This window comes from Mirounga angustirostris, unplaced genomic scaffold (assembly GCF_029215605.1).
Source record: "Mirounga angustirostris isolate CCGP_5_RB_7025 unplaced genomic scaffold, mMirAng1.0.hap1 SCAF_1, whole genome shotgun sequence".
NCBI lineage: Eukaryota > Metazoa > Chordata > Mammalia > Carnivora > Phocidae > Mirounga > Mirounga angustirostris.
In genome coordinates this window covers 209,042,681-209,114,095 of record NW_026991709.1, presented here as the reverse complement: position 1 = coordinate 209,114,095, position 71,415 = coordinate 209,042,681, and the positions used below count along the sequence as shown (strand labels likewise).

Here is a 71,415-nt window from a genome sequence, read left to right as displayed (position 1 = left end):
CCCGTGTACCACTCTCAAGATACTCATGCCTCCTCCAGGAGAAATCAGCCAGGCCCTGTATTACATGCCTGGCTCTGTATCCCTTCTCTTTTGGGAAACAAATCTTTCTTCATTGCCCTCCATGAGCGAACAAGATTCAGGGCAGTTGGCCCTGGTGGTGGAGCCCGCATTGCCAAGCATGTATAGTCTAGTAAGTGTTGTGGGGAAACAGGGAGAAGAGGTGGTTGGGTAGAAAGGGCATTGACTACTGTTAAGCATATGGCAGGGACACCCTATGATGTCTAAGCAGAAGGAGCTTTAGGGGCCAATTGCTTGGGAGGGTGAATGGCTATGCTATTTGTTCAAAGTTGCTGTTGTGAGTGAGCTTTTACTTTGATCTCATGTTATTTGGGTGGATGGTTGATGGAGATTATAAAGATGAGGAAGAAGAGGCTAAGCACCCAGTCCACTCTTGGATACCACAGCACCTTCTAGAACCACACTGTGTAGTGACAGTTACCAGTCGGAGGTGTACAAATGGATGCCCCCAGGTACTGATAGATTTTTAGGTCTTTTACCATAGAGTATTGATTTGCTTTCTCCTACCTGGCCCCAAAACTCTAGAGCCTCCATCTTCACTCAGCCTAGACAAATCCTTTCTGAATCCTTCTTTGCCACCTTCATTTGTTGGGGAACATCTTCTGTTTCTTCAAAAAGACCTGTCTTCCTTCCTCTTTCTTCACCCTTATCTGTGGTTCTTACAGAGATTTTCAAGAGTGAAGAGTTTGTGTTCCCTGGTATCTAGGGCCACAGTATATAAAAAGACAGGGGCAGGGTGGATAAGGGAGGAAAAGGGAAGTGCACAGTAAGGTCCAACAACCAGTCCCCTCTTGACATTCTACCTTTTTGCTCTGGGAACATTCTGGGAGACATTGAAACTCACATGTCCCTTTCTCATAGTTCCCCTTGATTGCACTTGGGAATCAGGTCTCATCCTTAAGTAAGGACATGGAGTCATTAGCAAGACACTGGAGTAATTTTTTCACCTCTTCTCACCTTTGTTCCTCTTCCCTAAGACAAGTGGCGTGGTCCCTTCAACATTAATGATGTGAGGATTCCCAACCCCATTCCCTTTGACACTAGTTTTGCCTGCTTTAAATGTATCTTTCACTCCAGGTGCCAGGGAAAATTGTGATATGGATCATGTTACTCCTTTGGTCACAGTCCCTAAATAGCCCCTATCCTTTATCCATTATTTTTTTCAAGGTTCCCAGAGATGTAGTCCCTGTTCATCTCTCCAACCTCATTCTTCACTGTTCCCATGTCCCACTTTGTGCTTCAGCAAATTGCTAAAGCACCCTGTCCCATGCTGCTTTTTGCTTACGGGGTCTTTTCCCTTGCTGCCTTCTGTACTAGGAAAGCCCATACTCAATCATCAACCTAGACAACTCCTTGCCCAGGGATCTCTTCCTCCAGGAGTGCCTCCCTGACTCCATCACTTCAGGCTGAATTTGGGATTCCTTTCTGTACTTCACTTTGCAGACTGCCTTTATCTTAGCATTTAATTCACTGAATTACAATGTCAGGCTTCTGCATCCATCACTACCCCTGGAAGGCGGGGTTCCTCAGGACAAAACAACATCATTAATCTTTGTATCCCCAATAGCTAACACTTAGTCTGTCCCAAAGAAGCCCTTGTTGCACTAGACACTAGAAACAGAAGACAAACATGTATTTGGTGCATAAATAAAGGAGAAAGTATAGATGACAAATGGTCGTATCCTCCACCTCTAATTTCTAATCTCTGGCCCTAAGATAAAATGTTTCTAATGTGTGGGAAACTCTTTCTTAAGATGAATGCTATTCCTATTTTATGACCCATATGAATCACAATACAGCACCTGTAAGAAATGAAATTGTTTTCCTAGATTCTAATGCAGTTGATGTTGTTAACACACGCAGCATACTCCAGGAAATACCCAGAATTGTGGGCATTTCCTGTGCACTTCTGATAGTCTGCTCAGCAAAACAGATTGGAATGCAAGAGAGTAAGCCACACTTATTAGAATTCAAGGGAATCTTTTACAAACTATCATACTTTAAAGATGAGTCATGACCATTTGCTTAGAATACCTCTCACCAGAAGCCAGCAGAGATGATTGCAAACTGCTCACCCCACCAAGGGTCAGAACAAAGATGTTATTCACAGTTAAACAATTTGCCTCTGGTATAATCATTTTTATCATTCCAGAGACACTATCTGCTTTGGGTTTTTTGTGGGTTTTCTTTTTTTTTGAGATAAAATTGGCATGTAACAGGGATGCCTGGGTGGCTCAGTCTGCCTTCGGCTCGGGTCATGATCTCAGGGTCCTGGGATCGAGCCCCGCATTGGGCTCCCTGCTCAGTGGGGAGCCTGCTTCTCCCTCTCCCTCTGCTTGTGCTCTCTCTGTCAAATAAATAAAATCTTTTTAAAAAAATTGGCATATGGGCGCCTGGGTGGCTCAGTTGGTTAAGCGACTGCCTTCGGCTCAGGTCATGATCCTGGAGTCCCGGGATCAAGTCCCGCATCGGGCTCCCTGCTCAGCAGGGAGTCTGCTTCTCCCTCTGACCCTTCCCCCTCTCATGCTCTCTATCTCATTCTCTCTCTCAAATAAATAAATAAAATCTTTTAAAAAAATTGGCATATAACATTATATTGGTTTCAGGTGTACAACATAATGATTCAATATATTGCACATACAGAGATCCCTGAGTGGCTCAGTCGGTTAAGCGTCTGCCTTCGGCTCAGGTCATGATCCCAAGTGGCTTGGAATCAAGCCTCACATCAGGCTCCCTGCTCGGTGGGGAGCCTGCTTCTCTCTCTCCCTCTGCCGTTCCCCCTGCCTATGCTCAATTTCTCTCTTTCTCTCTGTCAAATAAATAAATAAAATCTCTCTCTATATATACATATATGTACATATATATATAGCACATATAATATTTGACATATTATTACCACAATAAGTCTAGTTAACATCTGCCACTACACAGTTACAAAACATTTTTTTCTTGTGGAAAACTTTTTTTTTTAAGATTTTATTTATTTATTTATTTATTTATTTATTTGACAGAGCAGGAACACAAGCAGGGGGAGCTGTAGGTAGAGAGAGAGAGAAAAGCAGGCTCCCCACTGAGCAAGGAGCCCAACACAGGGTTCAATCCCAGGACCCTGGGATTGTGACCTGAGCCAAAGGCAGACGCTTAACTGACTGAACCACCCAGGTGTCCCTTCCCCAATATTTAAAAAGCACCATTGAGGATGACTCAAAATTCTGCTTGTGACCTTTGTAGTATTTTATCTTATGGTACCTAAATGGTTGAAACCTTGATATCTACGTTTTCATTGGACATTTTCACCAATTCTTAACTTCACAGATGAAGGCTATTTTGTCAAGCAACAAATGTCCAGGAAGCATCTGGCCCTGGCCCTGCAGGATGTTGATCACTCCTGGTACACTAAGCGTTAAGAATTTGTTCATGTGGTTTATTATTTGGTAAAAACATTTTCTTTTTCTTCCTTTCTTTTTTCTTAAGGAGTAAACCTACATTCTACTCATCCTGAAATAGCCTATCCAGATATTTGAGATACTCTCAAATTTTCTCACCTCTGAGACATAGTTATCTCACCCTTTTTTTGGGGTCCCAGATAAGGCAGATAATCCACATGAAGTTACTGAGGTTCACCAGACCTCTTGTTCCACATTTGTGTTAGAGTGAGTTTGGACCATTTTATCGCTAAGGTCCAAAGTGCTTCTTAACTTTTTAGATTTGATGATTCTAAATAAAGAGGATAAATGAGTGTCCCAGAGGCCGATGGACAGGGGTTGATCAACATTATTAAATGTTGCATGTAATGAATAACAGAATGTAGAATTCCTAAATTTTGTAATGTTAAGGCTTTTATGCCCAGTGCTTCACTTCAGGAAATAAAAATAACAGAGAGACTCTAGAATCTATCCAGTGCCCATTTCATGTTCATTTCCTGCTTCAGTCATCTAGCTGATGAGTTGGCAACATGGAACCAAGAAATCAAACAAGTGTTTCAGAATTTTTACTCCTGGGATTTTCCCAAGACTCAGTGTATCAACCCCTTCTCTTTGGTCTGTTCCTGTCCATGTACCTGGTCACTGTGCTCGGGAACCTGCTCATCATCCTGGCCATCAGCTCTGACTCCCACCTCCACAGCCCCATGTACTTCTTCCTCTCCAACTTGTCCTTTGCTGACATCAGTTTCATCTCCACCACAGTCCCTAAGATGCTGGTGAACATCCAAACACAGAGCAAATCCATCACCTATGCAGAGTGTATCACCCAAATGTATTTTTTTATGGTTTTTGGCGGTATGGACACTTTTCTCCTCACTGTGATGGCCTATGACCGGTTTGTGGCCATCTGTCACCCCTTGCGCTACCCAGTCATCATGAACCCACAGCTCTGTGGCCTCCTGGTTCTCATGTCCTGGTTCATCAGCTTGTCATACTCCCTGATCCAAAGTCTGTTGATGTTACGGCTGTCCTTCTGCACCAACTGGGTAATTCCACACTTTTACTGTGAACTTGCCAAGGCCCTCACACTTGCCTGCTCAGACACATTGGTCAATCATATCCTGCTATATATGGTAACTAGCCTTCTTGGCATTGTTCCCTTCTCCGGGATCCTTTTCTCCTATGCCCGTATTGCCTCCTCAATCCTGAGAATCCCATCAGCTAATGGGAAGTATAAGGCATTTTCTACCTGTGCATCTCACCTGTCTGTGGTTTCTTTATTCTATGGGACAGGGCTTGGTGTGTATCTCAGTTCTGAAGCATCTTCCTGGGGGGGCATGATCACCTCGGTGATGTACACCATGGTCACCCCAATGCTGAACCCCTTCATCTACAGCCTACGGAACAGGGACATCAAGAGGGCTCTACAAAACGTTTTGGGGAGAACACTCTATGTTCAGTGATAGGAATGCTAGTCCTGGGTTTTTGAACTGACAGGAATAGCAGCAATTGGCTAAAGAAATCCTGCCTCTTAATCACATTGAGTTTTGCTTCTCACCAGTCCTTCATAAGTGACTTTGCTCAGAATTGCCTTGCAAGTACTTTTTCTTATGTACTTTAACTTCTTATGTTGACTGCTCTGTTATCCTCAGTTACTACTCTCCACATCACCTCCTTTTACTTTCCTATTACTGCATCTCAACTTGGATTTCTAGTGCTGCGGCCACTTTAAGTACCAATTCAGAATAGTTGCATGAAGATTATGAAATAGTGCATTTTATCAATAACCATTGCTAGCTCCTATTCACAAAGCACCTTTGGTGCGCCAGGCTACAGTAGGTATCTGGAACACAGCAGTGAAGAGGAAAAAAATAGACAAAAATCTTTGCCCTCATAGAGCATAAATCCAGGATCCCAGTTTCTCTGATCACGTTTTATGTCCAAACACAATATATACACTGATGGATAAATTATTTATTTGGTTATTAGCAAGGTTGAACTTTTCTCCATATGTTTATTGAGTGCATTTCCAAACATCTCTGAGTTTGGGTTTCCAGATTTCTTAAACTTTTCAATGGGGGCCTCCCTGCTGCCCCCAGGGAGGCATTGAATGAATGAATGCTCCCATTCCTCTTCTCCATTTCCTTGAATTTTCCCATTCCTGAGCTCAGTGTTGGGTTTGTAATTCAAAGAATATTGCGGACCATTTCAACTACCTTGGAAATGTCTTTAAAATTTTCTCAAATAAATTGTATTAGTAACAAGGTGTCCCACATTGAGTTTCTTGCAATGCAGACTCTTAGACAATGATTAACATGCAGGATGTTTACCAGGCAGTGTTCCTGGAATCAACACTTGGGGAAGGGCAGATGTGTAGTAAGGAATTTGGCCTCACGTAAAGAGAGATATGGCCTTTGTCCCAGCTCCCAGCAGGTAACATTTAAACATTTGAAATTTCCCCTAGTGATAGGAGTGATTGATTATTCATGGAGGGCCTCATGGACCACACTTGATAGTTTATGTTCATGAAATGACTCAGGATGGGGGTTGGCCATGCCAAAAAGACCAGCCATGTGATTAAAGGGTTAGAGCTTTGGGCAAAGTGATATCAGCCCAACCTCAGGAGGGAGACTAAAACCTGAGTTCAACCATGCAGACCATAATTCAACTAGTCATATCTATGTAATGAAGCCTCAATAAAAGTTCTGGACACTGGAGCTCAGGTGAGCTACCTGGCTGGTAACAGTCTTTGAGTAGTGTCAGGTAAAGGTAATGGGTCTGGATTCCAAGGCAAGAGGACAAGAAGCTTCACATATGGGATGTTCCAGACCTTGCATTATGTGTGTCTTCTTTTGGCTGAATCTAATTTGTATTGTTTTGCTATAATAAAACTGCAACCATAGTACACTGCTTCTTAAGTTCTGTGAGTCATTCTAGTGCATTATCAAGGCAGTCCTCTCAGTTTGAATCATTCTAGCAAATTATCAAATGTGAAAAAGTTCCCAAATTTGTATCCAACTGGTCTGATGTGAGAGTGGACCTAGGGGCCCCTGAACTTGTGGCTGGTGTCAGAAAAAGTCAAGCCAAGCTAAAGTCCATCAAAGACCTCCAAAAACCAGCAGGGAGCTCTGGAGCTAAGATGATCTCTTAGAGTTGGCTGGAATTAGGGCAAAAGGTACAAACATTTACATCCCCACATCAAACAGTTATCGGATGTGGGCTGCCCCAGGAAGGAGGCATGACCTTGCTGAGGCAGATCCCTATAGGGGTTGATTGCCGAGGGTTGAGAAACACCCAACATTTGAAACAACATGTCCCTTATTCCTGACAGGAGATCTTTTTTTTTAATTGTGGGGAAATAACATAAAATTTACCACCTTAACCATTTTTAAGTGTATAGATCAGTGGTATTAAGTACATTCACAACCATCACTACCATACATCTCTAGAACTTTTCCACCTTCCCAAACTGAAACTCTGTCCCATTAAACACTAATCCCATCTTTCCCTCTCCCAGCTTCTGGCTCCCACCATTCTACTCTCTGTCTCTGTGAAATTGACTATTGTAGGCATCTTATATAAGTAGAAGTATACAGTATTTGTCCCTTTGTGTCTGGTTATGTAATATGATTGAGGAGAAATTAGATGGAATAGGAAAAACAATCATCAGGAAAATTGGGATCACCTCTGCTCTGGTGGTTCCTCTCCCATCTACTCCTTGGGAATCATATATCCCAGTTTTCCTAGGGAAGTCCCAGGAGACTTGATAACTGTTTATTCAAACTCAATATTAATACAGTCCCCTTTCAGTTTCAAAAGGAAATTAAATATCCTACTTGCTCAAAAACCTGATCAAGATGGGGCGTCGGGGTGGCTCAGTTGGTTGAGCATCTGACTCTTGATCTCAGCTCTGGTCTTGAGCTTAGAGTCATGGGTTCAAACCCTGTGTTGGGCTCTGCGCTGGTTGTGGAGCCTACTTAAAAATATATACATATATCTGACCAAGCTCATTAAATATTTGATGTTTTGGTCCTTAATGTAGGATTTAGATCCTCCTAACAAATAGGGGAGGAAATCATAGGAAAATAACAAGAAAGAGAGAGCTGTGATTATTTTGCAATGATAGAAACAAGACTGCTCATGACCAAGAGTCTTAGGCAATGCATAAAGAAAGTGAGAGCGGTATACAGATATATGCATAATCCTGCAGGGACTATGATTTAAGTGGGGAGTCCAAAATAATCTCCCAATTCCATTAGAGCTATGCTAACAGGAATAATCATGTAAGCAAAAAGCAGAGATCCATATAGGTACATATAGGTACATAGACATAGGTACATATAGGTACATGGTATACCATGTGGCTGCAGATTCAGAATTTCTTGTGCATATTTGATTTGCTGCATTTTCCAGTTCTATGAACCAAAAGGGATAAGACAGATGCTGAGATTAGGCTGTTCTGCTGATCATCCCCCACAGTGCCCTCTTGATGTCCCTGTTCCTCAGGCTGTAGATGAAGGGATTCAACATCACTGAGGCCACTGCACCCTTCCCGGGGGAGGGGGAGATGGAGGAACTGAGGTACACTCCAAGACCTGTTCTGTAAAACAAGCAAACAACCAACAGGTGAGAGCCACAAGTAGAAAAGCCTTTGTCAGCAATGTCCACAATAGCCAAACTGTGGAAAGAGCCAAGATGCCCATCGACAGATGACTGGATAAAGAAGATGTGGTATATATATACAATGGAATATTATGCAGCCATCAAAAGGAATGAGATCTTGCCATTTGCAATGACGTGGATGGAACTGGAGGGTATTATGTTGAGTGAAATAAGTCAAACAGAGAAAGACATGTATCATATGATCTCACTGATATGAGGAATTCTTAATCACAGGAAACAAACTGAGTGTTGCTGGAGTGGGGGGTGGGGTGGGAGGGATGGGGTGACTGGGTGATAGACACTGGGGAGGGTATGTGCTCTGGTAAGCGCTGTGAATTGTGCAAGACTGTTGAATCTCAGATCTGTACCTCTGAAACAAATAATGCAATATATGTTAAGAAAAAAAAAGAAGAAGAAGAAGGTAGCGGAGGGGAAGAATGAAGCGGGGGAAATCGGAGGGGTGGACGAACCATGAGAGACGATGGACTCTGAAAAACAAACTGAGGGTTCTAGAGGGGAGGGGGGTGGGAGGATGGGTTAGCCTGGTGGTGGGTATTGAGGAGGGCACATTCTGCATGGAGCACTGGGTGTTATGCACAAACAATGAATCATGGAACACTTCATCTAGAACTAATGATGTAATGTATGGGGATTAACATAAGAATAAAAAAAATTTTTTTTAATTTAAAAAAATTAAAAAAAAAAAAAGGCTTTGTACTTCCCACCTGTGGATGGGACTCTCAGAATGGAGGAAACAATTCTGGTATAAGAGCAAAGGATCCCTGAGAGTGGAACACCACCAAAAATGGCACCAATAAAATACATCAGCATAGTGTTGATGGAGGTATCAGAGCAGGCAAGGTGGAGAAGTTGAGGTGCATCACAAAAGAAATGATGAATTTCCACATTTGTGCAGAAGGTAAGTTGTGACACCATCAAACAGTGAATCTGAGATTCCAAAAGGCTGCTAAAAAATGACACCAGGACCAACAAGCCACAGAGGCATGGGTTCATGATGACTGGGTAGTTCAGGGGGTGACAAATGGCCACAAACCGGTCATAGGCCATCACAGCCAGGAGTAGATTGTCCAAACACCCAAATAGGAAAAAAAAGGACATCTGAGTTAGGCAGCCTGCATAGGTGATAGATTTGCCATGTGTTTGAATGTTCTCCAGCATCTTGGGGATTGTAGTGGTGCTGAAACCAATATCAGCCAAGGACAGGTTGGAGAGGAAGAAGTACATGGGGGCGTGGAGGTGGTAGTTAGAACTGACAGCCAGGATGATGAGCAGGTTCCCGAGCACAGTGACCAGATATATGGACAGAAACAGCCCAAAGAGAAGGGGCTGCAGTTCTGGATCATCTGGAGGAACTCCATCCAGGAGGAGGAACCCTGAGACAGCTGCTAGATTCTGTGGTTCCATGCAAGTGGGACATCTCTTGAAAAAGAAAAGAACATTGAATAAACAAAACAAGTGTAGAGACACCCAGCTAAGTGTGCATATTCTGATTCAAGCAATTCACAAGTAAAGTAGTCACACTTACGGAGCATACATCCCATCACCTTCAGCAACATTCCTCAATTGTAAACTCTTCTTGGAACTCTTTCCTTATTGGTGTCTGGGCTATTCACCTGTTTCTATATATGCCCACTATGAAGACATTGAGCCAAAGAATGTTAGAGAAACATATAAATATATAAACATAGAAATAGTTAGTTATACTTGCTCCAGAACTCATATTTGTTGCCAGTAAAAACTGAAGAGTTTTCTTGCTTTCCCTGCATGATCCCATTCCCCTACACTTCGGTTGTCCAAAGGCAAACACTGTCATGAATGTGGTAGATATATTTTCCTTTCAATGTTTCCATAATATTAGTATTGATTTATGTATTCATAAATAGGTTTTTTAAAAGTTTACTTAATACTATAATAATGCACATGTTGTTTCCTGAGTTCTCACTTACCACAGTAATGTATTTTGAGTGTCTGTGAAGTATACACATCTATTTCAAGCACTTCAAATGAGGCATAGTATTACCTGAAAGATAAACTTTATTTTATTTTTAATTTCTTTTTTTATTACTATGTTCAGTTAGTCAACATATAGCACATCATTAGTTTTTGATGTAGTGTTCAATGATTCATTAGTTGCGTATAACACCCAGTGCTCATCACAACACATGCCCTCCTTGATACCCATCACCCGGCTACCCCATCTCCCCACCCCCCTCCCTTCTGAAACCTTCAGTTTGTTTCCCAGAGTCCAAAGTCTCTCATGGTTTACCTCCCTCTCTGATTTCTTCCCATTCAATTTTCCCTCCCTTTCTCTGTTGTCCTCCGCACTATTTCTTATGTTCTTATTACAGTATTCCCTTCTTGTTTTTTAAAGATTTTATTTATTTATTTCAAGAGACACAGAGAGAGAGAGAGAGAGAGAGTGCAAGCAGGAGGAGGGGCAGAGGTAAAGGGAGAAAGAGAATTTTAAGCAGGCTTCACATTGAGCTCAGAGCCCGATGTGGGGCCCCATCTCAGGACCCTGAGATCATGACCTGAGCCAAAATCAAGAGTTGGACACTTAACCGGCCGAGCCATTCAGGCACCCTTATTACAATATTCCTAATAAAATTCTTGTGCCCACCTCCATATTACACAAATGAGAATTTCTATAATATATCAGCATAAAAGATGATAGAATTGTAAAAATCAATGTATGTACAATTTTACTATTAATTATCTACATTTATTTTCCTAATAGAAAGTGAGGACAAAATCAACTTCATGCTTTTATTGTCAAGGTATAGAATCAGAAAGATCCCTGGAGTCTGTGTTGCAATGGTCTTTCCATGATAGATCCACATGAAAATTCCTATCTTGTATAAGGAATAATATTTTCATATCACAGATTTCCAAAATAGGTTGCAAAATGCATTACTATTCATAGAAAATCCTATGATCTATAATATTCATGTAGTAAAGGCCCCTGTAAACCACTTACCCCATTTCTTAATTCACAGATGAACTCACAAAATCCCAAGAGAAGGAATTGGTGGTCCTGTTTCTGTTTACTCATCTGGAACTAAAGCATGTTTGAAAAGAAAGCAATCATTCCATACTGGTGGAGTGCACAGAGCCCTGGGATGGGAATCAGACTAAAGTATATGTCAACATCTCAACCTCTCTGTCCTGGTATCCCCTATCTAGAAATGGGGAGAACAGCATCCATTTTCAAGATACATGTGGCACCTAAAAGAGGTTTGCACCCAATAAATATTCAGTCATGGTTTGTAAATCAGAATTTGCATTATTATTGGGGTGGTGGGTTTATGGATGAAATCCAATCCTAAGAAAGGTTTAGTGACTTTTACTGTATTATATGTCAGAGAGGTAGAAGCCTATCATGTCCCAGGAAATTCACTCAAGAATGGGTAGAAATTGGGGTGCCTGGGTGACTCCATTGGTTAAGCATCCAACTCTTGATTTCGGTTCAGGTTCTGATCTCAGTATTGTGGGATCAAGTCTGCCCCCAACCACCTCTCCCTCTCTAAAAAGAAAAAGAAAAAGAATGGGTGGAAATCCTAAAATATGTCTCAGTTCATGCAATAAGATTTATCTCCCTTTCTCTTTTTCTCTCTTTTAATTTTCATCTTTATGAAAATCTCTAGTAATTTTTAAACATAGATTCTATTAAGTGGAAAATGATAGGTCTCTTAGAAAATCTGTGGCATAGATACACACAAGCACCGTTTTATTTTTCATCTAGATCTATGAAATGTCATTGGAAGGAAGAGAAGCACCCAGTGCATGAAAGCCACGTTAGACATGTCTATGCCCTGTTTCTGAGAACCAAAGAAGGGTCTATTCAATATTTAACAGAGATCGCTGTTTTTCTTGCAGCCTACTCTGTGCCAAGCAAAGTAAAAGCTCTGGGAAATCAGAAATGAATGTGATTCAATTGTTTCCCTCCAAACACTCAGTACCTGCATAAGGACAAAAAAAAAAAATGTTCTCTCAGGATCTAGGAAAAACTGAATCTTCTGATCACAGGATATTTTAGTTGGATAGATGGTGCTTAGCCTTGATAATGACAACAACAACAACGACAACAATAATAATACCTAAAATTTACCTTGTCCTTACTATAAGCATCTATCACATATTTAGTCACATGTTCAGTGCTCATCTTCTTTCTTTTTTTTTTTTAAAGATTTTATTTACTTATTTGAGAGAGAAAGAGCGAGAGAGGGACCACAAGCAGGGGGAGTGGGAGAGGGGGAAGCAGACTCTGCGGAGCAGGGAGCCCGATGCAGGGCTTGATCCCAGGACCCTGGGATCATGACCTGAGCCGAAGGCAGACGCTTAACGACTGAGCCACCCAGGTGCCCGTTCATCTTAAGTCTTACTCAGTGCAGTTGTATAAACTGGCTCAAAGATATTAAGAACTTGCCCAGTGTCATACAGATGAAAAGTAGAGCAGATAAGATTCAAAATTAAATGGTGGGTCTCTGAGGCCCATGCACTGAACTTGTTTGCTCTGTTTCCCTGCACTTCAGAGTATTTAAGCAGAAGTCCAGAGGTCTTTTCCAAAATTGCTAAGATAATCTTTGAACAGTTTCTTATTTCCTAACTAAGAATGGAATCTAACATCCTGACTCTATATCTCCCTTAGGGATCAAAAGGGCTTAAAATATAAGAAGGGGGTAGGAAGTGGAATATGAAGCAAAGTCTGAGAGCAGGGGCAAGAAAGATAGCTGCCCTGAATTGTCACGAGCTGACTCTTTATGGTCTCTACCTTCATCTCAGCCATTTTTTCTATCGTTGATGCATCAAGTACACCAACTGCTCTCTGGTGTCTTCTAGCATGAACCCCCTAAAGGGAAGAGCACAGTGAGTGGAGGTCTCTGCCTAGAGTAACAGGGTGAATTGGGTAAGCAGGAGAGAATACTGTCTAGGTACCCTGTGAACAGTCTCACTGTCTGCATTCAAACCTGAATTCATCCCCTATCTATCCCAGGACCTGGTAAAACTTAAAAAGCTTCTGCACAGCAAAGGGAGCAATCAACCAAACTAAAAGGCAAGCTACAGAATGGGAGATTTACAAATGACATATCTGATAAAGAGTTAGTATTGAAAACATATATAAAGAACTTATAAAACTTAACACCCAAAAAACCAATAATCCAATTAAAATATGAGCAGAAGACATGAATAGACATTTTTTCAAAGAAGGCATATGGATGGCCAGCAGACACATGAAAAGATGCTCAACATCACTCATTATCAGGGAAATGCAAATCAAAACTACAATGAGATATCACCTCACACTTGTCAGAATGGCTAAAATTAGCAACACAAGAAACAAGAGTTGGTGAGGATGTGGAGAAAAATGAATGCTCATGCTCTGTTGGTGGGAATGCAAACTGGTGCAGCCACTCTGGAAAACAGTATAGAGGTTCCTCAAAAAGTTAAAAATAGAACTGCCCAGGGTGCCTGGGTGGCTTAGTTGCTAAGCGTCTGCCTTCAGCTCAGGTCATCATCCCGGGGTCCTGGGATTGAGCCCCGCATCAAGTTCCCAGGGGGAGCCTGCATCTCCCTCTCCCACTCCCCCTGCTTGTGTTCCCTTTCTCTCTGTGCCTCTCTATGTCAAATAAGTAAATAAAATCTTTAAAACAAAAAATAGAACTACCCTATGATCCAGTAACTGCACTACTAGGCATTTACCCAAAGGATACAAAAATACTGATTCAAAGGGATACATGCACCCTGATGTTTACAGCAGCATTATCAATAATAGCCAAACTATGGAAACTGCCCAGGTGTCCAACAACTCATGCATGGAATGAGATCCTGCTATTTGCAATGACATGTATGGAGCTAAAGAGTATTATGCTAAGCAAAATAAGTCAGTCAGAAAAAGACAAATACCATATGATTTCACTCATATGTGGAATTTAAGAAACAAAACAAACTAGCAAAGGGGAAAAAAGAGAGAGAAAGAGGAAAACCAGGAAACAGACTCAACTATAGAAAACAAACTGATGATTACCAGAGGAGAGGTGTGTGGGAGGATGGGTGAAATAGGTGATGGGGATTAAGGAGGGCACTTGTCCTGATGAGCATTGGGTAACGTATGGAAGTGTTGATTCACTGTATTGTACAACTGAAACTAATAATACACTGTATGTTAACTAACTGGAATTCAAATAAAAACTTTTTTTAAAAGGTGGGTTGACGAAAAAATAAATAAATAAAATCAGGAGGTGAAAAAAAATATTGTGCTCCTATCCTTAACTCTGAAATGATGATCACGGATGTTGCTGTCTTTCAGGGGGTGGTAATACAGATAAACGGTAGCAAGCTATGTAGAAAATTTATCTCAGTGTCTCGCACTTGGAGTCCCAAGGTAAAAGTTTGTAACATTGTGGTTACTGATATCGTTCCATCATCACCATCATCATCACCTACATGATCATTTGGAAGACTTAGGGGGCAGTTAAGAAGGACCTATTTCCTGCTCTGATGGGGAAGATGCCCAAGGGAGATAGAACTAGCATGAGACAAAAATAGAAATCTAAGTAAGAGTTTTAGGATCCCCACCAGAACCAACAACACTAGGTCTTTATAGGGCTTTGAGTTGAATCTTTGCATTTTGGTCCCTTTCTGTCTGGCTATCCCAACTGTCCCAGTGGTCTTGATGAGGAGGAAACAATGCTCTCCCAGTCCCTCCTGCATTCAGTCCCTCCCACTGTACTTGCTGCTGGAGCAGGGCTGAGGAATGCAGATCTGGCTGCCTCTCCACCACCCGGAGCTGGATGAGGATAGAGGCTTTGTTTCCAGGACTGGCAGGAAGACATGCAGGTATGGGTGTCCCGGAGCAGACAACTCTGGGAGAAGGAAACACAGGTATGGAGCCCACTGAACTGGGACTGGCAACTAAAAGGCTGGGAACCACAGGCTAATTGTTTACAGTTGTTTGACCTTGAGGGCTCAAAGCCCATGGTACATAATTAGCCAAATTGGTCCATGCTCTCCCAATCTCTAAGGACTTGCTTTATTAATTGAAGAAGAAAAGGAGAAAAGTGAATGTACTGCGTGGGGGGTGGTATCTAGACCCCTCTTCTTCTCAGGAAGAAGCTGACTTCTACTCCTCATTTCTGACTTCCAAGTTATTTATCTCATCGTAAAATTCAGACACATTTCAACTACAGAAAGCAACATATGACTTTTACATCTGTAGAGCCATTGACTTAATCATGTAATTTAGGGAGAATTAGGTCTTCTATACCAAGAATCTTATAGAATTTCTATTTTCTCAGTTAAAGTTTAGGTCTCTAAGGGGAACTTTCTACTTTTTCTTTCTACAGTGTTGGTTTGGGGTTTGGAATTTATGCATTGGAGATGTATGTTTTTTGCTGTTTTGAAAAACAGCCCAGGTTTTGGGCGCCTGGGTGGCTCAGTTGGTTAAGCGACTGCCTTCGGCTCAGGTCATGATCCTGGAGTCCCGGGATCAAGTCCCGCATCGGGCTCCCTGCTCAGCGGGGAGTCTGCTTCTCCCTCTGACCCTCCTCCCTCTCATTCTCTCTGTCTCAAATAAATAAATAAAATCTAAAAAAAGAAAAACAGCCCAGGTTTTAATTTTTCTGTCCAGTGATGTATGTTATTATCTTAGGCAACTGTTTATTTTGACATATTTATCTGCTGACTTGATCGTTTGCTTAAATACTTCAGAGGTGGGGCGCCTGGGTGGCTCAGTCGTTAAGCATCTGACTCCGGCTCAGGTCATGATCCCGGGGTCCTGGGATCGAGCCCTGCATCGGGCTCCCTGCTCTGCGGGAAGCCTGCTTCTCCCTCTCCCACTCCCCCTGCTTGTGTTCCCTCTCTCGCTGTGTCTCTCTCTGTCAAATAAATAAATAAAATCTTTAAAAAAATACTTCAGAGGTTCTCAGAGATCTCTACATTCAAAATGTGGGCGAGGGATGTAATCTCAAGGCCTGACTGGAAGACAAACTCAGAGCTTGATTTCTCATTAACTGAGATGAAGAAAACGTCGTCTTTACCCAATTAAATTGGGTATGTAAGAAATTGCGCTAATTATGCGTGTGTGCATAAATGGCAGAGGAAAACTTTAGAGAGCCCAAATGACCAAATGACAGGAGCATAGTGAAGGATTGGAGAAGGAGTTGTGAGTGTTGATATGTTTTAGAATGCTCAAACAGGAAGAAAGTCTAGTATTAAACTGAAGTCACTGCAGTAGGAAGAGCCAATCCAATACTCGGTTCATTGTCAGTGAAGTTGGCAGGCCATTTGGCTTAATGTAAAGGCAGGGCAAATTAAACTAGTTATTAGACAGCTTTTCTTTTATTTTTTTTTCAAAGATTTTATTTATTTATTTGACAGAGAGAGAGCACAAGAAGGGGTTGTGAGCAGCAAGCAGAGGGAGAAGCAGGCTCCCTGAGGAGCAGGGAGCCCAATGTGGGGCTTGATCCCAGGACCCTGGGATCATGACCTGAGCTAAAGGCAGATGCTTAACCGACTGAGCCACCTAGGCGCCCCTAGACAGCTTTTCAAAAAGCCCAGATTGCTACCTGAGAAACTATGTGTAGCATCTGTAAAGGAAAGAATGATATGTACATGGGATCCTGGGTGTGTAGCAGAAGACAGGACCCAAAGACAGATTGACCACGATAGAAGAGAAGGAAGCATGCTGACAAAGTGGGATCCTAACGAGGTGGTTGCTAGTGAAAGGAAAGAGCTCCCCTTTGCTGAGGACATGGTCCTTTGCTGTCCTTAAGTAATGAAAATGAAGATAGAGTTAAATGTATCCGTAATGACTCTGGTGACTTAATAAGCCATTGGCACAATTAGAATCACCACTACGTGAAACCTCAACTGTATACCCTTGAACAAGATTTTTCATTACAGTCACCTTTTTATCCTGAGCTCACTTTGCAATCTCCCCATTGCATGTCACAATGTAGCTTTAATCCCTATATTATGACTGATCAGTCAGAGTTCAATCAATAAAAGAGAAACCACACTAGTTATTTTAATGAAGGTAATTTTAGTATAGGTATGATTGAATACTTCTATGAAAGGCACGAAAGGAAAAATATGGTAACAGAGCCATAGCTGTAGAATATAGTGACAACACCGTGGGCTAAGAGGTGTGGGGAAAAGATTGGGCATTAGTGCATGTGATCTTTATTACCATTATTAGAAGAACTTAGAGAGAAGCCAGAAGGAAAATCAGAGCAGTGATTTAAAGATTCACAGCCCCCACCACAGCATCACAATTTAAAGTATAGAAGGGTAAGTTTAGAGCAGAAAACAATAGCTTAAAATCCAGCACAGTGGGGCGCCTGGGTGGCTCAGTTGGTTAAGCGACTGCCTTCGGCTCAGGTCATGATCCCAGGGTCCTGGGATCGAGTCCCGCATCGGGCTCCCTGCTCAGCAGGGAGTCTGCTTCTCCCTCTGACCCTCCCCCCTCTCGTGCTCTCTATCTCATTCTCTCTCAAATAAATAAAATCTTAAAAAAAAAAAAAAAAGATTAAAAAAAAAAATCCAGCACAGTGAACCAGCTGTAGAGTGTGGCGGGAGAAGATACGTAAAAAATATTACCAAGAATATGAGGGGAAAGATCACATTGGCTATTGCTATGGAAAACTCTTTCCTATCTCCTCCTTTCTGATTTCTGATCACTTTGCGACGGTCAGGGTTTGACCATGAACAATGAAGGACCCATACAAGAAAGTCATCTTTGAAAGAAAGGTCTGACAAAATTCAGTAGTCCTCCACCTTAGCTGCACATTAGACCAATCTGGGGTCTGTTAAAAAACTGTTCATGTTCTTTTTACTCTCCAGTCCAATTGAATCTTAATTGGTGGTGGTGGGACTCAGGCATGAGGATTTTTAAAGCATATCAGATGCTTCAGACACGAAGCCAAGGTTGAGGACCAGTGACATACATTCTTTTAAACAACCTGCATCAATAGATTTGATCAAAGCCAAAGTATTATGGGAAATAGATGTGGCAGTAAAAATGGGTGAGAATATATTTTATTTTTTTATTTAAATTCAATTAATTAACATATAATGTATTATTGGTTTCACAGATAGAGGTCAGTGAGTCATCAGTCTTGTATAATACCCAGTGCTCATTACATCACATGCCCTCCTTAATGTCCATCACCCAGTTACTCCATCCTCCTAACCCCTCACCTCCAGCAACCCTCAGTTTGTTTCCTATGATTAAGAGTCTCTTATAGTTTGTCTCCCTCTCTGGTTTCATCTTGTTTTATCTTTTCCTCTCTTCTCCTATGATCCTCTGTTTTGTTTCTTAAATTCCTCATATCAGTGAGATCATATGATAATTGTCTTTCTCTGATTGACTTATTTCACTTAGCATAATACCCTCTAGTTCCATCCACATCGTTGCAAATGGCAAGATTTCATTTTTTTGATGGCTGAGTAGTATTCCAGAGAATATAATTTAAAAGAGAGTTTGAATTTCTACAGGATGCCTGAGTCATAGGTGACAAGTACAGAAGATTCCATGGGTACAATAAGATACAATTGCGCAGTGATTTTGACATACATGGGGTCCCAGAATACTCCCTTAATTCCATCAAAGATGTGCCAAGATAAAAAATATTTAGATATTTCAAAACAAGAGGAATGGAAACCATGAGCTACAAAATTATATGACCAAAGGGGCATGCTTGCTCATACCATATGTTTGGTTTTGCAATCATTTGCAACCAACAGACAAAAAAAAAAAAAAAAGATCCAAGACTAGGCTCTTCTGTTGAGGAGCCTCTGCAAAGCCCTCTTGATGTCCCTGTTCCTCAGGCTGTAGATGAAGGGATTCAGCATGGGAACAACCACAGCATATATCACTGAGTCCACTGCACCCTTCCTGGGAGAACGTGAGACAGCTGAACTGAGGTACACCCCAAGACCTGTTCCATAAAATAAACAAACAACTGACAGGTGGGAGCCACAGGTGGAGAAGGCTTTGTACTTCCCACCTGTGGATGGGACTCTCAAAATGGAGGAAACAATTCGTGTATAAGAGAAAAGGATCCCTGAGACTGGAATACCACCAAAGATGGCGCCAAGAAAATACATGAATATTTTATTGGTGGAAGTATCATTACAGGAAAGTTTGAGGAGCTGAGGAGGGTCGCAGAAGAAATGTGGAATTTCCACATTTATGCAAAAGGTAAGTTGTGACATCATGAGGCAGTGCAGCTGAGAGTCCAGAAGGCTGATCAAAAAAGACACCAGAATGAGCAGGCTACAGAGGCGGGGGTTCATGATGACTGGGTAGTGCAGAGGATAACAAATAGCTACAAACCGATCATAGCCCATCACAGTTAAGAGTACACTGTCCAAACAGCCAAAAAAATTAAAAAAAGACAACTGAGTCAGGCAGCCCACACGGGAGATGACTCTGTTATGAGTTGGAATGTCCAAAATCACCTTTGGGACCGTGGTACAAGTGAAACCGATGTCAGCCACGGACAGGATGGAAAGGAACAAGTACATGGGGGTGTGAAGGCAGGAGTCAGAGCTGACAGCTAGGATGATCATTAGATTCCCCAGCATGGTGACTAGATACATGGACAGGAACAGGCTGAAGATTATAGGCTGCAGTTCTGGATCATCTGAGAACCCCAGGAGGAGGAATTCCAAGGCACCTGTTAGATTCTGGGGTTCCACATAGCAGAGACAGCTTTAGGGAAATAAATGAGAATTTATTAAAAAAAAAAAAAGATTATTTATTTATTTATTCGAGAGAGACAGAAAGAAAGCACGAGAGGGGAAAGGGTCAGAAGGAGAAGCAGACTTCCTGCTGAGAAGGGAGCCCAATGCAGGACTCGATCCCAGAACTCCAGGATCATGACTTGAGCCGAAGGCGGTCGCTTAACCAACTAAGCCATTCAGGCACCCAAAATGAGAGTTTAAATAAAGGAAACAAGTATACAGGTATCCATCAGTTTGTCTATATTTTGGATTCAAGCAATTCATAAAGTATTCACATTTGAGGAAAATCTAGCAAAATTTCTCAGTTGTGGCAACATTCTTTTCTCATTGTCTTTTGCTCCATTCACTTTCTTTGTGCATCCGTCTCTAACAGCCTGGTTTCTTTTTTTTTTCTTCTTCTTCTTTTTTTTAAAGATTTTATTTATTGGGACGCCTGGGTGGCTCAGTTGGTTAAGCGACTGCCTTCGGCTCAGGTCATGATCCTGGAGTCCTGGGATTGAGTCCCGCATCGGGCTCCCTGTTGAGCAGGGAGTCTGCTTCTCCCTCTGATCCTCCCCTCTCTCATGTGCGTGCTCTCTCTCACTCATTCTCTCTCTCTCAAATAAATAAAATCTTAAAAAAAAAAGATTTTATTTATTTATTTGACAGAGAGATACACAGCGAGAGAGGGAACACAAGCAGGAGGAGTGGGGGAGGGAGAAGCAGGCTTCCCGCCGAGCAGGGAGCCCAACGCGGGGCTCGATCCCAGGACCCTGGAACCATGACCCGAGCCAAAGGCAGATGCCCAACGACTGAGCCACTCAGGCGCCCCTAACAGCCTGGTTTCTATGTGCATCCACTTTGGAAAGACTAGGCTAAAGAAATTAGAAGGGCAAGGATACTTAGAGATTTAAAAATCCATAAACACACTAACATATCAGTCCCCTCCTTTAAAGGAAACAAAAGGAATAAGAAATATCTTTTTCCCTTAAAAAAATTGTTGTAATTAAAGGACACTATTAAGCAGTCAAAAGTATTTTGTCTAAATGCAGAGAAATTAATTATCTTGATTTGAACTATTTACAAACACCCTATAAGATCTATGTAATAGTGTCTGACCCATTTTTTTGTGTGTGATATTTGATTGCTAACAGAGCTTAAGGCATACTGCTCTCTTAACCCCATCTGCCCGACATCTGGGCTAGCTGATAAGAAAGCCGGGGTCCTCCAGTTATAAAACAAGTATGTTGTGGGGATGTGATATACAGCATGGTAACTATAGTTAATAATACTGTGTTTCATATTTGAAAGTTGCTAAGAGTAGATCTTAAAAGTTCTCATGACAAGAAAAAAAATCTTGCAACTATGTATGGTGATGGATGTTAACTAGATTTGTGGTGATCATTTTGCAATATATAAATTTTGAGTCATTATATTGTACACCTGAAACTAATATAATTATATGTCAATTATATCTCAATTAAAAAAAAAAAGCAAGCAAGCAAACAAGCCTAGGTTCTTCCTCCTTTGGTGACAGTGAGACATTCAAACCTCACAAGCATTTCAGACCTGTGTAGAAGGACTGCAATGCTCTCTCAGACAGGGAGGTCTTCATATTAGGAATAAAACTTTTTATACCCACCTGTATACTTGCTTCCTTTATTTAAATTCTCATTTTGGGTGCCTGAATGGCTTAGTTGGTTAAGCGACCACCTTCAGCATTATCAGCCTCGACATCCAAGCCAAATTTTGAATAGGAGTCCATCCTATTTCTGCAGAGTGTCCTATCTGAGTGAGTGGGGCATGAGACAATGACCACCACCATATAAGGTCTTTCTTCTCTTGCTCTGGCTTGCTCACTGGATGCTGCCTTATGGCAAGCATGAAGCATGCACTCTGGACTGGATTGCACTGTGATGCATTTCTTAAGCCCTTCCAATCCTTTCTTATAGATCTAAATGACCTAATTTGGAAGTTTCAATAATTACTTGGCTGTTAGAGACAGGACAATGGTATTAGGTCTTTTCTTAATGTGGCCCTGGGTCTTGTGTCTTGGCCCAGACCTATCCATATGTCTTCGAATGAAGCTGTAACTGACGCTAGGGCCAAGGAAAAGCTCTTACCCTGATTGGTTATGTGTTTCAACCAGGCATTGTCTTTTAAGGATGTTCAGGGGAAAGAGTATACCCTGTGTAAGATCTAGGTCCATTGGGTGGTTGCTCATGAAAAAATGTCATTGGAGGGGAGAGAGAGGGAGAAGAAGAGGAAGAAGGAGAGGAAGGGAAGGAGAAGGAGAAGAAAAGCAGTCATTGTTTGTCATGCTCAGGTCTGCACTCCTAAAAACAGGCTGGGACCTTTCAATACCTCTGCTGCTCCTATTGCCCACACATTTGTTGCAACAAAAATCCAGATCCTCAGGGTTATAGGGAGAAACATCCACAGCACCCCTGTATTACAGTAAAGGGATTAATTCAAACCTGATTTAAGCACAGGGTATATAAACCCTATGAAACAATCATCATCTTGGAGGAGGTCCCTCACCCTGAAGATCTGGCTTGAGGCTGTCTGGAGTAAGAAATTTACAAATATGAGCAGGATAGAGAGGACCTCCCTTGAAATATATCCAGTGATAAAAAACAAAGAAATAAAAAAAGGGAAAAAGAAATTAAGAGAAAGAAAGACACTTGCATATGGGGTTAAGAAACAAAAAACTGAAATAGAGGTATACAATTTGACCCAGTTGGAAGTCTGAAATATATTAGAAGAATTTATAGAACAAAAAATAGGTGCTTTTACATCTCTTCAACATCGGTTCTGAATTAACTTTAATATCTGCTGAAATGCACCAACTGGCAAACCTCCATGTTCTCAATCACTACTGGGGCTCGAATTACAGTAATAGCTGGGGATCCCACTAAATTTAAACAAGGTGCCCTCTAGAATCTTAGGGAGGTTCTTGAACAGAAGAACAGAGAACAAACATGTTCTCACCTTCACCACTGAAACTATTACCTTGCCCTCAAAGACCCCACAGTGGGCATGGACACGCCGACCTAATGAGTAATAAATTAAAATTGAATTAAGTCTTTGGCACTGTATAGGAAAAACCCACCCAGTTTTTCACCTCCTGAGTTTCTCCTTTACTTTTACACAGAATACTTCACTTCTGAAACTTCTGGTCAGCAAATGTGTGGGGTTCCCCTCCCCACCACACTAAGCAATTGTCTACATCAGCTGAATGTCCTACAATTTAACTCAATTCTGACACTATCCACCTGGAGCATCAAATCCCACAGGATAGCTCACAAGACTGCTCCTACCCCACTTCAGATGCCAATCGCAAGTAGTAGGTTCCTCATGTTCTAGCCAACGTCTATGCAATTTGGCTACAAAACTAAGGGTTCCCATGGCCCCTTCTTCAGGGTTTGATGAATTTGATTTGTCACCCTGGAAGAGTGCTTGGAGGGAAACCACTGAATCTCATTCATCAGTCATACAAGACATCCCTGGAAGAAATGAAAGCTCAGGCAAGAAAGCTCCCAGTGTATGGAGGCCATATTGACTACATTGGGTTCCTGTGAACTAACAAAGGGTAATCAATGTGTTATATAGATAGATAGATAGATAGATAGATAGATAGATAGATAGATAGATAGATAGATATAGATGATATAGATATGCATATATATGCAAAATTTCAGCTCAGAATATATAATATATAATTAATATATATAAACAGATGTATATTAGTTGCTTATACTGTGCCAACCACAGTGTAGGTACTGAGGAATCAGAAATGAGTGAGGCTTGGGTGCCTGGGTGGCTCGGTTGGTTGGGCGATTGCCTTCAGCTCAGGTCATGATCCTGGAGTCCCGGGATCGAGTCCCACATCGGGCTCCCTGCTCAGCAGGAAGTCTGCTTCTCCCTCTGACCCTCCCCCTCTCATGCTCTCTCTCTGTCTCATTCTTTCTCTCTCAAATAAATAAATAAAATCTTTAAAAAAAAAAAAAGGAAATGAATGAGGCTCAGTTGTTTCCCTGCTGGTATTCTGCCTGGAGTGACCTAGAAAGAGAAAGGGAAGGTAGGTTGCATCATTGGTTGCTTTTTGGGGGTTTTGTTTTAATATTTTATTTAAATAAATAAAATATTTTTTATTTAAAATAAAAAATTTTAGGCGTGCCTGGGTGGCTCAATCAGTTAACCATCTGCCTTCGGCTCAGGTCATGATCCCAGGGGCTCCCTGCTTGTGGGGAGTCTGCTTCTCCCTCTCCCCACCCGATTCATGCTCTTTCTCACTCTCTCTCACTCAGTCTCTCTCTCAAACAAATAAAAATCTTTAAAAAAAAATAAAAATAAAAAATTTTGCTATACCAAATTTTACTACACTACCCCCAAAATATTATAATTCACTAATACACAAAATTGAGATATTTTATATTCTTTTCTGTTCAACCTCAAAATATCTGGTAGTTTATACTGACAGAACATCTCAGTTTGGACCTCTCACATTTCAAGGGCTCATTAGCCCCATGAAACTAAATTGTATGGAAAGATATTCTCCGCACACTATGCCTTGTGAATAGGGTCTTGCTACTCAAATCCAAACCTGACTTCATCCCCTTTTTACCCCAGGACTTGGTAAAAATTAAGTAAGAATGCTGTGCTCTTTTCCTCAACTGTGCACCTCTATCTTGGGGGTGATTATGCAAATGAAAATTAAAAAGCTACATAGCACAAAGCTCAGAGCCTGGCACAAGGAAACCCTCAATAAAGTCTTATATTACGGTTTATTCTCCTCATCACCATCATGATCACCATCATCATATTCATGATCATTTTGGAGTGCTTAGGGAACATTTTGAAGAGATCCATCTCCTGCTCTCATGTGAGTGATGCATATGGAAGCTAGAAATGGTGTTGGAGGAGAGCAGAATTCTGAATGAGAGTTCTGAAATCCCCAACAGGAAAAAGAACATAAACTTCATGGGTCTCTGAGCTGAAACTTTGCATATTGCTGCCCTCCCATCTGGCCAGCCCCAGCTTGTCTAGCTGATGAGGAAGCAGTTCCCGGCAGTCCCTCTTCCATCCACCATCTCCCTGGGCACTCACTGGTCTGTACTGTACCTCTGCTGGGTCATGACTAGGAGTTCGGATCCACCCCCCTTTCCTGCCCGGTGAATGATGATGGCTGAGGCTTTGTCTTCAGGATTGGCAGGAATACAGACTCAGGCATGAATCCTGTTATGCAGATGATAACTCCGGGAGGAGAAGATAGTATGCAGCCTAATGGTCCTGGTAGCCAGGAAGGCTGGAGGCACTGGCTAATTATTTATTCCTGTATGACCTTGAGAGCTCAATGCACAGAGCTCATAATTAGCAAAATTGGTCCATGTTACCCCAATCTCTGAGGACTTCCTAATAACAGAAGAAGAAAAGGAGAAAAGTGGATGTATTTAGAAGGGTCCGGGCCCTTTCTCTTCTTAGGAGAAAGCTCATCTATACACTTTGCTTCTGATTTCCAATTTCGAGGATCTTAACACAAAGTACTGAGTCCTTTTTTTTTTTTTCAGTTTAATTTATGACTTTTTGACTTTGACATCTGCAAATCCTTTATGGCAATCATGTAAATTAGAGAGAATTCAGTCTTCTATAATAAGAATCAGAAACTATTTCTATCTTCTGAGTTAATATTTATGTCTCTAAGAGGAACTTCTTATTTCCCTTTTTTAAGTTTTTTCCCTTATTTAAATGACAGGCCAAGTCCTAGATTTTCTTTCATTGATGTATATATGTATTTAGAATAATATTAATTGTTATGTGCTTTTTTATAACTTGCTACTTCTCTTAAATAAACAAGAGTATCTAACAAGATTGCAATCAATGTGTCAGCCAGAGCCACAGTCCTCTCAAAGTTTGAGTGGGAGAAGACCTGTTTCCAAGCCCACTCACATAGCTGTTGGAAGGATGGAGTCCCTTGTGGGCGGTTGGCCAGAGGTATTCTTTAGTTCTCAGCCACATGGGTCTTTCATGGGGAAGCTCACACATGGCAGTTGACTTCCATCAGAATAAGCAGACAGGTGATAGAGAAACAACAGACAGGAAGATAAAAGCCGGAGTCTTTTTGCACCCTAATCTCAGAAGTGACATCTCATCAGTTTTACCATGTTGTGTTGGTTGGAAACAAGTCACTAACCCAGGACACACTTAAGGGGATAAGTCTCCACAATGGCATAAATATAGGAGGTGGATGTCAGTGGGAGCATGAAAATCTTCCCACCATGCAGGCTTCGCCCTTTACCAGGAAATTGGTCTCTAAACACCACAAGACTCTAGAGATGTCTCTTTGTTTCCCAACACGGTCCACAATCCATCACACTAAAAGGCTCTCAACAAAATTCCCCTGCGGAATATCTGACATGTGGGCAGAAATTGCCTCTGATTTGGTGTTTCTGCAGATCCCACCATGTTGCTTTAGGACATGTAGTCAGGAGAAACTGATGCAGTTTCTCTTCTATCACCAGGGTCTTTCCATTGACAACTCACCAAGCTGTAGCCATTCTATGCTGAAATTCAACAAATGTCCCCTGTGGTTTCTGATTTCTGTACACCGACAAGAATTCATTTGCCCCCAGAATGTATTTTCTTTAGATTACTTTGTGTTCACAAATCCTAATGTTTAAATAAATGTGATTTTGGCCTGTGGGGTTTTTTCTGGTTGCCAAAATAAATTGTATGTAAATGATAGTCCCTTGCAACCTGCCACATCCTACCCATGTGGTTCTCCTGGCTCAGAGGACTCTTGATGAGTAATTCAGAGATTGATCTGTCATTATCTGATGCAAAGAGAGATCAATTAAAGCAAGATAGTGAAGAAGGCCTCTGTACCCCCCATAGAGATCAATAATTAGCTATCCTTGCAAAAAAACAGCTCTGGAAGAGTTCAGAAGTCTACTTAAGAAACTTCAGCAAACAGTGGAACAAAATACCTGAGAATAACCACCCAAAAGGGAAGGAAGAACAGCTTCATTCTGCCTGCAGCATTCCATCCCCACAGTTACACTGCTCAGCACCAAGAGGGAACTCCCCAGCTAGAAGAGTTCCCCTCAGCAGGAAAGGGAGAGTAGGGTGAGTGACCATCTTACCCAGCCTTTCAGTGCACTGTACAAAGGATTTGTTTCAGTTATACTGCATCCAGAGAATGGTAAATCTTGCACATACAGATACAGCTAGAAACAAGGAAGGAGTATAAGGACTATCAATATCAGCCACAAGCAGGTGTGATACTAACATAGAAATAGACAAAGAAACAAATGGTACAGAGTCAAGGGCCCAGAAATAAATCCCTGAATGTATAGTCAACTAATATTTGACAAGGGAGCCAAAACACTCAATGGGGAAAAGATATTCTTTTCAAAAAATAGTGTTGGGAAAACTAGATTATCACATGCAGAAGAATAAAATTAGACCCTTATCTTACACCACTCACAAAAATGAACTTGAAATGGGTTAAAGACTTAAACATAAGACCTGAAAACATAAAACCCTTAGAAGAAAACATAGGGGAAAAACTCCTTCACATTGTCTGGTAGCAATTTCCTGGATAGGACACTAAAAGTACAAGCAACAAAAGCAAAAATAAAGAAGTGGGACTACATCAAACTAAAAAGCTTCTGCAAAGCAAAAGAAACAACAAAATGAAGAAGCAACCACAGAATGGGAGAATGGGAAGACATATTTGGAAATCATATATCTGATAAGAAGTTAATATCCAAAATATATAAAGAACACACGACTCAATGGCAAAAGAAGAAAAAAGTAAAAATGGGCAGAGGAGCTAAGTAAGCAATTTTCCAAAGTAGACTAACAAATGGCCAACAGGTACATTAAAGGTGTTTGACATCATTCATCATCGGGGAAGTGCAAAGCAAAACCACAATGAGATATCAACTCATACCTGTTAAAATGACTATCTTCAAAGACACATATAACAAATGTTGGCAAGGATGTGAAGAAAAGGGAACCCTTGTGCACTGTTGTGGGAATGTACATTAGTATGAACATGATGGAAAACAGCATGTAGATGTCTCAAAATATTAAAAATAGGGGCGCCTGGGTGGCTCAGTCGTTAAGCGTCTGCCTTCAGCTCAGGTCATGATCCCAGGGTCCTGGGATCGAGCCCCGCATCGGGCTCCCTGCTCCCCGGGAAGCCTGCTTCTCCCTCTCCCACTCCCCCTGCTTGTGTTCCTTCTCTCGCTGTATCTCTCTCTGTCAAATAAATAAAAAAATCTTTAAAAAAAATATTAAAAATAGAACTACCATATGATCCAGCAATCCCATTTCTTGACATATATCCAAAGGAAATGAAAACAGGATGTCAAAGAGTTATCTGTGCTCCCATGTTCATTGCAGCATTATTCACATTATCCAAAATATAAAAATAATCCAAGTGTCCATCAACGGACAAATGGATAAAGAAGATATGACATATATAGATACACACACAATGGAATATTATTCAGCTATAAGAAAGAAGCAAATTCTGCCATTTACAACAGAGATGGACATTGAGGGCATTATGCTAAGTGAAATAAGTCAGAGAAAGACAAATACTGCATGATAGCTCTTATATTTGGAAACTAAAACAGCCAAACTCAGAAAAAAAGTTAAAAAGTGGTTACCAGGGGTTGGAGTGGGGGGGAGTAGGGATATATTGGTTAAAGGGTACAAACTTCCAGTTATAAGATAAATAAGTTCTAGGGATCTAATGTACAGCATGATGATTGTAGTTAACAATACTGTATTATATATTTAAAGTTGCTAAGAAAGTAGATCTTAAATGTTCTCACCACAAAAAAGAAATGGTAATTGTGTGACATAATGGAAGTGTTAGCTAACTCTATGGTGGTAATCACTTTGCAATATATCAGTGTACCAAATCAACACATTGTACATCTTAAACTTACACAATGTTGCATATCAATTATATTTCAATAAAGTTGGAATAAGAAATCTATCAACCACAGGGTAGATGATGATGATAATGATATCTATATTTAGTTAGTTCTTACCATGCGCATATTGTCTTTTTAATCCTAGAGTGCTTTCAGCTAAATACCATTTAAAATGAAGGATTAGAGGCCACAAAAGTTATAAAAAAATATATCCCAGTACACTCAGCTAATGCATTAGAAGAGCTGATGTTGGGGGCACCTGGATGGCTCAGTAGGTTAAGCGTCTGCCTTCGGTTCAGGTCATGATCCCAGGGTCCTGGGATCGAGCCCCGCATTAGGCTCTCTGCTCAGCGGGAAGCCTGCTTCTTCCCCTCCCACTACCCCTGCTTGTGTTCCCTCTCTCGCTGTGTCTCTCTTTGTCAAATAAATAAAAATATTTTTTAAAAAAGAGCTGATGTTGCAAATCAAATTTTGGCCTACAAAGCCCATATGTTCAAACTATACACTGGCCTGTTAATAATTGGTTATGACAGTTTGCCCTTGTTGATCTCCTACCACATATAAGTCATGTTATATTCAGCACATTTGATGATATCTTCTCAACCAGCCTTTCATTTAAGTGGTCTTGTTGTCATAACTCTGTAGATGAGAAATTTAAATAGAAATATGTTATGTATCATACTCAAAGCCACGCAGTTTGTAACATCAGGTTACTTATAAATTACTGGAATGCTTATTTAAATTAACTTCCTTAATGTTATAATAGGATTTACCATTTGATGGGAAACTACCATCTGACTGAACCATGGCACAATTATATATAATTACTGCATGGCCTTGGAAGATAAGCTTTATTGCCCCTAATTTGCTGCTGAGAATTCTGGGGCTCAGAAAGGAACAAATACTGGGTTGCTAAAATTTTCAAATTTTTGAGCCTATATTTGGGCAGTGGAGTATTTTCCTATCCCACATTTTTTTCTACTATCTCTGTTTCCTATTCTAGTCAAGAATTGTCACACCACATTCGGATGGCTGTGTGAATCTTCCAGTCTTTTCCTATGCACTCTTCCAAATCCAAATCTAAAAACAAACAAACAAAAACCAAAGCACTACCTCTGGGTAGAGTCTACCATTTGACATCAAATGGCAACATTACTTTCCCTCTTAACAAGGTTCTTTGGCTATCACTTAGGTTTGAATAAATGGATATGCAAATATAGAAATATAGTCATTTTTATTGGGTGGTAACTTCCCGCTAACTGTTTTGGCTTCATCATCTGTCAATTTCATGCCTTTCTCCAATATCAAAGTTCCTTATCAATGTAGTTAGTAGGTGATTTACCTCAGAGATAAAAGGCAGGGTAAATTAAACTAGTTGGACAGGTTTTCAGAGAACCAAAATTACTACCAAAAAACTATGTATGACATTTTTAAAGAAAGATGGATACTCATATTGAAGAACCAAATGGAGCTCAAAGACTGATTTATCAATGACAGAAGACAAGGAAGCATGGTAACAAAGTGAAGTCCTAAACAGGCCATTACTAGAGAAAGAAAAGGGCTCACCTTTGCTGACAACATAAACCTTGGCTGCTGAGGATTTTTTTTTTTTTTAAGATTTTATTTATTTATTTGAGACAGAGAGAATGAGAGACAGAGAGCATGAGAGGGAGGAGGGTCAGAGGGAGAAGCAGGCTCCTCGCCGAGCAGGGAGCCCGATGCGGGACTCAATCCCAGGACTCCAGGATCATGACCTGAGCCGAAGGCAGTCGCTTAACCAACTGAGCCACCCAGGCGGCCAAGCTGCTGCTGAGGATTTTTTTAAAAGTGAAGACAAAGTAGGGGCGCCTGGGTGGCTCAGTCATTAAGCATCTGCCTTCAGCTCAGGTCATGATCCCAGGGTCCTGGGATCGAGCCCCACATCAGGCTCCCTGCTCTGCAGGAAGCCTGCTTCTCCCTCTCCCACTCCCCCTGCTTGTGTTCCCCCTCCCGCTGTGTCTCTCTCTGTCAAATAAATAAATAAAATCTTTAAAAAAAAAATGAAGACAAAGTACAATTTATTTATGATGAAATTTGTGACTTAGTCGGGGCACCTGGGTGGCTCAGTTGGTTAAGCAACTGCCTTCGGCTCAGGTCATGATCCTAGAGTCATAGGATGGAGTCCCGCATCAGGCTCCCTGCTCGGAAGGGAGTCTTCTTCTCCCTCTGACCCTCTTCCCTCTTGTGCTCTCTCTCTCTCTCATGCTCTCTCTCAAATACATAAATAAATAATCTTTAAAAAATAAAAAATAAAACCACCTTTATTTTATGAGCTCATTTTGCAATATTCTAACTGCACGCAACTCATAACACATCTTTCTCCTCATGTTATAATTTAACATTCAGGGTTCGGTCAAGAAAAAAGATATCGGGGCACCTGGGTATCTCAGTCAGTTAAACGTCTGACTCTTGTTTTCAGCTCAGGTCATGATCTCAGGGTCATGGGACCGAGCTCCCAATTGGGCTCCATTCTCAGCTTGGAGTCTGCTTAAGATTCTCTCCCTCTGCCCCTCTGTCCACTCACGTTCTCTCTCTCTTAAATAAATAAATATATATAGAGAGAGAGAGAAAAAAAGAAATCAAGCTAATTATTTTAATAAAGAGAATTGAGTGTAGTTAGTTGGTTAAATAGCTACCACAGGACAAAGCAAAAAATGGAGCAATGTGGTGAAAGATGGAAGCCAATAAATACCAAGGGCTTAGGGGTTTAGAGGGAGTAGTGAACTTTACTTAATTTTAGAATGTAAAGACAACTAAACTCTCTTGGGTGTTTTTAAAAAATCCTCAAACCTAGACACACACCTGTCCAACTAAATCAGAATCTCTGGTGATGAGACCCAGTCGTCATTATTTATAAGACTCCTCAGGAAATTCTAACAAAATCCATGGTTAAGGACCAGTAAATGGCATCCTTAGACATTACCTGAATAAACAGTTTTGAGAGATGCAAAATTTGTATGGAAAATACACAGAAATCATGGAAAAGGATATAAATTTTAAATATATGAAAAGAGAGTTGTAGGGTTACCTAGGTGGCTCAGTTGGTTGAGCATTCAACTCTTGGTTTCCGTTCAGGTCATGGTCTCAGGATCGTGGGATCGAGCCCTGTGACAGGCTCCAAGCTCAGCGGGGAGTCTGCTTGAGATTCTCTCCCTCTCCTTCTCCCTGTGCCCCTCCTCCCCCTCTCCAATAAATAAATAAATCTTAAAGAGAGAGAGAGTTCTACATTTCACCTGGATACCAGGGTCATTGAGGAGAACCTCTCATGCATTCATTATGATGTACAAAGCATCCCAGAATACTCCCCCAATCCAATTAAAAACAAATTTAAAAAGTAATATTCATATATGAAACATGAAGAGGAATGAAAACCATGATATTGAAAAAAATTGTGACCAAGAAAGCAGTATTTGCTGGTCTACATGTTTGGTTTTGCCAATTTTTTTCAACCCACACTTCAAAAAGGATTGCACACATACTGAAATTAGCCTGTTCTTCTGAGGAACCTCCAAAGGGCACTCTTGATGTCCCTGTTTCTCAGGCTGTAAATGAAGGGGTTCAGCATGGGAGTGACTATGGTATACACAACCGAGGCCACCATATCCTTCCTGGAGGAAGGCGACAATGCTGATCCAAGGTACACTCCAATAGCAGTACCATAAAATAAGCAAACAACTGACAGGTGGGAGCCACAGGTGGAGAAGGCTTTGTACTTCCCACCTGTGGATGGGACTCTCAGAATGGAGGAAACAACTTTATAGTAAGAGAAAAAGATCCCTGAGATAGGGAGAAAGCCAGAGATGGCACCAACAAAATACATGACAATGTTATTGGTGGAGGTGTCAGAACAGGCAAGGTTCAGGAGTTGAGAAGGATCGCAGAAAAAATTAGAAAGTTCCATATCCTTGAAGCAGGTAAGTTTTAACACAATCAAATTGTGCAGCTGGGAGTCCAAAAGGCTAACAAAAAAAGACAACAAAACTAAGAAGCCACAGAGGTGGGGGTTCATGATGACTGAGTAGTGTAGAGGGTGACAGATGGCCACAAACCGGTCATACGCCATCACAGTCAGAAGCATAGCTTCCATACATCCAAAAAGGATCAAAAAGGACATCTGAGTCAGGCAACCCATATAGGAGATGGCTCTGCTCTGAGTTTGGATGTCCACGATCATCTTGGGGATTGTGGTAGAAGTGAAACCGATGTCAGCCAAGGACAGGTTGGAAAGGAAGAAGTACATGGGGGTGTGGAGGTGGGAGTCAGAGCTGACAGCCAGGACGATGAGCAGGTTCCCGAGCACGGTGACCAGATACATGGACAGGAACAGCCCAAAGAGAAGGGGCTGCAGTTCTGGATCATCTGAGAGTCCCGTGAGGAAGAATTCTGAGACCCTTGTTAGATTTTGTGGTTCTATGTAGCTTGGACACCTTCTGAAAAAGAAAAGAGGGTTGGAAAAGTGAATCAAGTAAATGGGCAGTCAGCACTGTGTCCCTATTGCATATTCGAGCAATTAACAAGTAAAATATTCACACTTGGGGCCATACCCTCCAGCGCGTTCAGCAATATTTCTGTGTCTCAAATCCAATTTTCTTAGAACCGTTTCCTAATTGGTTTCTGTGTTATTCACATTTCTCTATACACACTTTAAAGACACTCAACTGAAGAATGTTAGAGGACCAAGAACATTTAGAGATAAATGATAAATCCATGATCACCATAAAATACTCTTAAAGAAACATGCCGAATAAGAAACATTCTTCTCCCTTTAAGGAAAAAAATCATTCTAATTAAAGGACACTTAGAAGCAGCCTTATTTTATTCAAATAAGTGCAAGAAATTCCCTTTAGAATATTGATAAACTGTATAATTGCTAGAACTACATTACTGACATTCTAAATTAAAATCAAATGTTTGGGGCGCCTGGGTGGCTCAGTCGTTAAGCGTCTGCCTTAGCCTCAGGTCATGATCCCAGGGTCCTGGGATCGAGCCCCGCATCAGGCTCCCTGCTCCTCAGGAAGCCTGCTTCTCCCTCTCCCTCTCCCACTCCCGCTGCTTGTGTTCCCTCTCACACGCTGTCTCTCTCTGTCAAATAAATAAATAAAATCTTTAAAAAAAATAAAATAATAAAATAAAATAAAATAAAATGTTTATAATCAGAAAGGTTTTTTTTTTAACATGTTAATTATCTCCAGGGGTTTTCATCACTCTGTTTTCGACATCTCTCCTCCATGGAAATACATGCTCACTCAAATATATGGGTTGTCTTTTTAGTCTTTTCTAATATAACTCTTAACTGTGACCTGATAGACTTCAAATTTTGATAAGTATGTTTTGGTTAAATGCACAAAATCATGCAGTGTCAGTGACCCAGTACATGGTATTCGTGTACAATGCCCCTGTGGATCATTAAACAATAACTTTTAAAAAATACTATCTTCCTATCTCTCAGTTTATGCAGGATTAAATATCAACCCTACACAATCTCAGGGAAATTGACACTGGTGTTTGACACTCTCTTTGGGGTTTTGTTTTGTTTTGCTTTGCTTTTGGTCTCTATTTTGTAGTGCTTTGGTATTGGTAAAAGTGCTTACATATATTTCTAATCCTAAACATTTGGAAGTGCTGCGTCCTCATGAAATCCAACTCTAATTATAGAGAGGAATTTAGGAGCTTACAAGACCCCCCAAACCAGGTCTGAAATCAGCCTTCTTGTGCTTCCTTAACTTCAATCTTTACTGAAACAGGGAGAATTCTCCTTAATTATTCATTCTTTTGAAAATTAATTCCCCTTAAGAGTCTGGGGGTTGTTTGTTTGTCTTTTTTGTTTGTTCATTTATTTTTTTCTTAAATTCCACATATGAGTGAAATCATATGGTATTTGTCTTTCTCTGACTTATTTTGCTTAGCATAATACCCTCTAGGTCCATCCATGTTGTTGAGAATAAATAAATAAATACATAAATAAGTAATAAAATCAATTCTCCTTAAATACAGTTATTTTTTTTAAGATGTTATTTTTAAGCAATCTCCACACCCAACCAAACCCATGACCCCGAGATCAAGAGTTGCACATTCCACCAACTAAACCAGTCAAGTGCTCCTAAATACAATTATTTTTAAATCAATTCCCTGAAGGCAACTCTGATATTCATTTCTCTTGACAGGTCACACTACGATTTAATTTAGAGAAAAATGCAAAAGAGAGAAGTACAAAGATGAACATAACAAACACGTGGGGAGTTTCTACACTGGTAAAATGGAGATAACTGAACTTACCTTATTGGAGTGTTTGGAGAAATTAAATAAAACATAAAGTGCTCAGACCCGTGGTTCTCAATCCTAGTTGATTATTATGCTTACCCGTTAATGTTGTAAAATATACTGATGTCCTGTGTATTGCCTAGAGCCAACTGAATAATAATCTCTACATGCACGATTCTTGGTGGTCCTAATTTAGAGCCAGGGTCAAGAACAATGCCTTAAAATATTGCTGGGCACTTCGAACATGTTCAATGAATATTACCTATTATTACTATAATGAATACCCAATAGCTATATTAAAATATAAACATTTACTAATATTTGCTTCCAAACTCATATTTTATAGAGATTTGAAATATTACTGATAAAATTTTAGCTTTCTTTAAATCCCTACATGATCCCATTGCCCTGCATACCTGTCCCCCAAAGCAATCACTGTCATTAATTAGGTGAGTATATTTTCTTCTGGCGTTTCCATAATGTTATTATTTATGTGTTTACAAAGCGTCTTCTTGAAAATTTACCTAAATAGTATATTACTAGTCACACTGCATATAAAGTGTTCTTGTTTACTACAACATTGTGTTTAAATCTAGTTATAACACTTTAAGTGATACATAGTATTAACTGAGGAAATAACTTCATTTTGTTTATCAATTCCTTATTTCAACAACCCTATGAAAATCCTTCTGCCTTTCTGCATATCATGCAGGTGAGAATTTCCATATGACATCTGCATGGAGGATGTTGTTTGTGTTATAAAAATCAACGCAAGTTCAGGCGCTTGGGTGGCTCAGTTGATTAAGCGACTGCCTTCGTCTCAGGTCATGATCCTGGAGTCCCTGGATCGAGTCCCGCATCGGGCTCCCTGCTCGGCGGGGAGTCTGCTTCTCCCTCTGACCCTCCCCCCTCTCATGTGCTCTCTTTCTCATTCTCTCTCTCTCAAATAAGTAAATAAAATCTTTAAAAAATAAAAAATAAAAATCAATGCAAGTTCAATTTCACTACTTATTGCCTACATTTGTTTTCCCAGTAGAAAAATTAGTTGCTATCAACTACATGCTATTATTAAAGTATAGAATCAGAATATTTCTCAAGTATCTAATAATAGTCATTCTGTGATAGCTCCATATAAAAATTCCCATCTTACATAGGGTATAATATTTCCGTATCTCGGATTTTCAGACTGGGCTGTAAAGTGCGTTACTATTCATGGGACGTCCTATGATCCACCATATTACTGCCATGAGTGCTCCTGAAAATCACTGGTCCAGTACCCTAATTCACAGGAAGACATGTAAATCCCTCATCCTGTCTGTGCTGGCCTCACTTCTCTGGAAATCAAAAGGTTAACAGCCATCTCCAGAGATGTGTGGCATCTAAAATTCCATCTAAAGTGGAACTTAATAAATATTTGGTCATTGTTTTGTAACCAGAATTTGTTTTTTTGCTTTTTTTTTTTTTTTTAAGATTTTATTTATCTATTTGAGGGAGAGAGAGCATAAGGGGGGAGGGGCAGAGGAAGTGGGAGAAGCAGACTCTCCGCTGAGCAGGGAGCCCTGATCCGAGGCTCGAGGCTCAATCCCAGGACGCTGGGATCAGGACCTGAGCCCAAGACAGAAGCTTCACTGACTGAGCCACCCACACGCCCTGTAACCAGAATTTGAATCATTATTGTTCTTGTGGGTTTACTGATGAAATGCAATCCTAAAAGTTTTAATAACCTTTTATTGGGTTATATGGCAGAGAATCTGGAGGCTCTCTTGTCTCAGGGCGCTGGAAATCCTAAAAGGTGTCTAAGCCTACACAGTAAAATTTATCTTCCCCTTCTCATTCTGCCTTTTCTTTTTCATACTTATGAAAATCACTGTGATGATTTTTGAATAACTGAATGTTGTAGACGCTATTAAATAGAAAATGATAGAGGGCTGCCTGGTGGCTCAGTTGGTTTAAGTGTTCGACTCTTGATCCCAGGCTCAGGTCTTGATTTCAGGGTCATGAGTTCAAGCCCCGTGTTGGGCAACATGCTGGGCATGGAGCCTACTAAAAAAAAAAAGATCCTATTGAATGTTTATGACATAGATACAAACAAGTGCTATTTTATATGATCTCCTGTCCCTAAAATGGATGAAGGCACAGGCAGGAAAGCACTCGTGTGTACAAGCCATATTGACTATGCTTTGTTCCTGTGACTCAAAGAAGGGTCTACTCAATATTTAACATATTTGGGGGTTTCGTTGTGGTGGTTGCCTACTCTGTGCCAAAGATGATATAAGCTCTGGGGAATCAGAAATGAATGTGATTCAGTCATTTCCTTCCAAGCACTCGGTACTTAATTTGTATAAGGATAAAAATTAAATTTTTTGTCAGAAAGCCATTGAAAACCAAACAATCAGGGCACCTGGGTGGCTCAGTCGTTCAGCGTCTGCCTTCGGTTCAGGTCATGATCCCAGGGTCCTGGGATCGAGCCCCGCATCGGGCTCCCTGCTCGGCGGGAAGCCTGCTTCTCCCTCTCCCACTCCCCCTGCTTGTGTTCCCTCTCTTAATGTGTCTCTCTCTGTTAAATAAATAAATAAAATCTTAAAAAAAAAAAAAAAAGAAAACCAAACAATCAGATCACAGGATATTTTGGTTGAAGGGTATAAAAGTTGGTATTAACAATATTAATCAATATTATCCATAATAATATCTAAATTTTTTGCCCTTACTATAGGCATCCATCACATATTTAACCACATTGGTAGTATTCCTATCTACTTAGTCCTTACTTAGTGGAGTGGCATCAACTAAGAATCAATTCAGATAACAATTTTGAGGCTCAGAGATACTAAGAAATTGCTCCAGCTCACTAGATAGTAAGTAGAGAAGATAGGACTTAAAATTATATTGTGGATCTGAGGCACATGCAGTTAATTTCTTTACTGTTAAAATTCAGAAATTTTAAAGCAGAGATCCATAGGTCTTAACCAATAGCACATCTATTGTACATCTTTTAATAGTTTCTGGCTTCCTGAGTGTGGGTGGAACCTGAGACATTGACGTTGTCTCCCTTTGAAATGGAGAAGGACTAACTTATTAGAATGGAAGAGGAAGTGGACAGCTGAGGCAAAATCCAGGAGCAGGGGCGTGCACAAAAAATCTACCCTAAACTGTCATGAGTCGGCTTTTTCTATGATCCCTGCCAACGATCTTCAGCCATCATTCCTATAGTTATGCACCAACAGCGCACCACTGTGGTTTACCAGTAACCTCCAAAGAGAAGAACACAGTGAGCAGAGAGTGCATGGATGGAATGACCAGAGAAGCAAAACGGTTGTTTGCATTGGCAAAGGGAGAATACTGGCTAGGTGCACTGTGTCTGGAGTCAGACTGTTTGACTGAAACCTGGCTTCATCCCATTCTTTCCCAAGACTGGGGACAAGTTACATTAAAAGGCTATAATGCTCTCCTCATCTGTAAAAGAACAATAATGTGTACACATATATTTTAGGGGTGACTAGGCAGATAAAAAGAAACAGTCTACATAAAGCACTTATTTCAGAGCCCAGGACCGGAATCCTTAATAAAGGTTCATGATATCATGTATATGGTCATCGGGCATCATTCCCCTGCTCATCTTCATCATCACTTTCATGGTCATTGTGGAATGTTTAAGGGACAGTTCAGAGGGACTTATTTCCTGCTCTGGTGAGGGAGATTCCTACAAGAGCTAGAACCAGTGTGGGAGGAAAGCTGAACTCTGAATGACAATTCTCAGATTCCCACCAGAACCAAGAATATAAATTCCACAGGCCTCTGAGCTGAACCTGCATACTGTTGCCCTTCCACCCGGCTACTCCAACTACCCTGCTTGTCCTGATGATGAAGAAACAATGCTCCCCTGGTTGTTCCTGTATCCAGTATCTCCAATATCACTCACTGGACTGTTGGGCCTCTATGCTGGGGCATGACAAGGAAATGACGATCCATCACCCTTCTTATGCCTGTGAGTGATGAAGGTTCAGGCTCTGTTCTCAGGACGGGCAGGAAGACAGAGTCAGGTATGGACCCCTTGATGCATACAGTGACTCTGGGAAGAGAAGACACACACACAGATCCAACCGTGCTGGGACTGGCCAACTGAAAGTTTGCAGGGCAAAAGCCAATTATTTACAGTTATGTGGGCTTGAAAGCTCAATGCACAGAGCTCATAATTAACCAAATTGGTCTGTGTTCTCCCAATCTCTGAGGGCTTGTTAATATTAATGGACCAAGATCATAGGAAAAGTAAATGTCCTTTGTAGGGTCTGAGGCCTTCCACTTCTCAGGTGGGATAGTGCCTGTACTCCTTCTGACTTTCAAGTTTCATACATCTTAATAAAAAAACTCAGATTTAATTTTTAAGTTAACATACATAAACATGTGAGTTTATCAATCATCAAATGCATTCAAATGACTGAGCAATTTAGGGAGAAGTAGGACTTCTATATCAAGAATCTGGTAGGGCGCCTGGGTGGCTCAGTCATTCAGCGTCTGCCTTCAGCTCAGGTCATGATCCCAGGGTCCTGGGATTGAGTCCCACATCGGGCTCCCTGCTCGGCGGGAAGCCTGCTTCTCCCTCTCCCACTCCCCTGCTTGTGTTCCTGCTCTATCTCTCTCTCTGTCAAATAAATAAAAAATAAAATCTTAAAAAAAAAAAGAATCTGGTAGTATTTTTAAGTATTTTTTGGCTGAGATTAACATTTAGATCGTGGACTTTGAGTAAAGCAGATTACCCTCTATAATGTAGGTGGGCCTTAACCAATCAGTTGAAGGCCTTAATAGAACAAAGATTGACCTCCCGGAGGAAGCAGGAATCTTTCCACCAGACTGTGTTTGGACTTGAACTGCAATTCTTCCTGTGTTTCCTGCCTGCTTAGCCTACCCTGCAAAATTTGGACTTAGCAAGCCTCCATAATCACGTGAACCGATTTCTTAAATCTCTATGTAAATATATACATATCCTGTTAGGTCTGTTTCTCTAGAGAATCCTAATACATTAATATTACTGTTGATATCTCATTTGACAGTCTCCAACCAGGTGACACTTTCTTTTTCCTCATCAAACTTCAAAATTTAGAATGAGTGCTACTAATCGATTAGCACTATGCATGGAGGGGAAAGCCTGGATGGGAAGGGGCCAGGAAGGTCCAGAGTAGCTATCTCCGAGTGGTGCTAATATCCTTGATATAAGAGTGGCACTGAAGATAATAGAAAGGGTATGGGATTTAAAGACACAATTCCACCTGATCTCACCAACAATTTCAGACCTGTGGCCAATCAGTGCACTTCAGATTCCTCATCAGTGAAAAGGCAACCTATGGAATGGGAGAGAACATTTGCAAACCATATGTCCAATAATTGGTTAATCTCCAAAATATATAAGGAACTCCTACAACCCGATGGTAAACAAAAACAAACAACTCATAACCTGATTTTAAGAATGGGTTAAGGACTTAAATAGACATTTTTCCAAAGGAGATATACAAATAGCTAACAAGTATATGAAAAAGTGCTCAATATCACTATTCATCAAAGAAATGCAAATCATATATATACAAAAGTGCGTATATATACTATTATTCTGTATATATACTACTATACTTATATAGTACATACTATTATATATATATTATACTACATATCTATTCAGCCTGAAGAAAGAAGGAAATTCTGTCATTTGAAACAACACGGGGGTGAGCCTTAAGGATATTATGCTAAGTGAAATAAGCCAATTACAATGATAAATAATGCATGATTCCATTTATGTATCTAAAATAGTCAAATTCATAGAGTTAGAGTAGAATGGTGGCAGAAGGGGGAAATGGAGAGTTCCTAATCAAAGGGCATAAAGTTTCAGTCAAGCAAAACGAATAAGCTCTAGAGATGTATCATGTTGTACTTAAAGTCAACAGTAATATATGAACACTTTAAAATTTGTTAAAAGAGTAGAGCTCATGTTAAGTGTTCTTAGTGCCACAAATATTAACTGAGAAAATGGAAATACTACCAGATTATTGATATAGAAGTCCTAATTCTCCCTAAATTGCTCAGTCATTTTAATGCATTTGATGACTGATTAAACTCACATGTTTTTGTATGTTAACTTAAATATTAAGGGGCTATTTATGGGGCATCTGTGTGGCTCAGTCATTAAGCGTCTTCCTTCAGCTCAGGTCATGATCCCAGGGTCCTGGGATCGAGTCCCGCATTGGGCTCCCTGCTCTGCGGGGAGCCTGCTTCTCCCTCTCCCACTCCCCCTGCTTGTGTTCCCTCTCTCACTGTGTCTTTCTCTGTCAAATAAATAAATAAAATCTTTAAAAAAAAATTAAGGGGCTATTTAATGTTTAACAGAGATGTTTTTTTGTTTTTGTTGCCTACTCTGTGCCAAAGATAGAATAGGCTCTGAGAAATCAGAAATGAGACTCAGTATTTCCCTCCACTCAGTATCTACATGTATAAGGACAAAATAAAATGTCCTGTCAAAGATCTAGGGAAATCCATACCTTCAGATCACAGGATATTTTAATCAAATAATATGAAACTAGCCTATTAATAATATCTGAAGTCTATTTTGAACTTTCTATACACATTCATCACATATATGGCTTCCACTATACTGTTTAATCCTTGCAACTAGAATGAAGGAGAAAGAAGACAGTTTAAGGAAAATGTAGGAGCAGGGAAAAAAGAGAGACATGCCCTAAACTATAATCGGCTGACCCTTCTATGATCCCTATCTTGATCTCAGCTGCGCTCCTACGTTCTATTACTATAGTCTAGCTGGTGGAAGGGGTACTCATTACTCCCCGTTGAGGTCTACTGGAAACCTGCCAAGTGACCTGGCAGGTGAAATGACAGACTGGGTTGGTAGGAGGGAATAACGGCTAGATGACCTGTGTCTGGAGTCTGGATGTGAGGATTCAAATCTGAATTCATACCCATTTTACCTCATGACTTAATACAAGTTATATTTAAATGCTGTGCTCCCTTATTCATCTGTAAAATGACGATGATGTGCAGTCCTCTTCCTTAGAGGGTGGTGGTTATGCCGATGAAATGAAACAAGCTACACAGAACACTTAGCTCAGAGCCTGCCATGTAGGAAGCCAATGAAGTTAATGATATCATGCTTAAGGTCTTCATCATCCTCATCACTTCATGATTTTGGAGGGCTCAGTGACAGTTCAGAGACCGGTTTCCGCCACGGTAGAGCTAGAACCAGTGTGGGAGGAAAGCAGAACTCTGAATGAGGGTTCTTAGACTCTCACTAGAACCAAGAACATAAACTTCGCAGTGCTTGGAGGGAAAACTTTGCATGTTGGTACCCTGCCATCTGTCTAACCCAAATGTCCTGCTTGCCTGACAATAAGGAAACAATGCTCCCCCAGCCCCTCCTCCATCCGCTGTCGCCCATGGCACTCACTGGTTGCACTGTGACTTTGCATGAGCAAGGAGGAAGGGGGCTGCCCCTCCTGCCTGGTGAGCAACAATGGCTGAGGCTATGTACCAAGGAATGGCAGACAGACTCAGGCCAGGCCTCTTGGTGGAGGTTACTACTCTGGGAGGAGACACAGGTATGAAGCCCACTAGACAGGGAGTGGCAGCCTGAAAGGCTGGAGACACAGGCTGATAATGGAATTGTGGCCTGGAGATGTGGATGCAGAGCTCATAATTAGCTCAACTAGTCCATGAACTCCACTCCCCGAAGACTTCACAATCTTGGAGAACCATAGGAGGAAAAAGTGTCCTTGGTCCAGCTCAATGACTTCGGAGTGCCCCCTCTTCGCAGAGGGGAGTTCACTTGGCCTCTCTAGGCACATATCCACAAGGGAGGCTCTTTCTGTAAAGATTATTTCCACTTAAAAATTCTATTGCAATTTTGATTTATTGAAATAGCATTGATGATGAAATAATATCAGGAATATTGGCATCCTTATTAACATTTCCCACGCTAGAACCTGAAAAGACCTCCCTATTTGTACATTTATATGTCTGCAGGGAGAACTTCATACTTTTCTTAATATAAGTACTTATATTCCTTATGGAGTTTATTCCTTGGTAATTTTTTTTCTTTGCTAATTTGAGTGACATCATTGGCTTCATTTGTTGCTAATTGATTTCTATTGCCATATTAGAAAACAATTAAATTGTATATTTCCCTTATCTAGCACTCTTCTTTATTCTGTTTCTAGTTGTTTTTGAGTAGAATTATTTTATCTGAAATCACTCGTTATTGTTAAGAGTAAACACATTGCAGCTATAAAGTGTTTCAAATCGTGCCTGACACAATCAGTCAATAAACCTTTTGGTCAAATCAAGCTATCAGTATTTATATAATGCTAACAATGTGTCCTCTGTATTCAAAGATAAAGCAATCTTGGTCTTTCATACTCAATTGACTGGGTTCTCTTCTTCCCTGGTAACCACACTCCTTCCATAACACAGGGAGCCATATGATACAGATGGTTGAGAAGGTACTTGGTCCTTGCCTAAAAGATGCCAAGTGAGGGTTACACCCAGAATGCTGCCCACAGCCCCACCTAACCCTATGAGTTCCCCATTCAACCACACCCAATCCTGCCTGTCCTGACTCTTCAGAATGCTTTGATCCTTGGAGGCAGTAGAGTGTAGTATTAAAAAGCCTGGGTTCTGGGGGCTCAGTCGGTTAAGTGCCTGCCTTCGGCTCGGGTCATGATCCCAGGGTCCTGGAATTGAGTCCCAAATCAGGCTCCCTGCTCAGTGGGGAGACTGCATTTCCTTCTGCCTGCCTGCCCCTCTCTCTCTCACACAAATAAAATCTTAAAAAAAAAAAAAGTCTGGGTTCTGGATTCAGACATAGTTCCACCACATACTATGTAATTCTGGGCAATTATTTGAGCTCATTTGTGAATCTATTTCACCATGTGTATTATGTTGATTTAAGTATCTGCCTCATATAATTTTGTGCTGATCAAATAAGTTAATACATGGATGTCAAAACAGTGAATGACACAGAATAAAAGCTCATTAAATGTTAAATATTTTTTTAACCTTTTCTCTTTACATAAAACCAAACTAGCCCCCTTCTCTTCAAATCATCTCTGAATCAAACCTTCATCCTCTAAACTCTTCCACAGTATAAAAACTTGAGGTAGTGAAGGAAGTGTTTCTGATCCCACAGAAATGATGTGATCCCTGCCCCCACCCCAGCCGCTCCAGTAGCATCTCCTATATGCATCTGATGGTACTGAATGACTTTGATTTATGGCCAATGTTGATAATATATCTGCCTTAAACACAAAAACTTATTTCTTCTTCTTTGTCTATTTTTAACACCATACAGATTTTTAAAAATATATTAGCCTTAAAATATATTTTATAATTGAGGAAAATAACAAAAAAGCAACTATTAGTAAATTGAATCCAGCAATGTATAAAAGGAATTTCACACCACGACTGGAAATGTATTCCAGATGTGCAAGGCTGGTCCATTATCTGAAAATCACTGTGATCCATCATATCAGCAGGCTATGATCATATCAATTGATGCAGAAAAGGCATTTGACAAAACCCAAAACCTATATTCATGATTTTTTTTTCAACTCTGCAAACTAGGAAGAGGGGAACTTAACTTGATGAAAAGCACCTCAAGAAAACCCATGGTTAACATCTTAGCAATAAAAAAAGGACACAGCTTCACACAACAACTTGGATGTATCTCAAGGGGATTATGCTGAGTGAAAAAAAAGTCTGTCTCCAGAAGGTTACATACTATATGGTTTCTTTACATAACATTCTTGAAAAAAACCAAAATTATACAGATGGAGAACATATTGGTAGTTGTTAGGGCTAGTGATGGAGACGTTTGGGTCTGAATACCAAGTAACTAAAGAGGTTTTTTTTTTACTTTTTATTTATTTGAGAGACAAAGAGTTAGCAAGAGAGAGCATGAGCAGGGGGAGGGGCAGAGGGAGAAGCAGACTCCCCACTGAGCAAGGAGCCTGATGTGGGATGTGGGCTAGATCCCAGGACCCTGGGATCATGACCTGGGCTGAAGGCAGATGCTTAACCGACTGAGCCACCCAGGTGCCCAAGAGTTCTTTTGTGTGATGGAACAGTTCTGTATTCTGATTATGGTAGTAGGTCCATTCATCTACACATGTTCAAACTGCAAAGAAACACACAGACACACACACACACAGACACACACACACACATGCATCTCAAACTGGCAAAATTTAAGTAAGCTCTTGGATTTCCACTGGGGAAAACTGGGTGATGGATACATGGAATTTCCCCATACATATTTTTTCACAGGTTACTGAGAATCTATAATTATTTCATAAAAAAAAAAAAAATTAAACACACATACACACAGCAAATTCAGGACCAGAAGGCTTAAGTGACTTTTCTAAAGTCACAGAGGTAGAGTTGGAAAGTAAAAACCATCAGGTGTCTCGACTCCCAGTCCAGTTTTCTTCCCATTCCACCAAGGAAGCCCCGTGACCTTAAGATAACAGGCACAGAAACAGTATTTTTCTGCATATATCTTGAGCACATTGCTACTGATGTGAATGGTAGAAAGTTCTGATTGGATAGATTTATAAGCATAGCAGGAGACAGGCACTGATATAAGCATCTACCTCAAAAGCTAGAATTAAATTAAACCCAAATAGAATAGAAGGGACTAAAACCAAAAATTAAAGAATCAGAAGGCAGAATAAAGTTGGTTCTTTGAAAAAATTAATATATCTAAATCCCTAACAGGGTGAAGAAAAAGGAAGAGAACATATATATTACCAATATCAGAAATGAAAAGGGGATATAATGACAGTTTTCAGACATTAAAAGGGAATTACAGGATATTATGAATAAAATTTATGCCAACACATTTGAAAAGTTATGGAATGGACAGATACAATTTAGCAAAACTAACAAGAACAAATAAAAAAAACCTGAATAATCTTCTATTTATATTTGGTGTCATTCACCAGTGACACTATCTTTCAAAAGCTTTCTGTGAAGAAAACCGGTAAGACAGATTGACTGGTGAGTTGTTCCAAACATATAAGGACTAAACTGGTTCAAATTTTATAGAAAGTCTTTCAGAACAGTTTCCAACTCTTTTTATGGGGCAATATAAACTTGACACAAAACACAGACAAGTACATGACAAGAAATTACAAGACAAACCTCTAATTAACAGAGAAATAATTTTTTTTAAGTCATATACTGAATCTAGCAAAATGAGAAGGCTAATTAGCCAATATATACCACGTCCAAGTGTGGTTTATTCCAGGAAGACATGTTGTTTTACCATCTGAAAATCAAGGAATGTAGTAATTCACATTAACAAACTGAAGGGTTTTTTTAAAGACCATAATACATGCAGAGAAGGCACTGGATAAAATATTCACTCACAATTAAAAAAAAAAACAAAAACTTGGCAAACTGGGAATAAAACAGTTCTCTTCGTTTTTAAAAGTAATCTATGAAAAACTTACAGCTATTATTATACTTATGAAATATTGAACATTTTCCCCTAAGATTAGGAACAGAGCAATGATGTTCATTTTCATCATTTCTATTCATCACTGTAAAGCAATGAGGCAAAAAAAAAAAAAAAAGATAAAGTTTAGAAATCAAGTAAGACTTCCTTTTGTTATTGACAGGATTGTACACAGAAAATCCAAAATAATCCACAAACTATTTGAATAATTCAAGTAATAATAATTTAATTTATAAATGTCACTGGATAAAAAGATCAATGTACAAAAAGAAATTGCAATTCATGCTAGCTAAAAAATTAAACAGGAAATAAATAAAAATATTTACAAAGCAAAACATACCACATACCTAGAAATAAATTAAACAAAGATATTCAAGTCCTCTACAATTAAACTACAAAACACTGTTGAGAGAAATTAAAGACAACCTAGGTAAATGGATGATTATGTTTCATTGGAAGACTCAATCTTGTAAAGATGTCAATTTCATTCAGGTAATGGCATCGTCAATGCAATTCCAAGCACACTCTCAGCATATTTGTGAAAATTGGTAAGGATGTTCTAAAAATAATATAGAAACAAATGAGGAATAGAGAAGGCAGGACAATCTTAAAGAATAAAAATGCAATCTAAAGATATGTTAACAGATGGCATCTAACCTTTCTGAAAGGATTTCTAGAACTACTCAGCCCCTGCTGAGCTACCAGACTTCAGTTCCCTCCTGTTGTAAGACCCTAGTAAGCACAACATGCCAGCTGACAATATTACCCGACTTGCCCCCTGCTGCCTCCTCCCCTCTCCGCACACATCACACTCTGATTCAGTTGGTGCAAACTCTACTCTGGTTTCTGGATGAGCACAGGAGCCAGTCCTAAACAAATCAGAGTATTACATTCCTTTGGCCACAGTGATTAGATAACTATTGGCAAGTGAGCCAATCAGATTCTATTATAATGATCATATTGTGTCAACGTCTAGTGCGTTGGGGTCCCTGGGTAAGGGTCTACGAAATCACCAGGACACAGGGGATGCAGAGCAAAGGCAGCACTTGCAACTGCATACTGCCGTTTATTACTCACATAGCTATATACTCGCAGTGATCAGATAAACATAACAATGTATACTTAAAGTATCAACCCAACATCCATGAAGTAAGATACACGAAATTCAGTAAGAACAAAATACATCCTGTTTATGCTTGCAGAATAAAGAATTCTCTTAGCCATCCTTCCTTTGGAGACAACATGTTCTTTGTCTTTAGAAAGAACACTTCTGATTAGAAAGACACACTTTAAGCGAGGCAAGAGCCACTTCCTGCTGATCCAGGCATTTAGGACTTGCAACATGAGATAAGGGGAAGAGAACATTTTCTCCTCCTGGCCTAGGCCTGCCTGGCCGACCTTAACCTCACTGCAGTCCTCAAATGACCCTGGCCTGCAAGGGGCCTACAAGCCTACACCATCTCAATATTGGAGTTGTTCAAAAAGACTATCGCTCTTTTCTCCCTGAGACTTCCACCTAGAAAGCAAGCAGCCTGGATCTTCTGGGAACTACGGTAGAAATAGCCTGCCAGGAAGAATAGCTAAATGTAAGTAAGAAGATGCACAGCCAAGATACGGACACTGAATTCATCCAGATAACCATCCAGATAACAGCTTTTTAGCCCCAGGATCCCAGCCATCCCCAAAGGACTTCTTCAATAATCAAACCAATAAATTCCCTTTATAGCTTATACATATGAGAAGAGTGAAAAGACAAGCCAGACACGGGGAAAAGTTATCTGCAATATATATATATATATATATATATATATATATATATATATATATATATATATATATATATATATAAAATCTACGTAAGTTATGAATATATGATATATAACACATGGTTTTACATATGTGTATGTAACGAGACATAGAGATACACATACATACAATAGAAGACAAGTAACTAGAAGGAAACCCTTCAAATAAAAAAGGAACCAAAAATGGGTGAAATGCTTCAATAGGGTGCCCTCATAAAAGATATCCAAATAGCCAACAAGCACATAAAAAAGCATTTACCATCACTACATATCAGGTAACTGCAAACTAAAACTAAAGCAGGATATTACCATGTCCTCTGCTGGATGCCTAAGATTAGAAAGGGCTGGCCAACTAGGTGGAACAATTCGAATTTGCATGCATTGCTTTTAGGATGATAGGTGAAATCCACCTTTTTGAAAAACTGGAATACCTATTAAAACTAAAGCTAAAGTCTACCTATGAGTCAGTGATCTCATTCCTACAAACAAAACATATACCAAGAGAAATAAGTGTAAGTCAGTAAAAAGAGTGATTAAAAGGCAAACTAGACATCATGCTGAGAAAAGAAGCCAAACATATAATTGTACATATTGTATTTAAGCACTTACATAAAGATCAAGATCAAGAAGAAGCAAACCTAATACACTGAATAAAAGTCAAACTGTGGTTTCCTCTGTGGAGCAATTATTGAGAAGGCAGATAAATAAACTTTCTGGAATCCTGGGAATGTTCTGTTTACCGGGGTATGTACATAAGTGAAATTTCATCAAGCTATACACTTAAGATTAGCACATGTCGTGCACAGTAGCGTGTATATGCTTTACTAAAACAGCAGAAAATGAGGTCTACTTTCAGAAATAAACGGGAAATATAATAGAAGGGAAAAGTGTAGCTAGATGTACCTGAAGAAGCACAAACCAAAGAACCTTCATCTTTCCCAAATAAAAAAGCAGAAAAATCTGAAGGTGTCAAATATAAATCTTCCTCCACTAAAATAGGATGATTCCCTGTCTGATGCTTACCTCGCTTATACCTAATTTTCCTTACTGTCCACAGCCCTTCTTGCTGGAGATGCCAGTGGATTTGCACGGATGTCTTTCCCCTTGAGCAAAGTGACGTGACGGGATTGCACTACACAAATAACAACCCTGCTCCAAAATGGGGCCACCTCTATAGAGCCAGTTGATGTGCCAGAGGGACTGTCAGATCAGCAAAAGGACAATGCTGGAACGTGCCAGAAAACCTAAGAAGCTGTGTATGACTGTGATGGAGGAACTTATGGAAAGGTCTATGGAGCTGCTGCCTCTGACTTTACTGAAGTAGAAGCATTTAATGTTCCGTTTCAAGCTAGTGTTGATTGGTGGGTCCGATCATCAGGAAAATGAGCCGGACACTGAAGCTCACCAGGCCCCTATGTATCTGTCTCCATCCTGTGGCCCCACTAAACAAAGAATAATAGCTTCTTCCCGCTGCCTTCCAATTCTCATGCAAACTCTGTTTCAGACAATTCTAACCTGGGACTGGATAAGGAAATGATTCTGAGAAATGGAGTCCCAACCATGTCCAAATTAACACACACAAGCCAGCTCAACCAACTTTACTTCTAGCTTTCTTGTCACAAGGTCCCTTTTTAAACTCAAAACACTGGGTCCAATTCCTAGCCATGAGCAAGGACAGAGAAAATACAAAAACAACGTATTAGATGCGACTCTTCTTTTGAGAACTTGCCCTTATTAATTTCTGTTGAAATGGATTATTAGACAGAAAAGCTTTTAATAATAAAAACTGATAACCTCAAAAACTTTAGGTTCTTTTAGTTAAAAAAAGAAAAAAAAAGGGAAAAAAAATTGGGTAGGCAATTTCCAGTATCTGCCATACTAGAAATGACCAATTACAGGAAAAAAATTACAAAAGAAATTACAAATAGCAAAGTGTTGATACCATAACAGGTGTGATACTGCACACCTGGAGAATGGTGAGTATTAATTAGATACTAATTAAAAAAAAAAAAAAAAAGACCACTCCTGCCTGCATTTGAAAAACACCTTGAATCCCCTATGGGTCCAAAAGATTTTGTAACATAAAGAACATTTACATCTTGGCCGAAATAAAAGTACCTATAATAAAATGTGGTTAGAGCTGAAAAAGTATTAGAGGAAAATTCATCACCTTAAATATTCGTATCAGAAAACAGAAACCGATTATCAATGAGCCAGCAGTCCACTTTACAAGTGAGGCCCTGATCCGTGCTTCTCGTGTGAATTTTCTTGCACGCCGGAAGTGACATTCATGAAGGCATTCCCACAAGGTGTACAGACACAGGTTTCTCTCAGCTGTGAGTTCTCAAGTCGTCAAACAGATACGCAACACTTTCTTGCCTTCTTATATTCATGGCGCATCTCCACAACGTTCCAGATATGCTGTGAGGTGAAAACGCCTTGCAGACGTTCCCACATTTCACACCATTTATACATTTTCCCTAGTGTGAGTTTTCACATGTCTTCGAAAGTAGGCAGGACACACAAAGGCTTTTCCACATTCCTTACATTCATATGGTTTCTCTCCAGTGTGGCTTCTTACATGTCTTCGAAAGGATGAGGGACAACTGAAGGCTTTCCCACATTCCAGACATTCGAAGGGTTTCTCGCCAGTGTGCATCCTTGCATGGACAGTAAGGTATGAAGAATGGCGAAAGGCTTTCCCACATTCCTTACATTCATAGGGTTTCTCCCCAGTATGTGTTCTCATGTGGATCCTCAGAGCTGAGGGATAAATAAAGGCTTTGCCACATTTCTTACATTCGTAAGGTTTCTCTCCAGTGTGAGTTCTTATATGTACTATAAGGTGGGAGGAACTAATAAAGGCTTTCCCACATTCTTTACATTCATAAGGCTTCTCTCCAGTGTGAGTTCTTAAGTGTTCAGTGAGGGATGAGGAACGGCTAAAGGCCTTCCCACATTCCTTACATTCATATTGTATCTTTCCAGTGTGATCTCTCACGTGTGCTCTGAAGGATGAGGGACAACTAAAGGCTTTTCCACATTCCTTACATTCATAGGGTTTCTCTCTACTTTGATTTTTCACGTGCGTATTAAGGGAAGTGGGAAGATAGAAGGCTTTTCCACATTCCAGGCATTCATAGGGTTTCTCTCCAGTGTGTTTTCTCATATGGATACTTAAGGAGGAGGGACAATTGTAGGCTTTCCCACATTCCTTACATTTATAGGGTTTCTCTCCTGTGTGTGTTCTGACGTGTACAGTGAGTTTTGAGGACTCGCTGAAGGCCTTCCCACACTCTTTACATTCGTAAGGCTTCTCTCCAGTATGAATTCTTATATGTATTATAAGGTGAGAGGAAGAACTAAAGGCCTTCCCACATTCCTTACATTCATATGGCTTATCTCCACTGTGAATTCTTTTGTGTTTGGAGAGTGAGGAAGAACAGCTAAACGCCTTCCCACATTCCCTACATTCATAAGGCTTATCTCCACTGTGAATCCTTTTGTGTTCTGTCAGGGATGAAGAACAGCTAAAGGTTTTTCCACATTCCTTACATTCATAGCTCATCTTTCCAGTGTGAATCTTCATATGTGCCCTAAAGAAGGAAGAACAACCGAAGGTTTTTGTACATTCTTTACATTCGTAAGGTTTCCCTTCAGTGGGATTTTTCACATGCTTCTTAAAACAAGCAAGAAAATGGAAAGCTTTCCCACATTCTTTACATTGATAGGGTTTGCTTCCAGTGTGAGACCTGATGTGATTCTTAAGGGATAAATGATCCGTGAAGGCCTTCTTACACTCATGGCATTCATAGGACTTCACTTCAGTAGTTCTCTTGAGTATATTAAGATGTGAAATTTGGCTGCAGTCTTGTCCACACTGATTTTCTTCATTACATTCATAGATGGTCTCCACACCTGGACTTCTTTTAAAAATAAAAGCACATTATTAGTAATAAATATACTTTTATCATTTTCAGTGACTACATTTTCTGCCCTGTCAAGTTACAAGTTCAAAGTCCTCACAGAAGGGTCTACAATAGCCAATATTATCACTGAGGTTTTTTTGACATACAATTTTTCTGGTAATTGCTTATAATTGAACTATGTGTCAAACGGTGAAGATCTCAATGTCATTTTTGGGGAAAAAAATCTTAGAAAAATTCTTTACGAAATCACAATTTTTGACCAAGTTCTAGGTACACGTTTTTTAAGTTTTATGACATTTTAAGATCCTCTCCAGAGGCATGACTTTTTCTTTTTTGAATGGCACTCACCTCAAATGTCTCTCATGGTTTTTGTTCTGATAACAAATACCATGGTATTCCCAGTTTTTGTGTAAAATGGATGAGCAAGAATCATTCCTTTTGAACCTTACTATTTTCTGTTCACCGGATATTCTTTGTCCATAAATATCTTGTGGAGCTACTAATTCATTAGTTTTAAGTTGAATCTCAAAACCTGAAACAAAAAAGCAAAGGCACCTATAAGGAAAAGGACTTCTGGCAACGTAGCTGTTTCAGGACTTCAGTAATATACACAAGGGTCAAAATTGTAAGCAAGAAATAATTCCATGAAGACTGAGACTTATAGTAACACAAATAAGGTATTATTAGGAGAACAAAGGGCACCTGGCTGGCTCAGTCAGAAGAGCATGCAACACTTGATCTTGGGGTCATGAGTTTGAGCCCTGAGCGGGTTGTAGAGATTGCTTAAATAAAAGTTAAAAAGGAAAACAAAACAAAAAGGAACCAGTTCCTTCCTAAAATGCACATGACCAAATACTAACTTACAAGAAGAAATATGGACTGTCTTTCCCAAGAACAAGGAAAGTGTGAGAATACTGATAAAAAGTCAAAATAGTAATCTAAGGTATCTAGAAGATCACACCCCTCAAACAAAGCAAAGTTTTGTTTTGCTTTTATTTGATTTTTACAAACGTAATATCCCCCAACCAGGACAGTTTCTCCCAGGGATTCTTGCCTTCCTGGTGTTCCCCCTGGATAGGTCCTCTTTCCACTGTCTCCAGGTCCTCCTCTTGTTTCCACCGAGAGATCAGATATGGTGTGTGCAATGGATACCCTGTTAATGCAGAAAGGCTTATCATGAGGGAAAACAATGAGGAACCATAAACATTTCCATGAGACAGGGTCAAAATTTTGCTCTTCTGATACTGTAATTATGGGCAAGAGAAAATTGAATTTCTACAAAATGTTTGTCAAAAGTTTTTTTAAAGCAGGAGCAGGATGGGGGAGTAGACAATGACACAGCCTCTGATTTCTAGAACTGATGTGATATTCATTATCTAAACTTCAATATTAGAAGCTGGTCTGATAGAGCCAGGATATTTTGTTCTCCTATTGCACATTAATAATCTCACAGAATACCAATCTTTTTTTTTTTGTCTTTTTTTTTATTCTTATGTTAATCCCCATACATTACATCATTAGTTTCAGATGTAGTGTTCCATGATTCATTGTTTGTGCATAACACCCAGTGCTCCATGCAGAATGTGCCCTCCTCAATACCCATCACCAGGCTAACCCATCCTCCCACCCTCCTCCCCTCTAGAACCCTCAGTTTGTTTTTCAGAGTCCCATCATCTCTCATGGTTCGTCTACCCCTCCGAATGCCCCCGCTTCATTCTTCCCCTCCTGCTACCTTCTTCTTCTTCTTCTTCTTCTTTTTTTTTTCAGAATACCAATCTTAAACAAGATTACTCAGACCATGATAAAATTAAACAAAATAAGGCCATTACATAATTTAATCTAAGGATGACCCCCCCCCCAAAAAAGTCACTGTGCCACCCATAAAATACTCAATAATAAAATTTCTACCTCTTTTTGTCAGCATCCAATCTAAAGTGACCACCTGGACTGGGTTGAACAGTGTCCCTTGAAAATATATGTCCAAACAGATCAATGAAACAGAATAGAGAGCCCAGAAATAGACCTACATAAACATAGTCAGCTGATCTTTGACAAAGGATCAAAGGCAATCCACAAAGAAGACAGTCTTTTCAACAGAGACTGAAACAACTAGCCATCAACATGCAAGAAAATTAATCTAGACACAGACTTTTACACTCTTCACAAAAATCAACCCAAAGTGGATCACATGGATCAAAGACCTAAATGTAAAATGCAAAACTATGAAATTCCTCAAGGGAAACATCATATGAAGAGATAGTCCCATATGTCATCAGGAAAATGCAAATTAAAACAATGAGAAACCGCCACACACCTATGAGAACAGCTAAAATCCATAACACTGACACCAACAAATGCTGGCAAGGCTGTAGAACAGGAACTCTCATTCATTGCTGGGGGGAATGCGAAATGGTACAGCACTTTGGAAGACAGTTTGGCAGCTTCTTACAAAACTAATCTTACTATATGATCAGGCAATCACACTCCTTGGAATTTACCCAGAGAAGCTGAAAACATGTCCACACAAAAACCTGCACATGCATGTTTTACTGCAGCTTTATTCACAACTGCCCAAACTTAGAAACAATTAAGATGTCCTTCAGAGGGTGAATGGATGAATAAAACTGCGGTACACCCAGACAATGAAATATTATTCTGAATTAAAAAGAAATGAATTATCAAGCCACGTAAAGACATGAAAGAAGCATAAATGCATATTACTAAGTGAAAGAAACCACTGAAAAATCTATATACCGTATGATTCCAACTATATGACATTCTAGAAAAGCCAAAACTATGGGGACAATAAAAAGATCAGTGGTTGCCACAGGTTAGCGAGGAAGGAGATGAACTGATGAGGCAAAGAGGATTTTTAGGGCAGTGAAATTACTCTAAATGATACTATAATGATGTATACCACTACATATTTGTCCAAACCACACAATGTATTCTGTGTTGAATGACTTCACCAAGAGTGAATCCTAATGTATAAACTATGGACTCAGGGTGATGATGATGTGTCGATTCAGGTTCATCAATTGTAACAAATGTGCCACTCTGGTAGGAGATGTTGATAGTGGAAGCGGCTGTACCCATATGGGAGCAGGGCACACAGAAGTCTCTGTATCTACTACTCACATCTGCTGTGAACCTACAACTGCTCTAAAAAAAAGTAAGTGTATCAAAACAAAATGTCATGTCCACTTGAAAGCTCAGAATGTTACTTTATTTGGAAATAGGGTCTTTGTAGCTATAATCAAGTAAAGATGGAGTTATACTGGATTAGGGTGGGTCTTAAATCCATTGATTAGTGTCCCTATAGGGAGGGGCATAGAGACAAAGGGGAAAAGGCCATGTGAGGACAAAGGCAAAGATTAGAATGATCTAGCTGCATGGGGCACCTGGCTGGCTCAGCCGGTAGAGCATGCGACTCTTGATCTCGGGCTTGTGGGTTCTAGCCCCACATTGGGGGTGTAGAGATCACCTAAAAATAAAATCTTTAAAAAAATAGAAAAGAATGATATCACTGCAAACCAAGAAATGCCAAGTATTGCTGGCAACCACAGAGGCTAGGAAAAGACAAGGAGAGATTTCTCCCATAGAGCCTTCAGAAGGAGCATGGTCCTACTGACACCTTGTTTGTACTTCCAGTCTCCAGAAATGTGAAAAAATAAGTTTCTGCTGTTTTTATCCACAGTTTGTGGTACTTTGTTATGAAAGGCCTAGGAAAGGGGTGCCTGGGTGGCTCAGTCGTTAAGCGTCTGCCTTGGGCTCAGGTCATGATCCCAGGGTCCTGGGATCGAGCCCCACATCAGGCTCTCTGTTCAGCGGGAAGCCTGCTTCTCCCTCTCCCACTGCCCCCTGCTTGTGTTCCCTCTCTCACTGTGTCTCTCTCTGTCAAATAAATAAATAAAATCTTAAAAAAAAAAAAAAAAAAGGCCCAGGAAACCAATACAGCCTACTTCCACAGACCCATCCCCAAATCACTCACCCAAAGTACAAACTCTATAATATGTATGTTTTAACACCTTCTTTCTGAGACACACCACAGTTCCCCATGTCATACGTTCTCCCTTCCTGCACTGAGTAATAACCCCCCTCTTGTTTACATGTATGTTTCTGAGTAAAGACCACTGACATCATTAAAATTCTCATAAGGACCCAAACCATAAACCTCCCTAAGGCCCAAAGTGACCCCTGAAGTCTATGCCAGCACTTTCAATACTTAATAAGCCTCAAGGCTTTTAACCACAAGAAAAAGAAAAAGGCAGTTCACTACACAGATGTTTATTTTCATGGTGAAGCCACTAGACTTAAAGTTCCTTGGGGTCTGTGACCATGTCGGTCTTATTTACCAATTCATTCCTATTCCTCAGCCTAAATCCTAGGACAAGGTCAATTAGTAAGATTGTTTTCTAAACAACTAAATGAAGGAACGTTGCCATTCTTACCTAGGGAGGCCAGGTTCTGAAAGTTTTCCAGCATCACATCTCTGTAGAGGCTCCTCTGAGCAAAATCTAGCAGAGCCCACTCCTCCTGGGTGAAGTCCACGGCCACATCCTCAAAGACCACAGAGTCCTAAAACATCCCACATATATTCTTTTCAGAAAGGTGCCCACTCTCCCCACGTGTGCAGGAAGATTGATGAGGCTGCTAATACTGGGAAACTGAGAATCAATTCACAGGAAGTTCTGAAGATTTTATGGTCTCCCAACATCTACCCTAGAATTCAGACACCAGATCTTTCTCTTTATACCCATTACATCCTTCCTAACTGACCCCATCCAGTCTATGTATCTAACCACACTTCTAAAACACCAAATTTATCTCTTGCACAGTTTGATGGTGACCATTTCCAATCTTATGATCCAGGACAGTCCAGAGCCTACAAGAAATGACAGAAATGCTCTAGAGATGAAATAATTTCCACACGGACACCAGCAATTCCTTGTTACACAAAAATTTCACCTGCTTCCTTCTTTCCCACCACAGCACTCAGCACAACATGAAAGACTGGGTCAAATCCAAGTGAGGTTTAAATGCATAAAAACACACTGAGGAACAGGGAGCTTTTCTTTCTTTCTTTCTTTCTTTCTCTATCTATCTATCTATCTCTCTATCTATCTTCCCACAAACCTGAGGCCCAGGAGCTTGCAGAAATAGCACTTTCACCTCAGGCCCACAGCTGGCCATATTGTATTCTAGGCCAGGGGTCAGCAAACTGTAGCACATGGGCTGAATCCAGCCTACTATTTGCTTACGTAAAGTTTTATTGGAACACAATAAAATATTTGTTTATGTACTGTCTGTGGCTGCTTTCAAACTAAATTGGTGGTTTAATTGCAATAGAAACTCTTTAGCCTTCAACGCCTAAGACACTTACAGTGTGGCCCAATAGAAAAATAGATCACTAACAACTGCTCTAAACAATTAGGAGGTCAAGGACCTGGTGGAATGGAAAATTCTTTTGGAGAATAATTAGCTCCTACTTACCTGTGTCATATTTTTCTGTAACTCTGCAACTTTTCTTTCTTCTTCCATGTTCCCTTCATGAAGAAAGTCAAGAGTACTGAGAAGTTAGAGCTGGGGCAGGAGAAAGAAAACACGAGAATCCAGGTCTCCCCACAATTTCCACAACTCATGAGCCTGGATGTTGCAGCATATCCGTTATGAGGGATCACTCCCCTCAAAACACACACACACACACACACACACACGTATAAAGCATACCCCCAAGACACCCAACCAAATACACACTGATCTTGTAAGGAGATGGAGTAATCTTATCTCCTCTAGAGCTAAAAAAACATTGCTGGGGTCCTTGCTAATTAAAAAAAAAAGGTTAAAAAAGGTTAAGAGTCCCATGTTCTAAGTTAACTGAAATCTAAAAAAGTTTAGCTGTCAGTTTTCCCATGATAATGAAATACAAAAAACAGCAGACAATGCCTGCAACCATAACTTTGACACTGTGTCAAATCCAAAAAAAGCATTTATAGATGCAACTTCTGGGGGCTCCACTCCCAGTATTTCTTACTTCTGCACCACTGGCAGCTAACAGGAATTACTGCTCAGCCCCTGACCACTGAACCCTCCCCTCCATGGTCTGCAGGGCCTCTGAAACTTGATTTTTGCAAAAAAGCATCAACAGATATCAACAGTGAATTCCACACATAGGAGGTAGAGAAGACTGCCATGCTGTGACTCTCATCCTAAATTGTGCCTACACAGTACAGAAGAGCAGAACAAGAATACCTGAAGTGAAGTTAGCAACATGTCATCTCCGATAGTAATATCTGCAGCTCTATTACATAAATTTTTTTTTCTTTTTTTTTTTATTTGCGAGAGAGAGAATGAGAGGACGAGATGGAGGAGGGTCAGAGGGAGAAGCAGACTCCCTGCTGAGCAGGGAGCCCGATGTGGGACTTGATCCCAGGACTCCAGGATCATGACCTGAGCCGAAGGCAGTCGCTTAACCAACTGAGCCACCCAGGCGCCCTCTATTACATAAATTTAAAATAATGAAAACACAAGTTTTTTCCATGCAGTGGATCAAGTAGTATATTTTAAAACTGAAAAAATCACAACATTCTTTACTAAATTAATAACGTGCCATTTAAGCAACCATGATGTGAGAATGATCTTGCAAAGAGCTTTTCTTTCATAGAAGCTCTGCAAATCAGGTATTATTACAACCAGCTTATAGTTGAGAAATCTGAGAATCAATTAACCATACACTCAATGTTACCCAGTCAGAAAGCTGCTGAGGTGTATGTAACACAGGGTGTATTACACAGACAGATGTATGAATGCAGGCCTGTTTGTCTTCAAAGCCTAAACTCCCAATGAGTATATTTCTGAACATATACCTTACAATTTAGTTGTTAGTGAGGCCCTTATCACTAACATTACCAGAGTCTAGCCTAGAACCCTGCTGTGCACTACGGAAAGTAGGCAAATGAAGTATTCTATTTAAATGTTTTATCTTGGGGCGCCTGGGTGGCTCAGCTAGTTAAGTGTCTGGCTCTTGATTTCAGCTCAGGTCATGATCTCAGGGTCGAGAGATCAAGCCCTGCATCAGGCTCTGTGCTCTGTACAAAGTCTGTTTGTCTCTCTCCCTGTGCTCCTCTCTGGGGGGGGGGGGGGGGGGGGGGAGGAGAAATAAATAAATAAATAAATAAATAAATAAATAAATAAATGGATGAATGAATGAATGAATGAATCCTCTTAAAAATAAATAAATAAATGTTTTATCTTTGAGCTCCTTTAGACTAAGCCCCCCCCCCCCTTTTAAAGAGTTTATTTATTTATTTGACAGAGAGAGCATGGTGAGAGAGGGAACACAAGCAGGGGGAGTGGGAGAGGGAGAAGCAGACTCCCCGCGGAGCAGGGAGCCCCATGCGGGGCTCGATCTCAGGACCCTGGGATCATGACCTGAGCCGAAGGCAGACGCCCAATGACTGAGCCACCCAGATGCCTCTAAGCCCCCTTTTTTGAGCAAGGACACTTCCCTTAAGACCCCTACCTCTTGCTCCTTCATTTCATATTTACTTAGGTAATATTTACCCCAATGCCACCACATACAGTCACAGGGGATACAGCACTGAACAAAACAGAAAAATCCTGAAGGACATGGATGTTATAATCATTTGAGGGAGGGCAGTAAATGAACAAAATGTATCAGGTGTGGTATATGATACACAATAATGCAGCACATTACAGGGATAAAGAGGCACATACACATTTATTTTTAGCCAGTTAGGACTACTTTTGTAGCCGGGAAGAAGCAGAAAATTAAAAGAAGTGTTTCAGATAACACTGGAAATCCACAGTTGGTGTGGTACATATATTTACATATTTATATGAATATCATCAACTCCCAGAGAAAATAAAATCAGTATGAGTGGGCTAACCATTAACTTAAAGGATAGAAAAGGAACAGCATAAAGGTTTAGAAAAATGAAAATAGGACAAAATTAATATTTTTAAAAAACTAATAAAAAGAATCATAAAAATGAACAATGTGTCCTTTGAAAACTAATGAAATCAACAAAGCTTTAGCAATTTTAACAGAGCATAGACAAAGAGTTATGAATGAGTCATAATCACAGATGTTGAAGGGAGAATATAACGAAAAAGTTAAGAGAATATACATGAAAATGTACATATAATGAATGAATTTCTAGAAAGAAGTACAACTTTCTGGCAATGATCTAAAATAAATACAAAACTTGATTAATCCAATCCTAAAAGAAAAAGAAAAAAAAACAGTAGTTTAAAACATGCCCACAAAGGGACGCCTGGGTGGCTCAGTCGGTTAAGCGGCTGCCTTCGGCCCAGGTCATGATCCCAGGGTCCTGGGATCGAGTCCCACATCGGGCTCCTTGCTCAGCAGGGAACCTGCTTCTCCCGCTCTCTCCCTCTCCTTGTGCTCTCTCTGTCAAACAAATAAAATCTTAAAAAAAAAAAAAAAACATGCCCACAAAGGAAATATGAATTACAAATTGTTTCACAGGCAACTTCACCAAATAAGTAAAGGATTCATAATTCCATTGTAGGGATGGAAAATACTGTTTTCCTGAGTGTTTCCAAGCCAAAAAAGTACAACTCAAAACAAAACAGGAAAGATCTCATTCACACATATGAATGCAAAATAATATAAAAGTTTTAGTACAGTGGAGAATGGAATAATGAGGGTATAATCACAAACCAAGTTCATTTCCTCCTAGGAATGAAAGGTGGTTAAAAATGAAATCCTCAATTAATATAATCATCACATTAATATTAAAAGATCATATGGCTCTTCCTCTTAAATACAAAATAGTTAACGATCTATATCAATATCCACTGCTGATCATTTAACCCATTAGAACTAGAGAATAACTTTAATTAGGAAAAAATAATTATCATCTACAACACCTACAGCAAACATCTTTTTTTTTTTTTTTAAAGGAAGCTCAGTGCCCAGTGTGGAGCCTAGCAGAGCTTGAATTCACGACCCTGTGATCAAGACCTGAGCTGAGACCAAGACATTATGACTGGGGTCACCTGGGTAGCTCAGTCGGTTAAGCGCGGTACTCTTGATTTTGGTTCTTTTTTTTTTTTTTTTTAAGATTTTATTTTATTTTATTTGAGAGAGAGTGAGCGAGAAAGAGAGCACAAGCCAGGGGGAGAGGCAGAGGGAGAAGCAGACTCTCTGCTGAGCAGGGAGCCCGACGCGGGGCTCGATCCCAGAACCCTGGGATCATGACCTGAGCCAAAAGCAGACGGTTAATCAACTGAGCCACCCAGGCGCCCCAGGTTCAGGTCTTGATCTCAGGGTTGTGAGATCCAGTCCCAGAGGTCGGGGTGGGACTCGGGGAGTTCGCTTAAGATTCTCTCTCTCCCTCCCCTCGCTCTCTCTCTCAAAAAAAAAAAAAAAAAAAGTCAGACACTTAACTGAGCCATCCAGGTGCCCCACAAGCATCCTATTTAAATGCTGAAATGATAGAATAATTCCCTCTGGGATCAGGAACAAGGCAAGGATTCAAATTATATGCTATTCTAGTACTGTCTGTCCACTGGAGTGGAGGTCCTAGCAAACACGCGAAAGAAATAAAAAAGAATGCAAGGTACAGGAATAAAAGAGAAAACGCTGAAAATGGCCCATGATCTCACTCTCGGTGTGAAATTCAATATAATCTACAGATAAATGATTAAAATTTATAGCTGCATTCGACGATGAAGGGGGTTACAGAGATACTAAGTAGTCAGTTCACATTTATGTACCTGAATATAATGTATCAAACTGATGCCCAGAGGCAAGGTAAAATTCACGGATGAAATATCTCCTGCACCAGGAGGGCAGATGGGAACGGAGTTGAGGCAAACGTCACCCCGTGCTCACCGAACACGCCGAAATCCACTGACCAGCGTACAGACGAGGTGGAGGCGCTCGTCCCCGTGACCGAATGGCAGGGATGCTTTTACTTTCCGAAAAGACAGCCAAGGATGCTTTGGAAGGCCGATGACATACGAGGGTGGTTTTCTAACTCTGGCCTGCAGCCGACTCAACCCGGCTGCTGAACGCAGCCCAGGGCTCCTGATTCAGTGAGTTTGGGACGAGCCGCGGCCGGGGGAGGCCCCCGGCGCTGGGTTCCGGCGGGGGCAGGGGGCACGGCCAGGGCGGCGGTCCTCCCAGTGCCTACCTCTCCCCCTCCCGCAGGCCGGACCTGGGGCTGGTCTGACCGCGCCGGGAAGAACGCGCCGAACTGAGGCGAAACACTAGCCCAGACGCGAGGGGAGGATCGCGGAGATATGGCCGCCAACTCGCGCACGCGCAAGAGCGCATTTCTGCTTCCGGTTTCTGATCCGCGCACAGCGTAAGGGGCGGGGCTTCGGGAGCTGAGCGTTAAGGACTAGGGGCGACCTGCCCCTGACCCCTTCATGGGCTGGGGTAAGAGGAGGTCCGCTATGGCCAGGCTGGTGTTTTGGGGCACTCTGAGACAAGAGGATGTCCATATCCCTGGGGATTGCTACAAGTTAATGAGCCCATAAGGCAGAGATGGCAGGTCTCCTAAGCACAGCTAGCAGGCTTTAGCTGTAGTCCCTCTCAGATCTGCTGTCAAGGATGGCATTCCAGCCCCCCCTCAAAGGATCTCAGATCTGCTGTCAAGGATGGCATTCCAGCCCCCCCTCAAAGGATCTCAGATCTGCTGTCAAGGATGGCATTCCAGCCCCCCCTCAAAGGATCTCAGATCTGCTGTCAAGGATGGCATTCCAGCCCCCCCTCAAAGGATCTCAGATCTGCTGTCAAGGATGGCATTCCAGCCCCCCCTCAAAGGAACATCAAGACCTCCAATTCTTGGGCCCAGCCAGCTAAAACATTACTTAAAGTAACTAAAGTCAAGGGGTGCCTGGGTGGCTCAGTCGGTTAGGTGTCTGCCTTCAGCCTGGGTCATGGTCCTGGGGTCCTGGGATTGAGCCCGGCATCGGGCTCCCTGCTCAGCAGAGTCTGCTTCTCCCCCTGCCCCTCCCCCTGCTTGTGCTCTCTCTTTCTCAAAAAAATAAATAAAAATCTTAAAAAAAAAAAAAAAGTAGGGACACCTGGGTGGCTCAGTCGGTTAAGCGGCTGCCTTCGGGCAGGTCATGATCCCACCAAGGCCCACCCACATCGGGCTCCTTGCTCAGCAGGGAGCCTGTTTCTCCCTCTCTCTCCCTCTGCTTGTGCTCTCTCTGCCAAATAAATAAAATCTTTAAAAAAAAAAAAAAGTAAAGTCAAAGAAGTTTATATCCCTGCCCTTCCCAGGAGCCCAAAGAAGGTGGCTATTTTACTGAAGGAATGTTCTAAACCACAAGATGGGTGTTGGGTTCTGCTTACCACAGTTTCTTACCAGGATGCCACCCAGAGGAAGAAAGAGCCCAAACTCCTGGGGGAGGTGAGACATGACAGAATGCAGGATCCTGGAAAAAAAGGCCTGGTCCCCTCTGCTGGAAAAGAGAAAAAAAAAGTACAGTGTCACCACTGTAAGAACTGAGATAATTTATCCTCTGCTTTGCCAGTGACTTTCCAAAAAGTACTAAAAGACAAAAAGGCAAAAGGGGAAGGCAAAAAAAGGAAGGGCTCTTTCTTGGAGGAGGAAATACACAGCATCTCTATGATTAAGGTCCTACCCCAAGAAAGCACTCCCTCTCCCCAACCCCAGGAAATGAATGGCTTGGGAGGAGGATTAACGATTATCAGCTTAACTAGTAAAATTGGCCCACTTTTGCTAAAAGATGATTCTGCCCTGGTTGTTCCTCCCAGACAGTCCCTTTTCCCATTACTGAAATGGGACCTGCTGAGCCAACCTCATGAAACAAGCTGAAAGCTTTTGCTATTGGTGGGCGCCAGCCGTTGAGAACTAGTTAACTTTCCTTTATCAGCGGAGGTGGTCAATATGCTGCAGGAACTACCAGCTGAGAAAGGCGCTGAAGGAGTTCAGGCCATCCTCGCTGACTTAGTGAAAGAAGGGACACCAATTCCTGCCATTTCACCTTTTAGTTCCTGATGCAGCCTGTGCTTAAAGCTACTAAGCATAAATGAAGCTGACCATAGACTATAGTTAAACATGATTATTCCCTTCATTAGAGCACCCCTACCAGATATCACTGCCTTAGTGGATGACATTTGAGCCGAAATTATAAATTTGGCTAATATGTTCTACTCAATAAAAGTTTCACAGGAGAGAAAGGCATCCTCTCCCACAGCCCACATGCTGTGCTCTCTCTCTTTTTTAAATATTTTATTTATTTGAGAGAGAGAGCATGAGCAGGGGTAGGAGGGAGAGGGAGAAGCAGACTTTCCGCTGAGCAGGGAGCCCGACGGGGGCTCGATCCCAAGACCCCAAGATCGTGACCTGAGCCAAAGGCAGATGCTTAACCAACTGAGCTACCCAGACACCCCCGTGCTGTGTTCTCTTAAAGGCACTGTGGGACAAACTTGGACCTGCTTCCAATACCCAGGAAGTAGAACGAATCCCCTTAGACTAAATAGATAACGCTAGCCACAAATGACCATCAACTTTAACCTGTACTCTGTGACTGGGCCTCCTCCCCATAGCTAAGGAGCCCAATCTAGACTGCAGCTAAGCAGTTTTATATTCTGCATTTGTCTTCTGAAGGGGCAGGGCAAAAAGCATCTCACCTCATCAGAACCTAGGAGGCAATGAGAAACTGTCTCCTGACAGTTTCCCGGGGGAGGTGAATGGGAGATGGCCTCATGGGGGCTCCTCACAGGCCTTCTATCCTTTCATGTTCTGGGAGAATCACAGGGCATTCTGCCAATATTCAGATTGGCCACAGGTCAAGCCTTTGCCTGCATGGCCTATGTGGATAGATACAAAGATGCAAGGGAGCCACAGCAGAGTCATTTCTCTACAACTCTGGCCCCCTATTTTTCATGTGTCTACCTAAGAGTTCTTTTTAGATGGTTTTTGTTTGTTTGTTTGTTTGTTTGTTTGTTTGTTTTGTGGTAGGCAGAATAATGCCCCTGCCAAAGATGTCCATGTCCTAATCCCCAGAACTTGTGAATGTATCACTTTGTATGCCAAAGGGGACTATGCAGGTGTGGCTAAATTAAGGTTCTTGAGACAGGGGAATTATTGAGGTGGGCCCAATGTAATCACAGGGATCTTTATAAGTGAAAGAGGGAGGCAGTAGGGTCAGAGTCAGAGGAAGAAGTGTGAGCATGGAAGCGGTGATCAGAGTGATTTATGGTCGTGAGCCAAGGAATGGAGACAGCCTCTAGAAGCTGAAAAGGTAAGGAAACAAATTCTCCCCTAGAGTCTCCAGAAGAAACACAGCCCTCTGGACACACTGAATTTGGCCCAATGAGACCCATTTCAAATGCCTGACCTTCACAACTATGAGATAATAAATTTGTTTTGTTTTAAGCTACTAAGTTTCTGGTAACTTGTTATAGCAGCACTAGGAGGCTAACACAGATACTGTAATTAATTGTACCCATAGGGGCTTATACCAGAATTGATTCTGTTCTTTTTTTTTTTTTTAAGATTGTATTTATTTATTTATTTGAGAGAGAGAGCGAGAGTGAGCAGGAGGGAGAGGGAGAGAAAACCTGAAGCGGACTCTGTGTTGAGTGCAGAGCCTGATGCAGGGCTCAATCCCAGGATGGTGAGATCACGACCTGAGCCAAAACCAAGAGTCAGACGCTTAACTGACTGAGCCACCCGGGTCCCCCTGATTCTGTTGTTTTAGGGAACTTCAGACAAAACTGACCAGGACCATGACTCCCAGTAGGGTGATGAGGGAGGGATACGTGGAGGATATACTTCAGCCAGGCTCCCCATGCAGAGCCAAGCCAATTAAATCATTAAACTGGGTGCAGCAAGAGGTGTTGGCAGCTGAACACATCCTGCTTCAGCTGCCAGCAGGAAGTCCAAGGTAACACAATTGTTCATTACCACTCGTGCGAAAGTGTTCAGAACACTGTCATCGTATGTGGGAAGTGTACAAAATAGGCCAATAATAATAGGATGAGGCCAAAGGGAATCATATTAGTGCCCAGAAAGTTAATTTCATTCTGTTAATTCACGTTCAGTATCAAGGGAGGCTGCTGCTCCCTAGAGGTTCTTTGAAGTGTCTAAATGTGAACATCCGTTTCAGAGGTTACCTTGGGGCATGGAGAGGAAGTTTATGGACTGAGACTTTTTTAGAATTTTACTGTGTCATTACAAATTCAGCATCCTCGTCTTACTGCAATTAAACTCACACTTTCCCACCTCCAGAGATCTTGGAGACCGAAACATTGGCCAGATCTCTTAAAAATATTTGTTTCCCTACAGAGTTTCTGTTTCGGATGATAAAAAAGTTTTGGAAATGGACAGTGGGGATAGTCAGACAACTTTGTAAATATACTGAATGCCACTGAGTTGTACGTTTAAAGATGACTGAAGTGGTAAGTTTAAATTTTACCGCAGTTTTTATTTTTTTTTTTTAAGATTTTATTTATTTGACAGAGAGAGAGACAGCGAGAGAGGGAACACAAGCAGGGGGAGGGGGCGGGGGAGAGGGAGAAGCAGGCTTCCCGCCGAGCAGGGAGCCCGGAACCTCGGGGCTCTATCGCAGGGATCATGACCTGAGCCAAAGGCAGACACTTAACCGACTGAGCCACCCAGGCGCCCCTTTACTGCAGTTTTAAAAAACATTTGTTGTCCTTCATTATCTTATCTCATTGGCTGCATTTTTCTCTGAGCAGTGTGTCAGCTACACACACTTTCCGATCTCCCAGGAGGAGCAAAGGAAGGAGCTAGGGAAAGTGTACAAAGGTTTATCTGGGAATAGCAGAGAACTGCAATTTGGGACAAACAACCTACAGCAAAAACCATACACTAGTTCAACAAACAAAGGAGAGAAACATTATTTTTTGGAGAAGGAGAAAGTTGGGAGGGGTTGTTTTGAACAAGAGTCCATTGCAGAAAAGGAAGAGTTCAGGGTGATGATAGTTTCTCATTGACTGAGTTGCTGGGGAAGTCTATTTCTTATAGGAGATGCAATGTACATCTTCTGTTGGGGAATGTAATTTCCCGTTGAGGATTCTTCTGTTGGGGAGTGTATAATTGATAATTCTTATAGTGATTAAGGAGTGGTATCCTGTAAGTTTCCCCTCTGGCCTCCTGACTGCATTTAGTAAGGTTTCTCAGAGTTTCTGAGAATAAATTACAATTCTATCAGAATAGCAGGTTCACTACCTAGTCCTTGACATATCCCAGGGAAACAAATCCCTCAAGCCAAGAAGAGTTACAGCAATTCAGAATTCCCTCCCCTTTCACCAAAAGACAATTTAGAGAATTCCTAAGACTTATTGTAGACTGTCCATTTCCAACTTAATGTAATTATCTGCCTCCTTCTATGACGTGACTAATGACATCCCTGACGCTCTGCCATGGCTAATATGGAGAAATTTCCCACTCTGGGTCTCCCAAATTATAGTAAGCGCTTTTCTTTTTCTTAGTACTTGAAAGGGATGGCCAAGCTCTTAGACTTTTAACTCAAAATCATAATGGAAATCAGAGGCCCATTAGGCGTAACAGTTGCTCTCCTAACCCAGTAAAGACAGTAGCCTCAGCTGCACATCTAGACAAACCATCTTTTTTTTTAAGACTTTAATTTATTTATTTGACAGAGAGACACAGAGAGAGAGGGAACACAAGCAGGGGGAGTGGGAGAGGGAGAAGCAGGCTTCCCGCTGAGCTGGGAGCGCGTGGCTCGATCCCAAGACCCTGAGATCATGACCTGAGCTGAAGGCCGACGCTTAACGACTGAGCCACTCAGGCGCCCCTAGACAAACCATCTTATTTAAACTTAGGGTCACCTCTTCACCTCCAGCGTAGTGGACTGAGGTGCTGTTGTAGCGTTTTCTCCCTCTTTCCTCAGGTGCAGTTTGCAGCTCCCTTCCCAGGTTAAAGGGAATCACAGACCAGGAGGCTGAACTATATTGAAGAAAAATGAATCATGAATAGTGACTTTATGTGGCCATAGGAAAAGCTCGAGTGCAGCGATGCAGCGATGCAGCGATTGTATTCATTATCTCCACCGGAAACGTGCAACAAGCTATGCAATGAAGAGTATGATGCGTTCACGTATGCACCAAGATTTGAACGCAAATCTTATTCAGTTAAGACATGTAAGAGCACGGGCTGGGGAGGAAAATAAGCCGCTTCGGACCCAGCGGCCCGCTTCGTTCCCGCGGGAGGAAAACGGCATCTCTCCTCCCCCAGCCCCCAGCTGGTTGGCACAACAGGCCTCTGCAGCGCTCCCTTCCCGCGAGGCCCCGCCCCTTGCGCGGCTCGCGGAGACCCGAAAAGCGCATGCGCAGGGCGGCGGCCATTTTGGCCGCGCGCCACTCCCGCGTCTGAGGGGAAGTCCTCCCCTCTCAGCTGCCGGCCTTGGAGCGCCTACGCGGGAAGGAAGGACCGCGGGGGGGGGCGCAAGGTTGAAGGTCCCTTCCTCCAAGAGCCGGGGCCGGCTGGGTCCCCGGGGCGGCGACGGAAGCCCCGGGGAGAGGCGTGCCGCCCAGGCCTTTTCTGGTCGTGGTGACTCCGGCTCCTGCGACCCCTGCCGCCGGCAGCCTGGCGGTTGTGTTTCCTGCAGGCGGGCACGCGGTGCACTTGTGGGTGTCGGTGATTGGAATTCGGTAAGTTCTCCGCTGGAGAGAGGGACCTTTGCAGGTTCTTAGGGAGCACGTGTGTGTGACACAGATAAACGCAGGAGTGAATGAATGCGCCGCTGCCGACGCCCGGCGCTTCCGGTGTAGGAGCCTCTGAGGGGAAGGACGAGGCTGGCCCGTTGCCGTTAGCTGGAATTGAATTGACCTAAAGTAACATGAGTTTGGACGGGTGGGGTTTTCTTTCGCGTATTGGCCCTTAAAATACGCAGCGGCAATGAAACGAGCATCCGTGGAACCTTCATCCACGTTCACTAATTGTTAAGATTTTTGTCTCGTCATATGTATTGTTAGGATGAACCAGTGAATGGTAAGTTGCAGACATTGACTTCACCCCTTAATGGTAAGCATGCATCGGGACAATCTTCTACTAAAAACTCCAGGAAGTAGGATTTCTCCAGTTTTCCGAAAGTATCTGTTAGAGTTGTCGGGATTTTTGGGGGGAGCTAGGATCCGAACAAGATTTGCATATTGCATTTTTGTTTTAGCTCTCTGATCCCTTTTACCTGAAATATTTACCTGCATTAAAAAAAAAAATAGTTTTGGTTCTTGAACGTTCCGAGAGAATTTTACTGTGAAATGTTGGCGTTCCAATATGATGTTGTTTTCCTATGATTTCATGTATTTATTTATTTGTCAGAGAGAGCGCACAAGCAGGGGGAGCAGCAGGCAGAGGGAGAAGCAGGCTCCCTGCTGAGCAGGGAGCCCGATGCGGGACTCGATCCCAGGACCCTGGGACCATGACCTGAGCCAAAGGCAGATGCTTAACGACTGAGCCACCCAGGCGTCCCTTCCTAGGATTTCATTTAATTAACTTGTCTACTTCTTGTAAAGGAGACTTGGGTCTAGAGCAGTACTATATATATATATTGTGAGGTACAGATGTAATTTTTTATAATCTTTAGTAACCAAATAAAAATTTTAACCTGAGGGGCGCCTAGGTGGCTCAGTCGGTTAAGCGTCTGCCTTGGGCTCAGGTCCTGATCCCAGCATCCTGGGATCCAGCCCCGTTTCCCGCTCCCTGCTCAGCGGGGAGCCTGCTTCTCCCTCTCCCTCTGCCTGCCTGTCTGCCTACTTGTGATCTGTCTGTCAAATAAATAAATAAAACCTTTAAAAAAGTAAAAATTTTAACCTGTGAAATTATTTTTAGTGTGTCTTATTTAATCCAACTTACCCAGTTATCGGTATAAATTAGTGAAATTAGTGACTAATGTAGTTAGTAGAGAATTATTAATGAGAAATTTTACATTTCTTTCCTTTTGTGGTAAGTTGCTGGAACCCAGTGTGTATGTGCACTGGATCTCAGTGTGGATGCTGAGTTTTCGTTGGAAATTCTTTTTTTTTTTTTTTTTTAAAGATTTTATTTATTTATTTGACAGAGAGAGACACAGCGAGAGAGGAAACACAAGCAGGGGGAGTGGGAAAGGGAGAAGCAGACTCCCCGCAGAGCAGGGAGCCCAATGCGGGGCTTGATCCCAGGACGCTGGGATCACGACCTGAGCCAAAGACAGGCGCTAAACAACTGAACCACCCAGGCGCCCCTCCTAACAGTCTTTCATCCAAGGGTTTCACATCACTTGTCAGTTTTTGCCTCAATCTGTTTTTACATGGGGGAGGGGGTGTTACAAAATGGTGTTTTTCCTGTCATTCCTTCTCCATTCTTTAGCTATTCAGCTTTCTTTCCCCACCTCCCCTGTCCTCTATACTATTTTCTTTTTGGAGTATCACAATATATTCTTGGACTTTTCTTTCATTCACTATTATTTTGATGCTCAAACTGTCCCAAATTTGCCCAAGGGTAGTCCTTTTGAATCCTGTGTCCCTTCAGCATGAATCCTTTTAGTCTTTAAACCCTATTAGTCTTTAAAATAAATTCCCAGTTCACTTTGTACTTTTTTTTTTTTTTTAAGATTTATTTATTTGAGAGAGAGAACACAAGCAAGGAGGAGGGGCAGAGGGAGAGGGAGAAGCATGTTGAGTAGGATGTTGAATGGAAGACGCTAGACACAAATTAATGCATATCGTATGATTTTATATGAAGTTCAAAAACAGGCAAAATTACATTGTTAGAAGTCAGAATAGTGCTATTTGAGGAGAAAGGAGTAATTTAGAAGAGGCATATGAGTGCTTCAGGGTGGAGAATTTCATGATAATGTACTGTACACTAGTAATTCTACACTTGTTTGAATGTGTAATTCAATAAAATGTTTGAAAAATTAACTGTAATTTCCAGGTATTTGAAAAGACCAACAAAATGAACATAAAGCATAAATTAAAAAAATAAAAGTATAAGTAAGGAAGGAATTTTT

The 71,415-nt window shown here is 41.2% G+C and overlaps 5 protein-coding genes across 7 annotated transcripts; 1 reads left to right on the top strand and 4 right to left on the bottom strand.

Annotated features, from left to right (window-relative positions):
- The first annotated feature begins 4,033 nt into the window (after positions 1-4,033).
- Positions 4,034-4,966, top strand: LOC123841130 (olfactory receptor 7D4-like). Its single transcript, XM_045870805.1, has one exon. The coding sequence runs from the start codon at positions 4,034-4,036 to the stop codon at positions 4,964-4,966; it is 933 nt and encodes a 310-aa protein (XP_045726761.1).
- Positions 4,967-7,952: 2,986 nt separating this feature from the next.
- On the bottom strand, positions 7,953-9,647 carry LOC123841364 (putative gustatory receptor clone PTE01). The gene is made up of 2 exons (XM_064571787.1): positions 8,875-9,647; positions 7,953-8,151 (listed from the first exon to the last, which is right to left on the bottom strand). Exons 1-2 carry the CDS (start codon positions 9,588-9,590, stop codon positions 7,953-7,955), a joined length of 915 nt encoding a protein of 304 aa, XP_064427857.1. The 5' UTR covers positions 9,591-9,647.
- A 9,309-nt stretch (positions 9,648-18,956) lies between these two features.
- Positions 18,957-26,467, bottom strand: LOC123841365 (olfactory receptor 7E178-like). The gene is made up of 2 exons (XM_064593505.1): positions 26,454-26,467; positions 18,957-19,899 (listed from the first exon to the last, which is right to left on the bottom strand). The coding sequence occupies exons 1-2, from the start codon at positions 26,465-26,467 to the stop codon at positions 18,957-18,959; spliced, it is 957 nt and encodes a 318-aa protein (XP_064449575.1).
- Positions 26,468-32,322: 5,855 nt separating this feature from the next.
- On the bottom strand, positions 32,323-38,360 carry LOC123863065 (putative gustatory receptor clone PTE01). Its single transcript, XM_045902238.2, has 3 exons — positions 38,348-38,360; positions 35,261-35,348; positions 32,323-33,330 (listed from the first exon to the last, which is right to left on the bottom strand). Exons 1-3 carry the CDS (start codon positions 38,358-38,360, stop codon positions 32,385-32,387), a joined length of 1,047 nt encoding a protein of 348 aa, XP_045758194.2. The 3' UTR covers positions 32,323-32,384.
- Positions 38,361-46,434: 8,074 nt separating this feature from the next.
- Positions 46,435-59,512, bottom strand: LOC123834119 (zinc finger protein 699). 3 transcript variants are annotated; one of them, XR_006788395.3, is made up of 6 exons: positions 57,898-59,511; positions 56,856-56,982; positions 53,459-53,557; positions 52,753-52,936; positions 50,646-52,401; positions 46,435-47,229 (listed from the first exon to the last, which is right to left on the bottom strand). XR_006788395.3 is itself a non-coding variant. In XM_064571775.1 (6 exons), exons 1-6 carry the CDS (start codon positions 57,943-57,945, stop codon positions 52,061-52,063), a joined length of 597 nt encoding a protein of 198 aa, XP_064427845.1. In that variant the 5' UTR covers positions 57,946-59,512; the 3' UTR covers positions 51,932-52,060. The 3 variants fall into 3 exon arrangements, 2 of the variants coding, with proteins under 2 accessions (XP_045719036.1, XP_064427845.1); XM_064571775.1 differs by lacking the exon at positions 46,435-47,229 and having other exon boundaries at positions 51,932-52,071; positions 52,274-52,401; positions 57,898-59,512; XM_045863080.3 differs by lacking the exon at positions 46,435-47,229 and having other exon boundaries at positions 49,991-52,401.
- Between the last annotated feature and the right edge of the window lie 11,903 nt (positions 59,513-71,415).

What these genes read in the sequence shown, in the direction of transcription:
- LOC123841130 (XM_045870805.1), top strand. Translation starts at nt 4,034, where the DNA reads ATGGAACCAAGAAATCAAACAAGTGTTTCAGAATTTTTACTCCTGGGA.
- LOC123841364 (XM_064571787.1), bottom strand. Translation starts at nt 9,590, where the DNA reads ATGGAACCACAGAATCTAGCAGCTGTCTCAGGGTTCCTCCTCCTGGAT. An exon ending in ACAGGTGGGAAGTACAAAGC is followed by an intron (nt 8,152 to 8,874) that starts CTTTTTTTTTTT and finishes TGCTGACAAAGG; the next exon opens with CTTTTCTACTTGTGGCTCTC.
- LOC123863065 (XM_045902238.2), bottom strand. An exon ending in ATATTTTACAACATTAACGG is followed by an intron (nt 33,331 to 35,260) that starts GTAAGCATAATA and finishes TTTCTTTTTCAG; the next exon opens with AAGGTGTCCAAGCTACATAG.
- LOC123834119 (XM_045863080.3), bottom strand. Translation starts at nt 57,945, where the DNA reads ATGGAAGAAGAAAGAAAAGTTGCAGAGTTACAGAAAAATATGACACAG. An exon ending in CCAGGGGGAACACCAGGAAG is followed by an intron (nt 52,937 to 53,458) that starts GCAAGAATCCCT and finishes TTTTTGTTTCAG; the next exon opens with GTTTTGAGATTCAACTTAAA. An exon ending in AACCATGAGAGACATTTGAG is followed by an intron (nt 52,402 to 52,752) that starts GTGAGTGCCATT and finishes TATTTTTAAAAG; the next exon opens with AAGTCCAGGTGTGGAGACCA.